This window comes from Corythoichthys intestinalis, chromosome 13 (genome assembly GCF_030265065.1).
Source record: "Corythoichthys intestinalis isolate RoL2023-P3 chromosome 13, ASM3026506v1, whole genome shotgun sequence".
In the NCBI taxonomy this organism is placed as follows: domain Eukaryota; kingdom Metazoa; phylum Chordata; class Actinopteri; order Syngnathiformes; family Syngnathidae; genus Corythoichthys; species Corythoichthys intestinalis.
The window spans coordinates 36963703-37035791 of NC_080407.1; the positions used below are offsets into that span (position 1 = coordinate 36963703).

Sequence of the window (72089 nt, forward strand, 5' to 3'; positions counted from 1 at the left end):
TATGTTAGCCATTTTCTATCTGTGCCATCTTTGCGTATGAATACTCTTTGTACAGTCAGGTGTTTTTTTTTCTGAGGGTGGTAAGTAAAAAATGTGTCCAGACTGTGACTGTCTGACTTGGGGCGCTCAAAGTACTGCAAGGCTGAACTGGAATTGGATTCATCTTCAGCTATGATCAACCTGAACAAACAAATTAAAGAATTTATTTTTTAAAGCAAGTTTTATGTATCCAATTGATTATAATAGCACCTATCCTCCGTGTCTATAAAATGACTTCATTGTTTATGCCATAAATAATCTTACCACACTAATCATAAATTTCAATGAAAATACAATAAACATTTCAAGACAAATCCTTTTTACATAACCTTCATTGGAAAGTATTAACCAGAAAACAAGACGTTATATAAATGATTAAAAATATATATCAATTTAGCTACCTAAACTTTAAAGTAAAACCGTTCATTTCATTAATATTTTATATTTCTTCTGAATTAATATTGCTACTGCGTGTGCATACGTTGTTTTACTGCTAAAATATTTTTTCTGTAGGACTAGCATACTGTAACTTGACACGATTTCAAACGGGTATATGGACTAGCTGGCACTGAGCCTTTAATTGTTATTTATTTCATTTAAAATGTAGCTACCTGGTGGATAACAATTGCCAGTATACCGAGCACGTAAACCTCTTCATCCCTACTTACTTGCTCTGCGCTTGTCTGGGGGAACTCCCACCAGCCTATCATTAACCCTCCCTCTTCTTTTCTCTCTCCCTGCACCGGCTGCACGTCAGAGCGGCTGACGCTCCCACTCTAACCATTGCGGGGGCTGGCAGTGGGCAGTTGTTACCCGACGTGGCCGTTGCAGCCAGACTGCTGCTTGCGAAAATATTTGTCAACTAATGACATTTTAATTCTTCGCTCTCCAGTTTCTTTAATTTTTTCTCCCTAACCTCCGCGCCACCCTTCTCTTTTCTTTTTTTGCCACCACCATCCATAACGCTCGTCGCTATTTTGCTTCCACTAGGAACCAATGAACTCTGTGCTTTCTTCGTTCTTCTATCAGATTGGCAGTGCACAGCCAGGCGCATTGCTGCCACCTGTCGGATTGGATGTGAACCGTAGATAATCAGAGGATAGGGGGGATAAAAACAGTGATGTATATAATGAATGGCGGCCGCCGGCCGTCCAGGGCACCGGCCGTTCTGTGATCCTCCAGAACCCACAGATTACCAGTCCGCCCCTGGCTGCACTACTGGAAGCTGGCCTTGTCAGCCATGGGGAATTGGCGGCGGTGATGTTCGACGACCTGAAAGATGGGCTGCCGCTCGTCTTCGTCCTTCGTCAGGCACTGGTCGGTCATCAGCTTCACCGCTCGCCCGGCAACATCATTTACAGACTTCAGCTCGGACACGACAACTGGAACTTCCCGCAGATCCGCGACTGTAGCTGGGAGAGGCAGCTTCAGGCAGTGGAACAGGTTCTGCGACCTCCGGGTGATGAAGTCGCCCAGGTCAGCCCTCTTGAGTGTAAGGGTCCTCCTTCCTTCCAGCCGCCGCAGTTCCTTCCCTTTCTCCTGAGCCTCGTAGAGGTTGCGCAGCATCTTGGCCTCTCCTCTTCCTTGGTCTTCGTTGAAAACATCGCCAGGGGGGCCAAGTTCTCGCTCAAGTACCAGAGATGCCTGCGGAACTTCTTGAGAGCACCTCAAGAAGCTCAAGAAAGCATAAATTGCTACAAACCGGCAGTGCAGATGATCCTCCTACTATGTTGCACAATGGTAAGCAGCTTCAACACCCACTGGTGGATCCAGGGGGGGCCAAAGGGGGCATGCCCCCCTTTAGTGCCAGTTAAAAAAAAATCGCTTGAAAGTGCTATTTTCTCGAAGTACTCACATTCTATCAGAAAAAGATTTGCTTAAACCACCCCCCATGAGATAAGCTTCCCAAATCCGATGAGTTTTTCAAAATCGGTGATATTTTGGGGGGAAATCGCCCCCTTCGAGTTACAGATAGCTTTTCTGGATCGGCCACTGTCAACACCAGGTCAAGGCAACACCGCATACGTTCTATGCATGTGAGTGCAAATGGACAGTTGAAAACAGATCAGGATGACGCCCCTACCCGGCTGACCCCTGTATAAGGCATAGCAGACATTACACGTGCTCTGAGGGAACCCTAAATATTAAGCGATCATTGTGAATTTTTTCTCACAGTACTTTGGCAAGAAGTGGAATGCATTGAGAGGGTGTGCAAGATTAGTTTCTTGGATTTATTTTTTTGGGACACCCTAATATATATATATATGTATATAGATGTATGTATAGATATTAAAGATGCACCGATACCGATACTAGTATCGGCAGGGGGCGCCGATCCGGCCCAAAATGGTGGTATCGGTATCGGCGAGTACCAACAAAGACGGCGCCGATACCTTTTACCGGTCCATTATTATAACATTTGACCGCAGCCTTTTTTTTTCTCCTGGCGCTCACTACACTTTGTCTCTGTGTTGTGTGATGACACGTGAACACCAAACAGCTATCGCTATTGGCCTGCTCCAGACCAATGAGAACGGGCCAATAGCCACTTCTGACCAATGACATGGCCAACATGGCCGACATGGCGGCGGTCGGGAAATATTTCAAAATAGAAATCCCGTCAATTAAAATCAATGGCTGCATGCAAGATTTGCGGCCTGAAAGTTTCGAGATGTGGAGTTAAATCGGCCAGTTTCAATACCTCGAACCTGATAAAACATGTGAAGACGAAACGTGAACGAACACAACGAGTTTGATCCTGCAAGACCAGGACTGCTATCCAGAGGAAGGGCGCTGGACATGTGCAACAATCTCTGGTCAGTTCACTACGTCTACTTTACTTTTATTGTCTTTTACTGAAAAAATGCTGCAGTAATTTGGGAACAGTTTCCAAAGTAGGGTTGCCACCTTTCAGAAATGGAAATAAGGGACCCACCCCCTCCCGAAAAAACGAGGCTAATAGAGAGACGGGATGCTGTGGTCAATTATTATTACTGATAATTGTGAGCGTCCGCAAATGCGGAAACAAGGTTCGATCTCGAAGCGGACAACAAGCGGGGGATAAGTACAAGGGTTTAATGATTGCAAACAAAAAATAACACGCGATCGCGGGATAGTAGAAATAACAAAAGGAGTCCGTGACAGCAGGTCGACGGAGCTCAATACTACAAACTCGGAGATTAAATAAGACTATAGGCAGCAAGCCAAAAAGCCCAAATAAAAACACTCAAATACCTGCACAGGGTAGAGGTTACAAACAGAGTGCAGCACACTAACAGAAAAAAACCAATGCAGTGGCGTAACAAGCAAATGTAGCGAGACTATAGTGCGAGATGAGAAATGGCGATCAGCAAAGCAAATATCTCGGCAGCCTTCTCTGAGCACACCCGTGCTTAAATGCTGCGTTGATGAGCCCCGCATTGGATTCAGGTGCGACGTCAGGAACGCCCCCACTAACAGCCCAGCAACAAAACACAATCTAACCAGCAGCAGAATGTGACAATAATTTCATGAAAGTTGCACTGTTTGGCCTTTGAGAGGTTTAAAAAAAAGTTTACTCAGTTCATTCAGAGTTTATTATTATGAACTTATTTTTACTTTCTTACTGTTGGGCTAGTATTATACTTTGTACTAGTCTTTTTCCTATTTTGCAAAGGTAAGCAACAGCCTGACAAAGCCTTGATAGCAATGATTTCACATCCAATTATGTAGCTCTTTTGGAAAAAAAAAAAAAATATATATATATATATATATATATATGTATTATATATACATTTATATATAATCGGGGTGGTATCGGTATGGTATCGGTATTGGCCGATGCTGCACAGCCAGGTATCGGTATCGGGGCCAAAAAATGGTATTGGTGCGACACTAATAGATATACTTTCTTTCTGTGTCTTAGCCTCTTGCTTGAGGGTGTCAATGATGGCCTTTTGGACAGCAGTCAGGTCGCCAGTCTTGCCCATGATTGCGGTTTTGAGTAATGAACCTGGCTGGGAGTTTATAAAAGCCTCAGGAATCTTTCGCAGAGGTTTTGAGTTAATTCGTTGATTCAGATGATTAGGTGAGTAGCTTCTTTAGAGTACCTTTTCATGATATGCTATTTTTTTGATACAATGATTTTTGTTTTTTTTAGAATTTTTGCCAAAATCATCCATATTAAAACAATAATAGGCTTGGACTACTTCAGTTGTGTGTAACGAATCTAAAATATATGAAAGTCTAATGTTTATCAGTACATTACAGAAAATAATGAACTCAAAAAAAAAATAGCATATTGTGATAAAAGACTAGTGTATATAAATGGCCACATATATATGGCCATATATAAGGGGTGTAACGGTACACAAAAATCTCGGTTCGGTACGTACCTCAGTTTTGAGGTCACGGTTTGGTTCATTTTCGGTACAGTAAGGAAACAAAATGCAAAATATAAATGTGCTAGTTGTGTATTACACACTTGTGCTTTCAACAATAGGAACATTAAATTTAAAAAATAATCGAAAATACAATATTCTGAAATGTAGATATTTTGAAAAACAAAATGAAAATAAATAACTTTGGTCAAGACTTTTTCTTTAGAAAAATATCTGATGTGCAAAATTGACCAGTTGCAACACTGAACAGTTTCAAGTTTCTCATATTAACTTTATGGCCAGTGCCTCGAAAAGTAAGGGTTATTAGAGCTGTCAAACGATTAAAATTTTTGAGTTAATCACAGCTGAAAAATGTATTAATCAATCGTAATTAATCGCAATTCAAACCATCTCTAAAATATACCATATTTTTCTGTAAGTTATATTTGGAATGGAGAGATAAGAAACAAGAGAGTTAAATACATTCAACATACTGTACATAAGTACTGTATTTGTTGATTATAACAATAAATCCACAAGATGGCATTAACATTTTTTCTGTTGAAGACATTTTCTTTTTCTCCGCAAAAACAAACACTCAACAGAGCCTTAGAACAGTAACAAAAACAGTATTATATATAATGTGTGCAAAGTGTGTGTAGTGTACACATAAATGTTGCCCTCTTCCCTACTCATCCTCCCGCCCAGTGATGTCAAACCGATTCCACAAAGGGCCGCAGTGGGCCCTGGTCTTTGTTCCAACAGATCCAGCACTGACAGTTCAACCAATGAGGTTTCTGCTAAAATAAGCAGCACCTGACTGCAATCAACTGATTATGCGTGTAAAACACCAGATTGGTGAAAAGGTATTCATCTTGTTTGGTTGGAATGAAATCCAGCACCCACTGCGGCCCTTTGAGGACCGATTTGACACCTGTGCTCTTACCAGTCGCTGAGGCAAACCAACTTATTTACATTTTGTGAGCATTGTTCCATTTATTCTTTTTTAATTTCAATTCACCACCCAGAAGGCCAACCTGATTTTCTTCCATGTTTACATTTAACCGTTAGCCACGCTGCTCACTGCACTTCTGAGTGGTGCGATGGCCCTGGCCATTTAATTGTTATGTTTTTGGAGACTGTCAGTCAGCTGATTGTCGCGTCCGCCAGCTGGCTGCCTCCGCTCCCAACGTGACTTACTTTGATTGACGCCGGACGGGCAGAGGATGTCGCCGCCGCTGATGGGCCACCCGAGGAAGGGTGCCAATTTAAAAAACTAGCCGCTGTCTGTCATGTATCCATCGTGCCGCGCTTTGTTTACATTTGCGGCAATAACGACACTTGCTGTACGGCAGCAAAGTCGATACAAGGTAGTTTGAGCTTGCATCCCCGCGTGTGTGTTGTATTATGCCTGAGTCTTGTTAACCAAATAAAGGCAGCGTTAACAAAAGTCATCTGACTGCTCGTCATTTTACAGTCAACACTCTGAGAGTTCGCAACTTCGCATTTGACAGCCTACGTGCCGCGTACCTCCTCGCCAGCTGTTTGCTCGCCATTCACCTGTGCATTTAATCGCTATTTTGTTACACTCCCGCTTTTTCGGTGAGGTATTTTGTGTTCATTCGTTACTGGATCATTTTTGTTCACCTCTGTAAATAAGAGCACCGCAGCAGTAGATGTAGTCTGCCATATTCGTTCAAGCCATTTTGTTTAGTGTAGAAGCCAGGGTAGTGGCTGTCTTGTTATTTCCTTTTTACGATCAGGGTTTGCTTAGCGGGTGGGGTTTAAGTGTAGTTTCATTTTGTTTGTTGTTTTTGCCTGGGCTTACGCTGATGCCAGCTTATTCCACATTTTGTATGTTTTGTTCATCGCATGTTCGACTTGTGTGAATAAATTTGTGTCCATTTGCAGCTTGTGTGCGTGGCTCGTTTTATGTTACGCCCTTAGCGAGCCGTACGTGGGACGTAATAGTGGGATAATGGGATGCATGAGCGGGTATTCCTCGCTTGCGTTAAATGCGTAAAATATTTTAACGTGATTAATTTTCAAAATTAATTACCACCCATTAACGTGCTAAATTTGACAGCACTTTACCTTACATCAGAAACTCGTTCGGTACGCCTCCGTTCCGAACCGAGGACCACGCACCGAAACGGTTCAATACAAATACATGTACCGTTACTCCCTTACCATATATATAAATGGCGGAAAACACAGATAAGACTGAAAAAGCCGTTTCTGCTCTTGCACTCATCTTTAAAAGAAACTGCTGAATTTTAAGCTAAAACAACTGTCGTGTTTGATAGAACAATATGTCTACAGTGGGGCAAATAAGCCCCAAATAATAATAACATGTTGATATTTAAGGTTTATATCTCACATGCATATTAACAATTTTGAAATTTGGCCAAAATGGAACTTGAAGCCACCTGAGTGTTTTCTGCCTTGTGCTCATCTTTCGCACAAGTACGGTGCACATGCTTGTTTTGCAGACAATCATTCTACACACGCTTCCGTTTCATAGGTTTAGAGATACAGTGGGGCAAATAAGTATTTAGTCAACCACTAATTGTGCAGGTTCTCTTACTTAAAAATATTAGAGAAGCCTGTAATTGTCAACATGGGTAAACCTCAGCCATGAGAGACAGAATATGAAACAAAACAAAAAAATCACATTGTTTGATTTTAAAGAATTTATTTGCAAATCATGGTGAAAAATAAGTATTTGGTCAATACCAAAAGTTCATCTCAATACTTTGTTATGTACCCTTTGTTGTCAATAACAGAGGCCAAACGTTTACTGTAACTCATCACAAGCTTTTCACACACTGTTGCTGGTATTTTGGCCCATTCCTCCATGCAGATCTCCTGTAGAGCAGTGATGTTTTGGGGCTGTCGTTGGGCAACATGGACTTTCAACTTCCTCCACAGATTTTCTATGGATTTGAGATCTGGAAACTGGCTAGGCCACTCCAGGACCTTGAAATGCTTCTGACGAAGCGACTCCTTTGTTGCCCTGGCTGTGTGTTTGGGATCATTGTCATGCTGAAAGACCCGGCCACGTCTCTTCAATGCCCTTGCTGATGGAAGGAGATTTTCACTCAAAATCTCTCGATGCGTGGTCCTATTCATTCTTTCCTTTGCACAGATCAGTCGCCCTGGTCCCTTTGCAGAAAAACAGCTCCAAAGCATGATGTTTCCACCACCATGCTTCACAGTGGGTATGGTGCAATTCAGTATTCTTTTTCCTCCAAACACGAGAACCTGTGTTTCTACCAAAAAGTTCTATTTTGGTTTCATCCGACCATAACTCATTCTCCCAGTCCTCTTCCGGATTATCCAAATGCTCTCTACCGAACCACAGACGGGGCTGGACGTGTACTTTCTTCAGCAGGGGGAAAAGTCTGGCAGTGCAGGATTTGAGTCCCTGGTGGCGCATTGTGTTACTGATAGTAGCCTTTGTTAATGTGGTCCCAGCTCTCTGTAGGTCATTCAATATGTCCCCACGTGTGGTTCTGGGATTTTTGCTCACCGTTCTTGTTATCATTTTGACGCCACGGGATGAGGAGGGAGTTGAAAGTCCGTGTTGCCGGATGACAGCCCCAAAACATCAATGCTCTAGAGGAGATCTGCATGCAGGAATGGGCAAAAATAAAAGCAACAGTGTGTGGAAAAGCTTGTGAAGAGTTAAGCCTGAGTTATACTCCCGCGGTGCGGTGACGGCGCATTTGACGTCGACATTTGATAGTTTTGCGGTGAGAGAATGCGTTGCTTTGTAATTCACCGCCCAGCCACTAGAGGGGTGTGGCATTATGTTTGTACGGTTTTGGGGCATGCTGGTTGACTTCCGCTAGTCGGAGAAAAAATAAACAATGCAAGATGGAACTCTTGAAAGTCAATATTCTGCTCATCAACACTGAATAAATATTGAACATACAAATGTTGAGGGGCAGACGACGCAGAAGACGGTTTCGAGGCGGTCTGGCTGACTTTTTTTTTTTTTTTGAGTTTTAGACTCGGGTGGAGAGAGCTAGCTGTGGCGGCTAACTTCAAACTGGCGTCGAGCGCTGCGTTCAAGGTCTGCAAAGCCCTCCAGCCCGATTTGTTTGCCGTGTCCTACAACCAGCCAGTGGGAAGCCATAGCAGATTTCTGGCGTCTATCGAACTTCCCAAACTGTGTTGGGAGCCTTGATTTTAACGTTATCATAAAAAGCACCGAAGCACTCTCAATCAGTGATGATGTATCGTGTGTGAACTGTGTTATTGAAAATTAAAGATCATACCAAATCTGTGCTTTATTCTTCATATACTTGAAGTGTGACACGTAAATAAGTCACAGACTCACAGCAAACATATGTACACAATAAATGATGAAGTGCACCAACCAAAAATCTGTGAAAGTGATAAAAAGTTGGCAGCTTTTGGCCGACTGGGTCACCGCTTCATGTGGCCACTCGATTCCGAACACACAAGTCTCGGTGGTTCTTCATTTTATTTTTTCAATCGCCGACCTTGCCATTTGGCAATCACAATAATGTCTTGACGAGACTTGCTCTTCGATGATACTCCCGTCGGATTGGTCCATTTTTGCGTGTAGAAAATAATGTTAGATTCTATTCTACAATGGCGGTGATTTCGCGCTAAACCGGAAACAACAGTCTGAGCGGACCAATCACAGTCCGTTTCTGCCATGTCATACGAGTCTAAGCGACGCGAAGGTTAGAAAATTCGAGAGGCGCGCGGGTCTTCCTTGACGGCACAGGTCTGATGCGGAAGTATAACTCGGCCTTTACAGAAAACGTTTGGCCTCCGTTATTGCCAACAAAGGGTACATAACAAAGTATTGAGATGAACGTTTACTACTTACTTACTTATTTTCCACCATGATTTGGAAAAGAATTCTTTAAAAATTGTTGAAATTCGCCACCCCCCCCCCCCCCCGGCCCAGACGCACCCGGGAACAGCACCAGCCAAAACAAATGCCGCTTGGCTGACGCTGCACTGCGCGCCCCCGCCGGGAAGGCCGAATCTTGCGCGTCCTCTTATTTTAACCCTTTGTACTGACTCCATGTTTTAAAAGCTTGAAGAACACTCACTGAAAACAGGTTGACAATTTATTCGTCGACAATGGTAAAAACAAGGCAAAAACAGACAACGGGGGGACAATTCCGGATCCAAAACAAGGCTACATGTTTCCGAGCAGAAAAAATCTGTTATCTCAGTGTCCAGTCTTTTTAAAGTCTTTGCTGAGGCGGGCCTTGTCGAAGGCGTTTCTGGGCGTTGCTTTTGGGTCATCCCCTCTGTGGCCGGTTTTGGGCGGCTTAGGTTCGTGCGCAGACTGGGACGCCCGCTATCAACTTTGCTGTCCGGGCTGGTTGTACTTGTTTTAGGACAAAGCGCTTTGTCCTTGGAGTTTGCTGGGAGAGCTGATTGCCAGAGTTGGTGCGTCAATCTTGTGATAAGACGGCATTGTGTATCTCTTCTATTTCTTCTCATTAAACTATGGTGCTCTATTTATTTTATATTAGTAGTGTAGTCCTACCGTAAATATGAAAATTATACTATTTCCTGATTAATTATATTACGTGTGTTAGAGTAATGCAAACAGTTAGACGGTGCCTACGAGAACCTGTATCATATGTATGTGTTAGACTATATATGTTTTAGACTAATGCATACAATTATATGGTGTGTGCGATGATGATATCCTTTCCCCTTCAAAATCAAACATTGTGATTTTGTTTTTTTTTTTCTTCCACATTCTGTCTCTCATGGTTGAGGTTTACCCATGTTGACAATTCTCTCTCCAATATTTTCAAGTGGGAGAACTTGCACAATTAGTTGTTGACTAAATACTTATTTGCCCCACTGTACATGTGTACTAGCTTGAACTCGCACTGATGTCAAAATGAGTCAGTCATACCTGCAAACGACAAGCATTGGACTATCGCATAAAGACTAAATGAATTGGACAAACACCACCAAATAACAGTTCTGACTTCTCGGATGCAGCGTGCCAGACAGAGCCCTGCACTCCCCTCAACTTGAGGGGAGTGCAGGGCAACTCTAGAGCTGAAACGAATACTTGCGCAACTCGAGTTAAAAAACTGATCCGAGTAATGTTATTCACCTCAAGGAATCGTTTCACTTTGCCAGCTCAAAGAATCACATTTTGCCCGGACTACCTTTAATGCAGGACAACACGCTGACATCACATGCGTAGAGGAAGAAGCAATAAAAAAAAAAAACTTACTGCAGCCGACAGCCGCAACAAACTATGCCGACGTTGCTAAAAACTACACCCACATGATTAGGGTTGCCACCTTTCAGAAATAGAAATAAGGGACGCCTCCCTCGCGCCCAAAGCCTTACGGGCGAAAAAAAGGGGCATCCCCAAAACTCCTACAATGCATAGAAATATATCTATTTTTAGATGAGAAAACTGTGCGCTATGTGGGCATGGCAGTTTCCTTGCAGCAGATTGCTTTGTTTTGTTCTGCAGGTTAGTGAAAATGAATTAATTAACATTTGTGTTGTCAGCACTGAATCCAGTCACGTGATCCATTGACAAGCCAAATTTCTTAAGAGAATGTTCTAGGAGAGCTACAATTCCAGCAGCTGACTCGTCTGCATTCTCTACGAAGTCCAGCATTTTGTTGGTGAGCCCAGACTCTGGACTGAAGTACTGGACATCAAGGGGAATCATCTTTCTGCTCAATTTATACGAGGCATCGGTCTGTATGGAGAATGGGATGGGTGACGTTAAGATCTTGAGCACATCACCCACTGCCTTTGGACCCAGGACTTGTTTCAACAGTGCCTCTTGCTTTGTTCTCCCCAAAGTCATTTTCTTCACAATTTTGGAATCATATAAAAATCTTCTGATTGAGCCTGTGTCCACAGTCAGCACTATTGTAGCTCTGGTTGGCTACGTTTTACTGTGTGGTATGCCTGTGTTACCTCAGCTGTAGTAATTTAGAGTGTAGGAGTGGGATGATGACAAATTCACTATCAATCGATCAATAGATAGTATATATCCGCTATAGGACTATTTATTCAGTGTTTATTTGCTGTTAATCTATTAGGAATAATTTCAAAATGAGGGGCATTAGCGTAACAAAATAAGATGTTCTTTATGGGTACGTAAATTCAATCCATATTGATTGATAATAAATGCAAGTTTCAAAAAAAAAAAAAAAATCAACATTCCTGAAAATAATCAACCATAGTAGCAACTGAAGTAGCCTAGCTATGCTCCTATTAATGCAAGATGTATGAAGGTATATATAAATATAGCCTATATGTTATCCATATACAAGAGCATAATAACATACCAAATCAAGCTCAGGGAATGTTTCAGGTACAAAGAATTGTGACGAAGGCTCTTCTGGGATCTTATATTCCGTTTGAGGAGGTCCCCTGCAGCATGCTGTTTTACCAGTTCACTTTATAATCATCATCAGTCACTCTATCGAGCCACGGGTTCCCCTCTTGTACTCCACTCTATTTTTTGGAGACGTTTCTCCTTTTGAGGATGAGGTGGGGTGTCCATACGTCTCTGCTATGCTGCCACGATGAATGCAAGGGTAATTGTCGTCCAACTTCCTTCAACACGTGCCCGCGCATGCGCTGTAATGAGAGGGTACCTCATATTCTGGGCACTCTGATATGTTAGAACACCCTGGCTTATACGGGATTGTCTCCGGCGCGTCGGCAATGGACCGCTTACGCTCGCCCCCAGTTTAAACAGAATGCCATTCACAAGCAGAGCGCCTGTGGAGCAGCTCAATCAATTCATGCGTGGGTTGCAAGATCGCACGACAATAGCGACTATTGAAAGATAACAATACAACAACCATTAGCCTTTCAGACCCAATGTGTTGGCAGGGCTGTACAGTGCGAGTGTTTGCTTGCATTTGCGCCAAATAATAACTTGTTGAAAATAGAGAGAAAAAAAATTATAACGAAAGTCACTGTTAATTTTTAGTATTCATGATGTAGCAGAAAATATCTCTGTTCTTTGATTGCACCAGGTTATATGTAACAATAAGTTACCAATAATAATAATAATAATTACCAATAAATTCATATCATTTTAAAAATGAGAGAATCATTTTAAAAAAAGAGTTTTATTTTTGTTTCATATTGCACGCTATATTAAACGTTGTAAGATTAGTCACCAATTTCTAAGGGCATACGTCACTATTTATAAGATTGCCAAAGGCCTCAGGTTGACCGGGATGTATTTGACGCGAGACGCGACCCTACTGTGACAATACTATAACCCTGGCAACACACCAGAAACGTCAACACTGGGTCAACGATTCCGATGCGATAACGCACCAGTGACGCTCTGGGACAATTTTCATAGGACGCGCTTTATGAGCAGCACATCTGTGGAGCGGCTCGATCGGTTCACGCGAGGAAGATCATGCGAGAGTAGCGGGTATTATCCATCCATCCATTATCTTCCGCTTAGTCCGGGGTCGGATCGTGGGGGTAGCAGCTTTAGCAGGGAAGCCCAGACTTCCCTCTCCCCAGCCACTTCAGCGGGATTCCAAGGCGTTCCCAGGCCAGCCGAGCGACAGTCTCTCCAGCGTGTACTGGGTCGACCCTGGGGCCTCCCGCCGGTGGGACATGCCCTGAACACCTCTCCAGGGAGGCGTCCAGGAGGCATCCGAACCAGATGCCCGAGCCACCTCAACTGGCTCCTCCCAACGCGAAGGAGTAGCGGCTCGACACCAAGCCCCTCCCGGATGACTGAGCTTCTCGCCGCATCTCTAAGGGAGAGCCCGGACACCCTGCGGACGAAACTCATTTCGGCCGCTTGTATCCATGAGCTTGTTCTTTCAGTCACGACCCACAGCTCGTGACCATAGGTGAGGGTAAGAACGTAGATCGACCGGTAAATCGAGAGCTTCGCCTTTTGACTAAGCTCCATCTTCACCACAACGGACCGGAGCAGAGCCCGCATCACTGCAGATGCAGCACCGATCTGCCTGTCAATCTCCCGCTTCGTCCTACCCTCACTCGTGAACAAGACCCCAAGATACTTGAACTCCTCCACTTGGGGCAGGATCTCATCCCCGACCCGGAGAGGGCATGCCACCCTTTTCTGGCTGAGGACCATGGTCTCGGATTTGGAGGTGCTGATCTTCATCCCAACCGCTTTACACCAGAATCGTCAACATTGCGTCAACGATTCCGATGCGATAACGCACCAGTGACGCTCGGTGTCAATTTTCATTGGACGCGTTTTACGAGCAGCACATCTGTGGAGCGGCTCGATCGGTTCACGCGAGGAAGATCATGCGAGAGTAGAGGATATTAAAAGATAATAATACAACAACCATTTGCCTTTCACACCCCATGTATTGGTTAGCTTTCTTTCTGAAAGAAAGATGAAAAAAGACGTCTTGTGCGATAGCGAAATGCAATCCCAATGACAAAGATTTTAACATGTATTTTACAAATTAAATGCCTCAATCATTTTATTTTTCATATGAACATTTTTTTCTAAAGCTTTGGTAATGGTTTTTCTCAAGTTAAAGCACAACGCAGAAATTAATAAATTGTGTAGCAAGATTTGTGTATTATTATTATTTAATTACAGGTGTTTTAGCTCATTTTAATTCATTTTATATAAGGGCTATTATTTATTTTATTTTGCATTTGTTTTACAGATATGATGTAGTATTCATTGATATTCTATATTTTATGTTGTATCATTTTAGTTCATATGTGAATATTAGTTCCTACTTGTTATGTTGTGGTAGGAGGGTTTTGTATTGAACACGAGGGTACTGTTGCACCGAGATTAAAAGCAGAGTTGATACTGTCCTGCCGTGTTGGTTATATTTATAGCAGAGAAGACAGCAGTAAATTAACAACGACAAGTAAATTGTGGTTCGATCTACCCACAGCCTCAACAGATCTAATTGACTTGAAAAGTAAGTTACGATTGCATACTATTTTAAATATCGACCGGCACCACCATATTTTTACACGAGTGACTTCCGGTCTGCCCGATCCTATCTACCGGTAATAGTATTGGCCGCGTCTCGCGTCAAATAGGGGCCCAAACACACCAGATGCATTATCATTCCGGGTTTTTTCCGAAACACGCCGGATGGTTTAGGCCAGGGGTCATGAATTAAAAATCCTCTTGTTCTGAAATTTAAAAATTACAACAATCGCGGGTCCGGAAATATTTTTGGAACCCAGCTACAAATAAAGGGTTAATTCAATTTAGAATAAAACCAAATAAAGGGTTAATTGAATTTAGAAAAAAAAAAAATAGCATTAAAATAAACAATCCTTCTCTTTCAACATCATAAAATAAAACTGCAACTTGAATACAAATTAAATTGAAAATAAAGAAGCACTTAATAAAAGTAAGCCCCTCCCCCAGCTGAGCTTGATGGCTGAGATCGACAGAAGCCTCACAATAGACCCTACCCACGTGACGTCACAACTGCGCCCTCCTGACTGGTGCCGCCCAATTGTCAGTCAACACATCGTGTTTACCTGTTACGGCTACGTACATTCCTCCTATTTACGGCATGTTTTTCTGCTCGTTAACATCTTGATGTGGCTCTAGGGGTGGGCGATATGGCCTTAAAGACGTATCACGATAAATGGAGCAGATTTATGTCGATAACGATAAATGACGATAAAATCGCCCAAGCGGACTGTTATATAATCTGAAAATCTGAATCAATGCATGAAATACAGATTAACAGTTTCTTGTTGATTTAGTTACCAGAATTCAATTTGATATATTTAACAATTGTACATGCAGTCTAGACATTAGGTTTATAAAAATGTATTGTAAACAATAAGAATTCAAGTATGAGCATTTATAACAGCGTGTATGGCTTGAACAATGTACATTGTCAAAATCAATATGCCTGTGCAAACATGTCATTGTAACACAAATGACTTGCAGCTTGAACAGTACACTTCAAAAAGACAATTTATTGTTAATGGCTGCTGTGACATAATTATTCAATACAAGTGTTTACTTTATGGTTTCAGGTTTTTTTTTTTCCCCAACAGTGCATTTTTTAATAAATGCACGCATACACGGACCCCCAAACAGACAGACAGACACACATTAAAGAGCATATGACACCAGAAAAAAAGTCTTAAATGGCATTATTATATGAATTAGAATCATATTTTGAGACGATTCGACTATATACAACAATTTAGCAAAGCGCAGATGACGAGAAATTAGTCTTTTAATCTGCCGGTTAGCCACGCCTACCATTATAGGGCTTTAGCGTCCCCAACAGGTGGATGACGTCAGCGGTAGACTGGGCTCATCGGTTTTACTATTCAGCCCATTGAGGGGGAATTGTTCAGAACGAGGAAAACGCGACGAAGAGAGCCGCAAAATGTCATTGTTTCAGTCTCTCTACTCCCAATATTTTTACAGGATATTCTTTTTATCCAAGTATTTTTCCCCAATAGCTATATAAATGGCTTGAGAAGGACCAGTCAGCCCGTCGAGGGGGAACTATTCACAATGATGAAAACGCGATGAAGAGAGCGGCAAAATGTCATTGTTTCTGTCTCTTTACTTCAATATTTTTACAGGATATTCTTTTTACCCAAGTACTTTCCCCAATTGCTAAATAAATGGCATAGTCATGACAAATAACAATCTTGTGCTAAATGGAATATAAAATAATAAAAATCCATTTATTCAAGACGACATGGCAAAATTACTCCATAATGGTCAAAACAGTCGACTTCACCTTTACTGTCACACCTCCCGAACGATATTTTATGACACCTAAATCGGACATATGTAATTTCCCTTCCCCGGCTTCGGAGAATGTAAACAGACCAGAAGGAGTGACAGCTAGCCGACATGCTAACCCGAACCGAGGGACGTTTCAAAGTCTTCGAAGTGGAAAATCACACATAACTAGCCTGGATTATTTGACATGACGACCCGGTTGTCGAGTTTCTTTGCGGATCGGCAAACCGCCCGGCGGAGAGCAATTTACAATTCGTTCCCTGGAGGAGGGTGGCTAGAGTTGTTGTGGAGCTAACGTGCTAACAGCTAACTGCTAATGAGCATGAGGATAGCTTTTTACATGCCTATCAATGATCAAACGTAAGTAGTCCTTTATTTTAAGGAATTTTATAGTGTTTACTTTGTAATCACTGTATTCGTATTTGACATAATACAAAACAAGATGTTTACTCACTTACTTGTAAGTCCAATGGTCCCACAGTAAATATCCACGGTGAATGGGAACCTTTTGAAACTCCAAAAAGGCGCATACGCCTCTCCCGCATACAGAATGATTTTTCTGCAGCCGTTTGGCTGGCGTGATGCAAAAAATAAAAGTATTAATCCGCAAAATCAGCTGAATCCTTCGTCCTCATACACAACAGTACACTGTATAGTGAAGAGAACGTCTTCTACCGTACACATCACAGCGCCCTCCTCCTCAATGAGAGACCGAAGCCGGAAGTCACTCATTTTCATGGCGCGGAATTAAAAAAACTAAATAAATATAGCGATCGCTTCCACACACATCCAAGCGGTCCATATCATTCAGGGGCATAAAATACTGCGTGTATTATGAAATAAACATGCTTTTTCGTGTCACAGGCACTTTAAAGCTATATTGATCTTCTGCAAATGAAACACTTAAGATTTTATGATAGCAATAATGACACAGAATTAAGCACATACAGAAAAATAGCTGGGGCCATTTCTTGGTCATATAATAAGTTTCACCGATGGACTGTGCTTTATGCTGAATGCTTTACCATCACAAAAGCTATCAGAGAAATCACACACAGTCGGATACAAAATAACGCGGCATAGTAATTGCTGGATGCAGTCCGTGCCCAATCCACTCATTAAGTTTAACCGTTTCGACAAGGTTAGAGCCGCTATCCGACTCCATCACGTTCATTTGTAGCGTTAGCCGCTAGCGGCCGCTAGCGTTAGCCGCTAGGGTTAGCCTGTGGCCTGGCTACCAGTAGAAAGCACTGAAAGCACCATCTCCAGAAATCGTGAGAACAAGGGAGGACAGCGGGTGAAAGCCGGTCTGGATGCTACCAAGAGTCTATTAAATGTCGGGTGAAAGTTTGGCGAACCTCCCTTAAGCCACACTCCATCACGTTTTGTTTGTAGCATTAGCTGCTAGCGTTAGCTTACCGGGCTTCTGTTTGATTGGCTTCCTGATGATCACGTGACTCCCTACATTCACTGCTTTCTTAAAGGGGAATGAACATAGACGAACGACACAGAGTCAAAGCGGGATGAAAAGACTATTTTCTTGTTTTATTAATTCACCGAATTTACCGACATGGTCAAAATTACGTCGGTCATTGTGAAGAATTTCAGTGACGGTAAATTTTCGGTTTACCGCCCAGCTCTATGTGGCTCGTTAAAAAATTTTGCCATGTGGCATTTTTTTTGCCATGTGGCATGAGGGTTATATGGCATTTTTTGGGGTATATGACGGTTTTGCAGGCCATAAACACGTATCTAATAATATCTAATTATCTAACTAATGATTTAATAATAACAGCAAATCACAACAGGATATGAGGAAGGTCCACAGAATAGAATCGTCTTGCATGCACAAACTGATGAAGCCAGCATGAATGACAGGCAAAACTGTCCTTGGCCACCGCTTCTCACACCAACATACACGTCTCTTAACCTGATCCTTCTGATTGAATCGTTGACCACAAACTGAGCACAATTAGTTTTTCGCCAGTTCTAATGTGTTGTAATAAGGTTTCCCTTAGAGAGAATCTTTGACCACAAATTTAGCAGGAAAAGGTTCTCCTCCAGTGTGGGTTCCTATGTGTTTTGTTAGATTTCCCTTTGCAGCGAATTTTTGGCCACAAACTGAGCAGGAAAAAGGTTTTTCTCCAGTGTGGGTTCTCATGTGTGGTTTCAAGCGGTTCTTACAACTGAACCTTTTGCCACAAACTGTGCAGCAAAAAGGTTTTTCTCCAGTGTGGCTTCTCATGTGTGTTTTTAAGTGGCTCTTGCAACTGTATTTTTTGCCACAAACTGCGCAAGGAAAAGGTTTTTCTCCAGTGTGGGTTCTCGTGTGTTTTTTTAAGGCGCTCTTGCAACTGAATCCTTGGTTACAAACTGAGCAGGGAAAAGGTATTTCACCAGTGTGAACTGCTGTGTGCTCTATCAGGCCTCCTTTGTAAGAGAATCTTTGGCCACAAACTGAGCAGGCGAAAGGTTTTTCTCCAGTGTGGCTTCTCGTGTGTTGTTTTAGGTTTCCCTTTGAAGAGAATTTTTGGTCACAAACTGAGCAGGAAAAAGGTTTTTCTCCACTGTGGGTTTTTGTGTGTTGTTTTAAGTAACTCTTCTGGGAGAATCTTTGGCCACAAATTGAGCAGGGAAAAGGTTTTTCCCCACTGTGGGTCATTTTGTGTTTTGTTACGTATCTCTCTGAAGAGAAACTTTTGCCACAAATTGAGCAGGAAAAAGCTTTTTCACCAGTATGGGTTCTTACATGTGTTGTTAAGTTGTTCTGAGAACAGTATCTTTTCCCACACACTGAGCAGGAAAAACATTTTTCACCAGTGTGGATTCTTTGATGCGTTGCTAAGTTGCTCTTATAACTGTATCTTTTGCCACAAACTGCGCAAGGAAAAGATTTTTCTCCAGTGTGGGCTCTCGTGTGTGTTTTTAAGGCGCTCTTGCAACTGAATCCTTGGTTACAAACTGAGCAGGGAAAAGGTATTTCACCAGTGTGAACTGCTGTGTGCTCTATCAGGCCTCCTTTGTAAGAGAATCTTTGGCCACAAACTGAGCAGGCGAAAGGTTTTTCTCCAGTGTGGCTTCTCGTGTGTTGTTTTAGGTTTCCCTTTGAAGAGAATTTTTGGTCACAAACTGAGCAGGAAAAGGGTTTTTCTCCAGTGTGGGTTCTCGTGTGTTTTTTTAAGGCGCTCTTGCAACTGAATCCTTGGTTACAAACTGAGCAGGAAAAACATTTTTCACCAGTGTGGATTCTTTGATGCATAGCTAAGTTGTTCTTATAACTGTATCTTTTGCCACAAACTGAGCAGGAAAAAGGTTTTTCTCCAGTGTGGGCTCTTTCGTGTGTTTTTAGGTATTCCTTTAGAACGAATCTTTGACCACAAACTGAGCAGGAAAAAGGTTTTACTCCAGTGTGGCTCCTCATATGCCTACGACAAGTATACTTATTAACAAAAGTTTTCCCACACTGAGAGCATTTGCGTTTGTCGTCACTGTCAGCTTTCTTATGACCTTCATCATCACTGTCAGGCGAGTGTGACATGGCGTCTTCGCTATCTGATAGTGGAGCGGTAAAACTGCCCGCTTGCAATCCTTCTATTGAGCTGCTGCCGCCGTTTGGATGCTCCGCTTCTCTGGTGGTTACACTCTGGCCGTCTTCACTTTTCAAAGGTTCACCAGTCGTCATGGTGATATCGTCCTCCCCTTTAACGTATGGCAGCTCTACCTCCTCTTTTTTTATTGGAAGTTGCTCTCCTCTCTTTTGCTGTTGAGGGTCATCTGGCTCTTCCTTTTTTATTTGCGGGTGCTCAACTTCCTCTTTAACGTCAGGGAAGACGGACTCCTGCCGCTCAGGACCAAGATATTTTTTGATACCTGCAAGACACAAGAAGACAAATTAGAAACTCAAAAATGTTTTGAATGAAAATCTGTTTTTTGTTTGTTTGTTTGTATGTGTTGTAGGAATAACTGCCCAAAGCAGTTTTTTCTGCATTTTAGTGGTTTTAGAAGGTTTGACCTCCTCCCAAAAATACAACAAAAATTCTGTCTCCATGGCGACCTTCATGTCAGGGAGTTCAGGCAAAAAATTCTAGCCACTTTCACCCTTGGAGTGTTCAGAATGGACTCACAAACTCACAAAATTTACATTTTGAACATGACATACTTTTATTTTGAGATGTTCACCGGAAGTACGTTCTCGAAGTGGCTAACCATAAGCTTTACACTAAGTTTTAAGGGAGAAAAAAAAAAACATTTCTCTTTTCGTCATGCATGTGGTGTAGGTAAGATTTTTTTTTCTCTTTTTCACATCGTTTGCAAATACTGAAACCAAATTGTTTTCATGTTTGAAGTGTCCCCTTTTAAACGCAAGTTTGTGTTTTGGAAAAGACTGCCAATGCTTTTGTGTGCAATGACTTTAGGGTCAAACAAATCTTATCTACAATGGTAATAATTAAGGGTGCACGATATCCATTTTTGAAACAGATACTGATATCGATAACTTTCTGCTCCTCAATGCAGATACCGATACGATAACCGATAATATTTATGTAATTTTTCAATGTATATTTGCCTGAGTTTTTGAACACCTGTTGGTCAAAAATACGTGTGTTGGATTCAACAGATTTTCCTTTGATCAAACCAGAATTTTCATGATGATATGAACATTATTATAATGAAAAAACAAAGACAAAAGTTTTGACTTCAAAAATGTCATAACTGCAGCCAATGTAAGTTCAAGACTGTATTTAAGCTAAAGGTGTGATCGGGCCTAAAAAATCCAGCCCGACTCAACCCGGTTCGTGGGTATTAAAGCCCAACCCGGCCCGATGAATTAACTTGATTTGCAGTATACATTACAGTTTTAGTATACATATATATATATATTTAATATTTTAAAAAGTTAGTGGGAAAGAACCCCGCCCACCCTGACCCGAACGTAATAATTGACATTTTAATTTCGTAATGTTTTCAGTTTAATCTAGCTATTTCCAGCTTGCTATGTTCATAATTGCGATGCTTGTCTACCGCTTTTTGTCTTGGAGCGAAGAGGTGACGATCGGCCTGCCATCATATTTAAGTCATCAGCCATCGTGCTGTGACCTGGGAATTTAAAGCCTGCTTTCACTCACACTGCTTCCCAGGAAAGTCCCGAACATGATACTAGGACGCGACATTTCCGTGTCAGTCGACACGGGAAATTGTTTTTGGTGATTCGGAGTATGTGAAAGGGGCTTTTGTCAGCAGTACCCTGGAGTTAGCTACTTAAAGGTAATGATGATTGAGAGGTTTTCTAGCTTTGATCTTGCCATAGAAGCTAGGTAGCTCTACATTAAAGACCAAATGTGTCTACTTTTAGCTTGTTACATACTAGTGATAGCGTGCTGTGGCAACTCATTGCAGAGTTCCCCCTACAGACAAAAGATTGTGGCGCACCGCCACGCCAAAAGAAAAGCTGCCATGCTTTCCAAATGAGATGGTTTTCAAAATTTAAAGATACATTTTAATTTATATTTTGTATAATTGAACACATTTAAAAAAAAAACATTGCTCATTATTTACGTACTAAGTAGAGCTTCAACTAACGATTGTTTTCATAATTGATTAATCGGACGATTAATTAAATGATAAATCAATTAATCGGATAAATGTCACTATTTTCAATTACCTTCACAATTTACCTTGCAGTTGTTTGAGTCATGTTGTAAGTAACATTGAATACAAAGTAGATGTACATTCACCGGCCACTTTATTAGGTACACCTGTACAACAACAACAATTTCTAATCAGCCAATCACATGGCGGCAACTCCGTGCATTTAGGCATTTAGACATGGTTTAATACAGTGCTTTTCAATTATTTTCTGTTACGCCCCCCCAAGGAAGACGTAAATGTTTCGCGCCCCCCTCAAACTCTCTGCCGCCACTGTAAATAGTATTTGTCTATAAAATTACTATTATAAATATACGCATCTGACTAACATTGTGTCCTTTTTTACTAATAAAGAAAAAAAGTAACATAGATCAACTTATGATAAAGTGTAACTTTATTAACATTGTTTTGTTTGTAACAGAGAAGACTTGATGCGCATCAGTTTGCCTGAATTAAAAAAAAAAAAAAAAAGTCACATCCAAACTGTAAAAAATACACTCAAGGTACATTTTTGACCATTTGATACAGAAAAAAATGTAATACAATCAGTAAATAATAACAAATTAAAATTGCTTACTAACATTCACTCATGAGGACAATATGCCAAAAAATTTGACCAAAAAAACCAAAACTGAATAAAAGAAAAAAAGTGTCCTTGGACAGAAGGACAATTTTTATTTTTGTATTACTTCCTTTGCAATGGTGTGGAGTTATTTGCAGTGAGCATGCTAACAATGCTCACTGGTTTACTGATATAACACTGACAAAGCAGGACGACTGTTGGCAATATTCGGCACGTTTTCGCTGAAAAACAATCAAGCGGCTTATCAATGAGATTGGGGTCTAATGTCTTTAAGTGGCGTCTTAATGGATTTGGCTTCTGGCTGTTCGCTATAATTATTTTTAGACACAGTAAACAGTGGTCTTTCCTCATCACCCACTGTATTAAAAGTCAAAGCTAAAAGGCAAACGGCACGAAAAAAGCGCATTCTCGGCGGCCGAGGTAGAACCGTAGGTGAGGGCGGTCGTCGTGACGATCCCAAGCCGAAAATGGCACTTCTCGGGCGGCGACGTGAGAACCGGACAAGACAGTAGGTCGCTGCGTCAGTAAGTCCGGTCGGAAAACAGCTTTCGAAAACGGCGGCGGCACATTGCCCTTCATATCTGTTTTCTGTGTGTGCTCTGTACTGAGTGCTCTTCCTTAGTTCAAAAATACTGCGTGCACTCTGAAAATGAGAACGCCACTGCCACCCACTGTGTGGAAGTGCAAGTACACTTTATTCCAGTACGGCAAAAAATGAATAAATAAATAAAGCATGTTCCATGAGGTCACATGCGCCCCCTCTGGCATCGCTCTGCGCCGCCCCCCTGGCGCGCACCACTATTTGAGAAGTACTGGTTTAATACAATCTCCTGCAGTTCAACCGAGCATCAGTATGGGGAAGAAAGGTGATTTGAGTGACTTTGAACGTGGCATGGTTGTTGGTGCCAGAAGGGCTGGTCTGAGTATTTCAGAGACTGCTGATCTACTGGGATTTTCACACACAACCATCTCTAGGGTTTACAGAGAATGGTCCGAAAAAGAAAAAATATCCAGTGAGCGGCAGTTCTGTGGCCGGAAATGCCTTGTTGTTGCCAGAAGTCAGAGGAGAATGGCCAGACTGGTTCGAGCTGATAGAAAGGCAACAGTGACTCAAATAACCACCCGTTACAACCAAGGTAGGCAGAAGAGCATCTCTGAACGCACAGTACGTCGAACTTTGAGGCAGAGGGGCTACAGCAGCAGAAGACCACGCCGGGTGCCACTCCTTTCAGCTAAGAACAGGAAACTGCGGCTACAATTTGCACAAGCTCATCGAAATTGAACAATACAAGATTGGAAAAACATTGCCTGGTCTGATAAGTCTCGATTTCTGCTGCAACATTCGAATGGTAGGGTCAGAATTTGGCGTCAACAACATGAAAGCATGGGTCCATCCTGGTTCAGGCTGGTGGTGGCGTAATGGTGTGGGAATATTTTCTTGGCACTCTTTGGGCCCCTTGGTACCAATTGAGCATCGTTGGAACGCCACAGCCTACCTGAGTATTGTTGCTGACCATGTCCATCCCTTTATGACCACAATGTACCCAACTTCTGATGGCTACTTTCAGCAGGATAATGCGCCATGTCATAAAGCTGGAATCATCTCAGACTAGTTTCTTACACATGACAATGAGTTCACTGTACTCAAATGGTCTCCACAGTCACCAGATCTCAATCCAATAGAGCATCTTTGGGATGTGGTGGAATGAGAGATTCACATCATGGATGTGCAGCCGACAAATCTGCACCAGCTGTGTGATGCCATCATTTCAATATGGACCAAACTCTCAGAGGAATCTTCCAGCACCTTGTTGAATCTATGCCACAAAGAATTGAGGCAGTTCTGAAGGCAAAAGGGGTTCCAACCAGTTACTAGAATGGTGTACCTAATAAAGTGACCGGTGAGTGTATGTATATACCGTATTGGCCCGAATATAAGACGACCCCGATTATAAGACGACCCCCTCTTTTTCAAGACTCAAGTTTGAAAAAAGACTTTTTGAACACCAAATTAATTTTTATACAGAAACGACCACGGAAAGCTTTTCTCTGACTGTGAGCATTTTTTAGGCGATCTTTTTGAGCTCTACATCTCCGTACATTACACTCTGTGACACCATATTTCACAGCCGCTTTGCAGTTGTTTGAAGACACCGCCTCATTTATCACCATCAACTTGAAGTTTGCGTCATAACTTCTCCTCAGCTGCCGGTGTTCTGCCAAAATGTTCTACATCGGCGAAACGTCCTACATTAGTCGAATTTGACACCTAAATTACTACCGTGTGCTCTAAACTTGTTTTGTTTAGATGCATACAGGAATAACGTACTAAAGAAATGCCTGCAGAAAATACTTAAATGTAGTTATGTCAAATAAGGACGGTTTAAATACGCTACGTGACTAATGTGGTCAACTGCTTCAAAGCTAACACAAAAAAACACAATGGTTAAAAGTATGAGAGGGTAATACATGCAAAAAGTATCTTTGAGGCTGTGAAAAGGTTCTAAATAACTAAATAAAAACAAAAATAGTGAGTACTCGCCGCTTCCAACCGATGTGCGCATGCGTGTGAATGCATATGCAAGCGCCCTGAGCATTGTGTAGGACGTTTCGCCGCGTAGTAAGGAATGGCCAAACACCGGTTAACCTGGCCAATCTTCGACCCACTTTTCTCCAAATTGTCGCGAAGTTTCTCCATTTTCAGTTATCTCTTCTATTACCGGTATTTTCTTCTCTTTTCCTTCTTACCACTTTCTTCTTCGTATCAGGGGTTCGCTTTGGCCGCCCGAGTCGCGTTCAGCATTCGATTCATTGATGACTGGCGCCATCAAGCGTCGTGAATGGGTATATGTCTAGGCCGCAGTTTTTTTTTTTTTTTTTTTTTTTTTTTTTTTTTTTAGGCCGCAGTTATAAGACGACCTCCTCTTTTTCAATCTTATTTCAGTGCAAAAAACATCGTCTTATATTCGGGCCAATACGGTATATATATAAAGACCAATTTTTAAATTTTTTTTTTGACACTGCCATGTTGTGTTGAAGAAACGTATGCGCTGATCCGTTGCCGACCATTACGGTACGTGACGTCACCATTTTGTTTCGGTCGTGGCGAGCTAGGGACGGAGGCGGAGTATCAAACAACAGAGCTAATCCGCGTTGCTTTATTGAGATTTAGGCTGCAACAAAATACGGTACCAATGTCCGTCTCACATGCAACCAGCGGAATATAACTATCTTTGCGGCTGTTCCCTCGACAAAATACCTCTCCCCGGGAACTATACAACGTAGGGTTGTTCCGATCATGTTTTTTTGCTCCCGATCCGATCCTGATCGTTTTGGTTTGAGTATCTGCCGATCCTGATATTTCCCGATCCGATTGCTTTTTTTGGCTCCCGATTCAATTCCAATCATTCCCGATAATTTTTCCCAATCATATACATTTTGGCAATGCATTAAGAAAAAAAAATGAATAAAACTCGGACGAATATATACATTCAACATACAGTACATAACTACTGTATTTGTTTATTATGACAATAAATCCTCAAGATGGCATTTACATTATTAACATTCTTTCTGTGAGAAGGATCCACGAATGTAAAGACTTGGGACTTTGTGTATTGTGACTAAATACTGCCATCTAGTGTATTTGTTGAGCTTTCAGTAAATTATACTGTAGCATGCCCCAAGGCAGGATGGGAAAGTGGAACCATGATGGGAAGTAAAACCATTACTGTGAGTCGTGCTAACATTGGATATACCATCTCTGCTTTGTAAAGTAAGTTATGGTGTAAAGACAAAGATTTATTGCCACCTTGCCTACCCACATTTTATCCCATGACAATTCTAGTCGTAGAGAGAGAGTTTGCAAGGCATTAGTCGACTAAGAGACGGATTCAAAGGCTGCCAAAATTCACCCTTTTCATATAATGCTACCTTTTTTCTCTCTATGTAAGTTAAACAGCATCACAACAGATTGAGCTTGGTAGCGAGTGTGACACATTTATCACTCATTTATTGCCGCCGTCATCGAGATGTTTTAGATAATTCTACGTTAAGCCAAAACTAAAGACTCTGGGTGAGTGTAACATATTATGTCTGTAACGTTAACTACGAACAGAAACCGAAAAAAAGCATGGCCGATACTTTGAAAATGACGTGATCGGACCCGCCAACATAAGTTCTGCCGGTGAATTCTGTTATAACTCGTTACATGGAAATACTTCACTCTATGATTGATCGAATGATTTTGTCTGTGTTAAATTATGCTTTTTCTCTTCATAAAGCACAGAATTTAGTTTCTTGGACTCATTTGAGTCAACGTTTATTGCAGCTCCGAAACTCGGACCGTAACAAATGTAACACAACACAGACTTTCTGTGTCCGTCAACTATATCTGTCCCTCGGGAAACTCAAACCCAAATAACAGCGATGCGCGCTTTCGGTTTTCCGACTTCTAGCCTCACTTTTATTTTACCGTATCTATCAATGGAAAAAACATGTATTCATCATGATGAAACGAGCAAGTTATACAGCAGCCTTTAAAAGAAAACCCACATCTGTTTTGTTTTCTCCTGGATTCTGGTAAGTTGGCAAAGTTGTCAAATCATATTATTATCTTGCATATTGTCAGTTTACAGTAATGTTTTGAACTCCCAATGTGCAATGCTTGTGCTGTGTTTCACCAGTCAGTAAAATTACATTTCTGTATCTGTACACGAGCTCTGTTGTCTTGTATTCTTCTATTTATTGGTGCTAAAATTAGGGTGTGCGTTATACACGGGTACAATAATTTCCCCTAGATTTTACAAGTAACTTTAGGGTGCGCATTATATTCGGGAAATTACGGTAACTGAAATAGGCAGTTCATCATCTGATCAAAAGTTGTGGTATTAATAGTGTTGTCTTTTACTTGAGAGGCATGGTCTATTGTTTCTAGTTGTGATTTCTTAAAAAAGTATTTTTAAATTTAAGCGTAATATTAACGCTTTTCAATGGGTGTACTTGATCTATTAATATATAGTGTTTTCTCAGTGTTATTGTAAATTTGTTTTAATATAAAAATTGGGGGGCGCAATAATATCGCATATCCATGGCAACAATTTATGAGATAAATTATCGCACGCTAAAATTTGTTATCGCGACAGGCCTACCTGCAATACGAAGCGATTGTCAGAGAATCACAAAATTTTAAAAAATTAGGTCTTAATGAAAACTTTTTTTCGAATTTGTAAAAAAGAAAATAAATTAATATGTGTAATAAGCTCTCTTATATCTATAACTCTTGCTAAATCCGTTTTTATTTGTCATGGAACCTGCAGATGCAGGAGTTGACTTGTATCCATTTTTTTTAGGAAATATATTTCAAAATTCTGAATTAGTCTCAAAATCATGAAATTCTAAGTGTATCAAATGTGATACATTTGGCAAGAAAGGGTAGATCCGGAGGTTCATGGAACAAAAACATCAAGGGGTAGACCCCAAAAAAATCTCACCGGCACTGAGCCGGAGGATCCGAAGAGCTGTTCGTCAAGACACAGGACGATCCTTATCCCAAATTAAGGCCATGACTGGTAGGCCTGAACGATATTGGAAAAAGCTATTGCTGCAATTTTTTAGGGGTTTGCTACATATTGCGATATTATATTACGATACGATATATTTTTTCTTTTTTAAAGAAATTTTTACTTGATGACTTCAATAACTGTTTAGAAAGACTTTGGATGACTAACCATGACAACAGTGTACAGTATTCCATCGTTTTTCGTGGTTAATAGGGACCAGAACCCGCCGCAGTAAGTGAAAAACCGCAAAGTTGCGCATACCCCCTTCAAGCCCCCGTTTTTTGTGTGTGTGCTCAATGTTTTTATTCAGATTTAGCATTGGAAATATACATTATAAGACATGTTTTCTCATTTTGTATATGGCGAAAAACACAGAGAAGACTGAAAAAGCAGTTTCTGCTCTTGCACTCCTCTTTAAAAGAAACTGCAGTATTTTAAGCCAAAACAACTGTTGTGTTTGATAGAATATGTCTATATGCTGCCATAGCACATTCATGGCGCATTAAGCAACCGCTTTTGTTTTAACCTAGCCATAAAAAGAAGGTAAGTAATTTATTTTTCAAAATGTCTGTCATTTTTAGTTTAGAATCATTAATTGATGTCTAATATTTGGTTTAAAAAAAGAAAACTACTTTAAAAAATTATTCACTCGCATATTTTAAACTTTTAAACAAATTACGTCACAATGAAAAATTTGGCGTCCGTAAAGTCACGGATATCTACCTCATAAATATCGCTTAATTGCATTTTTTTTGTTACTGTCACATTTTCACCGATATCTTAGATGATAAATAATCGATCCAAACAAAGAAAAATTGAAAAATAACGTAAAAGGGTAACTATATGAAAAAGAAAATCTCAACCACTCCTTGTTGTCTGCCACTTTTGCATTGCAACCCTTGTTATATCACCATGGTTCACCCATAAAGCCCCCCAAAAATCCGGCTGTGGCCATTCACAGCTGTGTCTTGACACTCGGTGATACATGCTACATGGAGTTTTTGGATCGAAACAAGCAAAGTACGCGATAATATCTCGTTAAAATTGTGGCATCTTTCCTTCTGCTCTCGCCTTCATTTAGGGTTTTGCTGTTTTTAATTTTTTAAAATGCCCTCCTGTTCTAAAATTTTTTTCCCCCAGAAAATTGAGATTTTAAGCTTTCCAATGATGTCCACACATGCATATCGGACAATTTTGAAATTTCGCCAAGTTGGGGGTCTCAGAGCAGAACATCAAGTCACCTGAGTGTTTTATGCCACACACGTTTTTAAGCACTTCAAATGTAATAATTATGATGAGTTTTAAACATAACTGTCCCACCGAATAATTTTTAAACAAGAATAAAGCACTGTCGTAGAAGACTGCTTGGCTTTATTAAATGCTTCCGTTTACCTAACTTGGCTGTGACTCTGTGACATGTAGAAACTCCTCATGATCACTTCTGCCGTTTATTTCATGTCTAGAACGTCTCCAACCCCCCCCCCCCCCACACACACACACACATTCATTCCAGCCCGCGCTTCCTTGCTTCCTGTTTAACAAGTTAAACGATGATTGACACATTGCTGCCCATGTGAAGTCAGCTTCTTTGGCAAAATCAAACACATCGTTAACTTTAATAAGGAAGAGCCGCAGTGACTGAGAGCTGGGAGAGTGGGTGAGGAAGGCTGTGCAAGTGAATGAAGCAGAACAAAGGTTTGTGGATTGAATGTAGGCCTGAATTATATTGGAAAAAACTATTGCTGCGATTTTTTTAGGGGTTGCAATTAGACATGTGCCGGTTACCGGTTTCACGGTTTACCGTGGTGTGAAAACGTTGCGGTTTCAAAACCACTAAAATTTTCCGTCAGACCGTAGTACGGTATTCGCCATTTTTCATGTGTCAAAAATGCAGCCAGAAGTGGCGTGGCGCGGCAGCGCTCACACTCTCCCGTTCGTTGCTGTGTGTGAAAGTGACTATCGGCTAAACAGCCAACGAACCCTAAACACATACTCCAAACATAAGGCGTTCTTTTCTTCAATTTATTGAGCTCTCAAATCGTGGTAAGTGGAATATACAAAATGAATACATTTAAAACGTTGTACAATTGTATTTTTCCATGTGTGAGTAGCTAAATAGATTAGCACAATGAAAAAGTTCACCAAAAACAAAACACATATTTTCCTTTGAAATTCGATATACAAACTTACTAAAAGCTTATAATAGACTAATGTTAGCCTAGGCTTAGCTGAGAGAGCAACTTCGTCGAGTGTTACAGCCGCAGAGTGAGAGAACAAGCTTGATTCGCTTGAATGAAGGGGAAAATAAGGCATAGCATCAAAGATCGTTAATTGAGGAAAGATGATCTTGCCCTAAGCACAAATCCACGTTCGCTGGATCAAGGAGAGGTCTCACTACCAATGACTTTTTTTTTTTTTTTTAATTTTTATTATTATTTTTTTTTAGATGAAACATTCCCACAACAATATTTACATTTTAACTAACTTATACATTTTTAACTAATTTATTAACTTTTGAATTCTTTGTTCTTTCAAACACAAAGGCATGACATCATGTAGACTACAGTTAACACAGTGGCTGAAAATGGCGAAACTTCAGCTTTTCAATCCTCAAAAAAAATTATGCAGTATAAATTTTTAAAATTTTTATTCAGAAGAGTTTTTACTTTTTTATAGAAATTATTTTGTTCTTGCTCTAAACTTGGGCAACTTGAGCTGTGGCTGTGGGTACAGTCTACGTTATATTTTAATTTTATTTAAAATATTTGTTGTTCCTTTTTATTGATAATTTATTTATTTTAACAATACATTCATATTCCAATTTGCAACTATGTTCTGAAAAAAAAAAAAAATCCTGTTCAATGGAAAAAAACTTCTTTTTTTTTTTAATACATACCATACATCTCAAAATAACACATTTTGGAGCTATAATTGCAATACCGTGATACCGTGAAACCGCGGTATTTTTGCTCACGGTTATCGTACCGTCAAAATCTCATACCGGCACATGCCTAGTTGCAATATATTGCGATATTAAAAAAAAAAAATATATATATATATATATATATATTTTTTTTTTTTGCATTGGAAAAAGATGCATATTATACATATGTTAGACATGTTTTTTTCAAAATTTCCCCCCTAAAATATGCTTTAAAAAATGTATATGGCTAACTTAAAAAAATGATTCACTCGCATATTTTAAATTTTTAAACAAATTACGTCACAATGAAAAATATGGCATCTGTAAAAAAGTCACGGATATCTACCTCATAACTTTCGCTAAATTGTATTTTTTTGTTACTGTCGCATTTTCCCTGCTATGTTAGATGATAACTCATCCGAAAAAGGAAAATTGGGGGGAAAAAACGTTTAAAAGGGTAAATATATGAAAAAGAAAATCTCGACCACTCCTTGATGTCTGCGATTTCTGCATTGCGACCCCTGTTATAGTACCATGTTTCACCCATAAAATAAAATGAAATAATCCAGCTGCGGCCAGTCACAGCTGGATTATTTCATTTTATTTCACTCAGTGATACATGCGACATGGAGTTTTTGGATCGAAACAAGTACGCGATAATATCTCGTTAAAGTCATGGTGTCTGTAATTCTGCTCTCGCATGCTCTCACCTCCAGCTAGGGTTTTGCTGTTTAAAAAACATCTTTTTTTTTAAAAAATGCCCTCCTGTTAAAAATTTTTCTTCCCCCAGAAAGTTGAGATTTTAAGCTTTCCAATCATGTACCACACGTGCAGATCACCTAATCATTTTTAAACAAGAATAATGTACTGTAGTAGAAAAATGCTTTGCTTTATTTAATGCTTCTGTTTATCTACCTTGGCTGCAGAATCACTTCTAGTGTTTATTTCCAGGACACAACACAACAGGTGTACAAAGCATACCCATTCGTCAGAACACCGGCTGTCCCCAACGTTTCCACGCACACACATTCATTCCAGTGCACACTTCCTTCATGCAACACGTGCTTAACAAGTTAAACGACGACTGAAAGATGCGGTGTCTTTGAAGTCCGCCTCTGTGGCAAGATCAAACACAACCATGTTAACTATAATAAGCAAGTGCGCAGAGGAACAAAGACCTAGAAGAGGGAGGGAGGGGAAGGGGGGAAGAGGGGAAGAGGGAGGGAGGGAGTGTGAGTGTCACTAAAGCGATCAGCTCGAGAGAAAGCATGGAGCAACATACATTTGTGGATTAAAAAAAATAAAACTATCGCACGTCCTTGCGATGGGACTATTGCACATGCACACATCGCGATGACGATGTTTAAAGGATATATCGTTCAAGCCTAATTGAATGTTTTTTTTTTTTAAAAACTATCGCACGTCTTTGCGATGGGACTATCGAGCATGCGTACATCGCAATGACGATGTTTAAACAATCTATCGTTCAGGCTTAATTACTGGTGCTCACTGCAGCCCAATAACCATCAGAAGGCATCTGCAAAGGAACGGCTTCAAAAACAAAACTTCTTCAAAGGCCACGTCTCCTTCAACGCCACAAAATTGCACATTTGGCCTTTGCAAAGGAGCACCAAACATGGGACGTTCAAAGGAGAAAGTTTTATTCTCTGATGAGAAAAAAATTAACCTTGATGGTCCTGATGGCTTCCAACGGTACTGGCATGACAGGGGGCCACCTGAGATTTTCTCAACATTTCTCAACAAAGAAGGGGGGGGGGCATCATGATCTGGGGTGCTTTTCCCTTCAATGGAAAAATGGAGCTCCAGGTTGTGCAGGGGCGTCAAGCAGCAGCTGGCTTCGTGGAGATGTTGCAGCGGGAATCCCTCATGACTGATGGCTCTCATCTGTGTGGTGATGACTGGGTTTTTCAGCATGACAATGCTGCAATTGACAATGCCTGTCTTACGAAGGATTTTTTTCTGGAGAATAACATCACTCTTTTGGATCATTGTGCATGTTCTTTCTTTATCTTCCTTTCAGGCATGACAAATCCAAACAAATACACAGCATTTATATGTGTTTACAATTAATTCAACCAGAAAAGAAAAGGGCAGACGTGAGAAGCCGAACCTTATTGATTCCGCCCCAGTATACCATAGGACGCAGAAAATATCAAATTACAATTTTTGACATTCAGATATGTAATTCAGATGTGTAATGATTACAAGGTTTTGTTTTTGTTGTTTTTACCATCTCCCTTGATTGTTCATTTTCCCAATAGTCTGTTGTCGATCGTGGAGATGCGCTCGTTTTGTTAACTCCAGTAGATTACTTCATAATTCAGTGGTTAGTTTATTTAGTTGATTCGATCCAGAAGATAGGGAACAGCTGAGGACCGATGGCAGGCCGTGTCCGCCACCACCCTTTCATCGACCTAAACCTCGTCGCTCTTTTCATTCCTTGCTGCCGTCCGACGAACATTCATCTCAAGGTTGCGCAGCTTCGTAGTAAGTTGCATTGCCATTCTGGTTGTGGCAGGTTTGTATGCCGTCAGGTCATTCTTCACCTGTAATATATCATCACAGGCCTTGTTGAGGCTGACATTCACTCCAGCGGTAGCATTGACCGCAGTAATTGCCAATTCCACCAATCGCTTTTGGCTATCCAACACTTTGATGATGTTCCGACGAATCAAGTGTGCTCCAAGCCTCTGCAGAAGAATCGCAGCCAGCAGCGCAACAAAAAGAAAAGCATCTTCGATGTCTTCCACTTCGAGTGTGGTCAGACACAGCGGCCGCCATCCACCCCAGCTATCCTCCACATATCCAGACTTGAAAGTGTTTCCCGGGCAGGCATGTTGTCCAGGTTCTGATCACATTGTAGAAAAGATCTTGTCCAGGGCACTCAGTGACCAATTGACCAGTTCCAAGTTGTTACAGAATGTCACAATGCTACTATTAGAAGTCAACTGTCTGTGCATTTACAGCCAGAAGATTATCTGTCCTTGTGATGCCTGGACTAATTCTGTTTGCATTGGCTTTGAGTCCCCACTTTTTTTTTTTTTATCCTCCTTTGTTTTGGGTACACTCGGTTTTGTTTACAAGTTTGAGTTGTCACCCAGGCCTTTTGTACAGTTCTTATCATGACTAGGCCTGTCGCGATAACAAATTTTAGTGTGCGATAATTATTCTCATAAATTATTGCGATATGCGATATTATTGCGCCCCCCCCCAATTTTTTAAACCAATTTACAATAACACAGTGCGAATACAGTATATATTAATAGATGAAGTACACCCATTTAAACGCGATATTTACTCTTAAATTCAAATCTACTTTTTAAGAAATCACAACTAAAAACAATAGACCATACCTCTTAAGTAAAAAACAACAATATTTATACCGCACAGAAACACAGAATAAATAAAATGTGTTTAAAAAAAAAAAAAATGCACTTAACAACTTCAGCATTTAGAAAAATTTTTCCCGTCATAGCTTCTGCAATGGTGTTCCATAGGGATGCAATGATACAGTTAAGTCATGGTTCGGTACGAATTTTGATACGAGGGACATGATTTTCGATCCGATTCAATAGGTACATTTAATGCTCTGTAAAAAAACAAAAAACAATTGTATTTTTTTTTTTTTTTTTTTTTTTTTGCTAACGAGCAAAAATTAAATTGCCATCATATAAACATGCATTTTAGTGCATAATATTTATGTGCTTACTTCTTACTGATATGAAAAAAAATTGCATAAAAGTGCTGAGAACAATCTTTACTGTTTGTAAAGTGAGGCAGGGCACACCGTTGATTGCTACAGCTCTCTTAGTAGCTAGGTTTACTACATGAGCAATTCAATTCAATTCAATTTTATTTGTATAGCCCACAATCACAACAGAGGTCTCAAAGGGCTTTACAGAGGCAATATGATACACAATTAGAAATGAAGCAACAAAGATGAATAGATACAGTAAGCAAGACATCCTATTTATGGTCCGAATCCATTTGTGTCACGTACTGAATTAACAATACTTGCAACATTATCTATAGGCACTGGTATGGATTGATTTGGCCTTCTTAATCTCATGTGACAAATGACAGTTTAGAATTCATCGATGTAGTATATGGACTACATGTCCCATAATCACTCTGGGCTCACTTAGCCAATGGCATGGGAAGTAGCACATCTAGTTTGCCATTTCATGATATCTAGTGTGTGCGCGCATTAAAAAAGTTAGCAAGCGCCGCTGAAGTCACGTCTGCTCATTACTACACAACACCAGCATATGAGGGCTTTCATATACAGGACGAGTTTGAAGCACAGCGCTCTTACCGGTAATTTCATTCAGCTGTTCTTTGTCAAAGTGAGGTTATTCGTAGCAGCCAAGTCGGTAACAATGTTTTGGCGGACTTAATTGTAAATATCCAGCGTTGTGCCGAAAAATAGCCGCCCCGCGTGAAATGTCACTCCTGACGGGAGCGCCCGCACGTCAACACCGGTGTTCTGCCAAAATATCCTACATCGGCGAAACGTCCTACATTAGTCGAATTTGAGACCTAAAGTACTACCGTGCGCTCTAAACTTGTTTTGTTTAGATGCATACAGGAATAAGGTACTAAAAAAATGCCTGCAGAAAATACTTAAATGTAGTTATATCAAATAAGGACGGTTTAAACACGCTACGTGACTAATGTGGTCAACTGCTTCAAAGCTAACACAAAAAAACACAATGGTTAAAAGTATGAGAGGGTAATACATGCAAAAAGTATCTTTGAGGCTGTGAAAAGGTTCTAAATAACTAAATAAAAACAAAAATAGTGAGTAATCGCCGCCTCTAACAGATGTGTGCATGCGTGTGAATGCATGCGCAAGCGCCCTGAGCATTGTGTAGGACGTTTCGCCGCGTAGTAAGGAATGGCCGAACACCGGCGCGCCATAGATGGTCCACAGTCACTCCGGAGCACTGACGCGGCCGGTATACGTTGAACAATAGGATATAATGGGAACAATTGGCTCTGGCGCTAGTTTTTGGCGGACCTGGAACGAAGATGCATTTTGCGCAGTTGGTAACGAACTTTTAACAGCACGTCTGCCGCACGCGCACACACACGTGCACGCGAGGCGATAAATCGCAGCGGAAAAGTTATCGCCTCCATTTTTATATATCGCGCGATAAATGGAATTATTGCATATTGCGACAGGCTTAATCATGACCAAGAGTTAACTTGAGTCAGCATCATAATTGTTTGATAAAATGTGTTTATACCTCCTCTTAAAAACAGCCAATGACCCTGAGCTGGTCACTGCAGAATCTAATTTGTTCCAAAGCTGTACACCAGAGTAAGGGATGTCCCCCTGATCTAAATCCAATTGTGAACATTTGGGGATGGATGGCAAGGGAAGTGTACAAAAATGGACATCAGTTCCAGACAGTGGATGCCCTTCGTGAAGCCATCTTAACCACTTGGAGCAACATTCCTACAAGCCTTTTGGAAACACTCGCATCAAGGATGCCAACACAAATTTTAAGTGCTCAACAATAATGGTGGAGCTACTCCTTACTGAGTCTGTTTTTGAGACTTGAATTTCTGTTTTAGGGTTGCTGTTTTTTTGAGCTACGGTCTTTAACTTTTGATCAGCTGATGAACAGCCTATTTTAGTTAAATTGTTCTTTTCAATGAATTGCCTGCTCAAAACATTTAGTCTCTTGCTCTCATTTCTTCTTTTTGCATTCCTAAGCTCTACTTAGAACCTTCTTAAGACACAACAGTGCAAAATGCAAATTCTTGCAATATTTTTAACTGGTTTTAAGATTTTGATCAGGAGTATGTATAAATGAGGAAAACCCATTGACAGTGTATCAAATCCTTGTTCTCCCCACTGTACATGTATGTAATAAGTCATTTCGAAAGGTTTGAGCTAAGGTATCACCCTCATGGAAGAGTACCAAGTCAATGCATGACAACCTGTATTCTTTACACCAAAATGTTTGACATTGTTATGTTTTAGAGATCTGTATAAATTGAAAAGTGATGTCAACAAACAATAATAGAAAACTGTGTTAATGTTTTTCTTTTAGGTCACATTTTCAAGATCCGCTTCTGCTGGGGACTGCTGCTGGTGCTTGCTGGCTTTGGGCACGAAGCTCAATTTTCAAATAGCAAAAAAACTTAATGAATAAGCATTTTATTTCATGTTTTGACGGCTGACCATTGCCATGCATTTTTTCTGCTGTTCTTGTTCTTCCCATGCTGCACAACCAACCATCACAGGCCACTGATCTATAAAATGTTAGGTGTAAACAATGAACCATGACACCAATTTCACCAATTGCTCAAACAAAAATGTTTTTCTTTATCAAAGGGTAATAAATTGTTATTGTTATGCATTAAACCATGTTACAGAAAATACAATTTTGTTCCTGTCTTGAAACCATTTTATTTGTGTTGCTTGGGTCCAAACTAAATGAAAAATGCCTCTAAAAGGTACAGGTTTGGTTTTGCTAAAATTAGAGGCTATATTCAAAGTTTGACTTAAGCGGGAAATATTTACTAAAGGTTATTTCTTTGTGTTTCAAGTCAAACAGTCTATAAAATAAAAAGGAAAATATACACACATTGGCAGTGTATCAAATACTTGTTCTCCCCACTGTATAAGCATTAGAAAGTACAACAGCCTTACGCCTCCAAATGCAAAACTAGCATTTAAATATATGTTATAATGCAATGACAAAATCAAACTACTACTTAGATAGGCGATTTTATCCGTTTTCCCGTAAATGTCGCAATTACCACTGTCAGTTCCATTGAAAACCACTACAGCACTGCTTGTGCTTGGAACTACCCACACCCTACAGGAACCACGTGACCAACTGCGGCGACATCAAAGAGTGTCGCGACTCTCTTTATACGGCTCTGCTGGAGTCTAATGCAATAAACACGCACGTAAGCCGAGTGCACACAGCACCGCAAACACACGCATGCACAAATGTATGCACGCGTAAATCGCAGCCGCGAAAGTTATTGTCCTATTTCTATTTACTGTGCGCTAAATTGAGTTATCGTATGCGACAGGCTTAAATGTGTTGCACCTTAAACTACTTGAAGTTAATTATGATTGAAAGGTTTTCTAGCTTTGCTCTTGCCAGAGAAGCTTGGTAGCTCTACGTTCAAAGGCACAATGATTGACATGTTTTGTAGCTTTGATCTTCGCCGAGAAGCTCTTTAGCTCAACATCAAATGCCCATGTCAAAATGGTTCAGTCATATCATCAAACAACAAGGCAAGACTAAACGAATTCAACAAATGCCACCAAATGACAGGTCTGGCTTTTTCTTCAGAAAAAGCCCAGCACTCCCCTCAAGGTTAGTAACTTCATACTCACAAAAAAGCGAGTGTGATGTGGCGTCGTCGCTATCTGATGGTCGACTACTGAGGTTGCCTGCTTGGGATCCTTCTTTTGAACTGCTGTTGCTTCCACTTGGAGGCTCCACCCCTTTGCTGTCAACACTCGGACCTTCATCTTCACCCTTCATGGGCTCATCAGTCCACTTGAGGATGTCCACCACCTCCACTTTAACATATGGCGGGTCCTCTTCCTCCTCATTTTTGAGGGAATGAGGTTGCTGCTGCTCCTCAATGTGGGGGTTCTCCTTCTGCTCCTCTTTAATTTCGACAAATTCTTCCTTCACCTTCTTGACGTATAGCAACGCTTCCTCCCCCTCTTTTTCCATGCGAGCAGACTCCTGGCATTGAGGACGATGTGCTTGACTGATATCTGCAAGACCATAATCACACATGGGCCAAATTTTATTCATTCATTTGCCATATTCTGTCCCCAAAATATTTACCGCTTCAGAAATATTCCACCCTGACGATTTGTATTTATCCATACCTTGTTGTTAGCCAATTAGACAAACTTCATATTAACCCTTTAAGGTCTGGGCCTATTTTGTCTGATTTTGCATGCCTTTGAAGTTGCCTTTATATTTCAAAGAAATAATTGTTTACGATGGCCTGGTTTGGTCCCTTTTTTTGTGACACCTTGAACTTCATGTCCAAACTGTTGTTTCCTTCACTGACCAATTATAAATCATCATTTTGGGCCAAAAAAGACCAAAAATTCCAAAATCGTTTTGTCAAAATTTTTAATATTGATGTCCAATTGACAACCAAACATGCGTAACGAACCGTTTTGAAACTTTGTAATATTTATTCAACATGTTAGGATGAACATTCAACCAAAAAAAATTAGAATAAATAGTCTTATATTTGACAATTCAACATAAACAACAGGTATAGCCATAGGCGTTTTTTGCCTTTATACATGCTCTAGTCAAAACAGGTTATATACAGCAGACCAAACAGTGAAGAACAGTGAAAAAATATATACCATCTAACACAAAAAGGGTTTAGAGGCCATCTCTTTATGAGTTTAGGTATTGCGACCCATCGCCTGATGAAAACTATGTACACACAATCAAGCTTCTTGAACACACATTTATATACACAAATTGAGAAGACTGATTGTGGGAAAAAAAATATATAAATATAACATTGGGGAAAAAAAAGTATTTTCAAAAATATTTACAATAAACAAGTTAATTTTTTTTCAGGCATGCCACTCCGAAAAGCAGTTTCGTCCTGGAATTAGACACAGGGCTACATCACACAGCCCACACTTCCATGGGGTGTCGGTCCTCTTTCCACCCTCCCATTTTCATTTCACTTTACTTTCATTGTCACTATAAATGTACATGAAAAAAAAGTCAGTATTTATGAAAATAATAAAGTATAAAATCAAACTAGAAACTGCAATTTCGGGAGAAATTACACCTTGGTCTTTCCTCTGTGGAGATACAGATCTTAGCCCCACTCAGGTCTATCAACAGAATGGACCATAATGCCAGTCAATGGCACGAAACAAAGTAAAAGCCATTAGAAATGAATGGGAGAATTGGACGTCCATGGACGTCAATGGCGGCACCCTTCATAAGCGTCAATGGAATTGGGGAAGTTTGGGGGACACGTCCTATTGATATCTGGTCATTTTCTGTTGATTTGGGGAAATTTTGTTTTTTCCCCATTGAAAATGAATGGGAAAATTTTTGGACGTCCATGGCCGTCAATGGCATCGACATCCATATAGTCAATTGAATCCAAGTACATTGGCATCAGTAGATTCGACATGCATGGCCGTCAATGGCATCAATGCAATGTAAATTCCATTGGAAATCCAATTGGAAGTGAATGGGAACTTTTCCCATCCGAAATGAATGGGATAGTTTTTGGCAAATTTCCGAGGAAGCGTAATTTTTTTTCCAAATTCTGTATACAACTTTTATGCCCCTCACCGTCCCGGAATTTTTGATGCCAAAATTATGTGATTTGGTCAAAAATTGTAGGACTAGATACATTTTGAAACTTTTTTTTTTTCACGGAAAATTGCCGTTTACGGACGAATGGAAAAATTTTCGGGGCCATTTGTAAAGTTTCCTGTGTCACGCGAAAATTCCGGTCGTGCCGATACTTGAACGGTGCCGATCGGTCTAACGGTTCGGGCTGTGAAGCGCGCGTTTTTTTTCCATTCAAAATGAATAGGAAAGGGGGAACCTAGTGAATGACCTACAGACAGCTGGGACCACAGTAACAAAGGCTACTATCAGTAACACAATGCGCCGCCAGGGACTCAAATTCTGCACTGCCCGACGTGTCCCCCTGCTGAAGCCAGTACACGTCCAGGACCATCTGTGGTTCGCTAGAGAGCATTTGGATGATCCAGAAGAGGACTAGGAGAATGTGGTATGGTCAGATGACCTTTGATGATGAACTTTTTGGTAGAAACACAGGTTCTTGTGTTTGGAGGAGAATACTGAATTGCATCCAAAGAACACCATACCCAATGTGTAGCATGGGGGTGGAAACATCATGCATTGGGGCTTTTTTTTCTGCAAAGGGACCAGGACGACTGATCTGTGTAAAGTAAAGAATGAAGGGGGCCTTGTATCGAGAGATTTTGAGTGAAAATCTCCTTCCATCAGCAAGGGCATTGAAGATGAGACGTGTCTGGGTCTTTCAGCACGATAATGATACCAAACACACAGCCAGGGCAACAAAGGAGTGGCTTCGTAAGAGGCATTTCAAGGTCCTGGAGTGGCCTAGCCAGTCTCCAGATCTCAACTCCATAGAAAATCTGTGGAGGGAGTTCAAAGTCCGTGTTGCCCAACGGCAGCCCCAAAACATCACTGCTCTAGAGGAGATCTGCATGGAGGAATGGGCCAAAATACAATACAAATTACAGAAAACGTTTGGCCTCCGTTATTGCCAACAAACGGTACATAACAAAGTTATGAGATAAACTTTTGGTATTGACCAAATACTTATTTTCCACCATGATTTGCAAACAAATTCTTTAAAAATCAAACAATGTGATTTTCTGTTTTTTTTTTTTCACATTCTGTCTCTCATGGTTGAGGTTTACCCATGTTGACAATTACAGGCCTTTCCAATATTTTTAAGTGGGAGAACTTGCACAATTAGTAGTTGACTAAATACTTATTTACCCCACTGTATATATACATGTGACACGAAAAAGCATGTTTATTTCATAATACATGCAGTATTTTATGCTCCTGAATGATATGGACCGCTTGGATGTGTGTGGAAGCTATCGCCATATTTATTTAGCTTTTTTAATCCCGCGCCATGAAAATGAGTGACTTCCGACTTCGGTCTTGCATTGAGGAGGACGGCGCTGTGACGTGTACGGTTGAAGGCGTCCTCTTCACTTTCTAGCCGTACTGTTGTGTATGAGGACTAAGGATTCAGCTGATTTTGTGGATTAAAAGTTTATTTTTCGCATTAATCTTGCTTTGTGAGGGAGAGGCGTGTGTGCCTTTTTGGAGTTTCAAAAGGTTCCCATTCACCGTGGATATTTACTGTGGGACCATTGGACTTACGACGAAGTGAGTAAACATCTTGTTTTGTATTATGTCAAATACGAATACAGCGACTACAAAGTAAACACTACAAACTTTCTTTAAATATAGGACTACTTACGTTTGATCATTGATAGGCAGGTAAAAAGCTCTCCTCATGCACGTAAACTGCACATTAGCTGCACAACAACTGCTGCAGCCCTCCTCCGGGGAACGAGCTGTAAATTGCTCTCCGCCGGGCGGTTTGCCGGTCCCAGTCGTCATGTCAAATAATCCGGGCTAGTTATGTGTGATTTTCCGCTTCGAAGACTTTGAAACACTCGGTTTGGGTTAGCATGTCGGTTAGCTGTCACGCCTCTTGGTTTCTTTACATTCTCTGAAGCTGAGGAAGGGAAATGACATATGTCCGATTTAGGTGTCATAAAATATCGTTCGGGAGGTGCGACAGTAAAGGTGAAGTCGACAGTTTTGACCATTATGGAGTAATTTTGCCATGTCGTCCTGAAAAAGTGCATTTTTATGATTTCATATTTCATTTAGCACAAGACTTTTATTTGTCAAGACCATGCCATTTATTTAGCAATTGGGGAAAATACTTGGATAAAAAGAATATCCTGTAAAATATTGAAGTAAAGAGACAGAAACAATGAGATTTTGCAGCTCTCTTCGTAGCGTTTTCCTCGTTGTGAATACTTCCCCCTCGATGGGCCGACTGGTCCTTCTCAAGCCATTTATTTAGCTATTGTGGAAAAATACTTGAATAAAAAGAATATCTTGTAAAAATATTGGAGTAGAGAGACTGAAACTGACATATGCGGCTCTTTTTGTTGCATTTTCCTCGTTCTGAATAATTCCCCCTCAAAGGGTTGAATTGTAAATCAGATTAAACCAATGTCCTGCCGACGTCATCCTCCTGTTGGGGACGCTAGATCTCTATGACTGGCAGGGGCTAACCGGCAGATTAAAAGACTAATATCTCGTCATCTGCGCTTTGCTAAATGGTTGTATATAGTTGAATCGTCTCAAAATATGATTCTAATTCACATAACAATGCTATTTAAGACTTTTTCTCCTGTCGTATGCTTTTTAAAAGAAACTGCTGTATTTTAAGCCAAAACAACTGTTGTGTTTGATGGAACAATATATACGTATATATATATATATATATATATATATATATATATATACTGCCAGAGCAGATTCATGACACAATAAACCAATGAACTATTTTTAATTTTTCCGTTTTACCCCGGAAACCCATTTACAGATGTTGCGCAACTGCTTTTGTTTCAACCCAGCCTAAAACGAAGGTAATTATATTATTAAAAATGTCTGTCATTTTTAGCTTAGAATCATTATTTAATGTCTAATATTTAGTTTTTAAAAAAAACGACCTTAAAAAATTATTCACTCGCATATTTTAAACAAATTACGTGACAATAAAAAAACTGGCGTCTGAAAAAAATTCACGGATATCTACCTCATAACTCGCTGAATTGTATTTCTTTTTGTTACCGTCACATTCTCCCCAATATTTTAGATGATAATCAAGCCAAACAAAGAAAACTTGAAAAAAAAATGTTTAAAAGGGTAAAGCGCCTGCGTCCGAGATATAAATACCTGGATGAGCACTAACTATCTTTTACTTAACCCTGAAAAGACAGAAGTCCTTATAATAGGCCCGAAAAGTGCTAGAGACTCTTTATCTGCCCAGATAGTCACTCTGGCCTCCAGCGCCACAGTTAAAAACCTAGGAGTTTTATTTGACCCTGACTTATCGTTTAAAGCACACATTAAACAAACCTGTAGAACGGCTTTCTTTCACCTGCGCAACATTGCCAAAATTAGAAATATTTTATCTAAAAGCGATGCAGAAAAATTAATTCACGCGTTCGTTACATCGAGATTGGATTACTGTAACTCCCTACTTGCAGCTTGTCCTAAAAACTCCCTAAAAGGTCTTCAGCTAGCACTAACGACGAAGAAAAAAATGGCATCATCGCCGTTCCATTCCGCCGCAGATGGGGGGCTGCGCGTGACGTCATCACTAGACATTTTTATGAATATCTTGAAAACCGTAGCAGTTCAAACAAAACTTTTTGCAGCACAATCCAGCACTAACGAGGCAGAATCAAATGAAACCACCGGGGTCCCATTCTGCCACAGATGGGGGGCTGGGTGAACTCTGGATGACCTAAAAACAATGTTTAATAACTGCAAAACGATGATGGCACAAACGAAACTTTTTGCAGCACAAACGAGCACAATCATAGCACAAACGATTGACATAATTTTTATATAAATTTGCGTCTGATGGGGGGCCAACTTCACGGAGGTAGAATAAAGTACTGTAGGAAAAATGCTTGGCTTTATTAAATGCTTCTGTTTACTTACCTTGGCTATGACCCCTGGGGTGACATGTAGAAATTACTAACTCCTCAAGATAACTTCTGCCGTTTATTACCACGATACAAAATGTCCAGCTGCCTCCACACGCACCCAACACCCCCCCCACACACACACACATTCATTACAGTGCGCGCTTCCTTGCGCAGCAGCTATTTAACAAGTTAAATGATAACTAATGTGTATTGAAGTCCACTTCTCTGGCAAGATCAAACAACCACCAACATCGTTAAATTCAATAAGCAAGTGCCACAGGGACTGAGAAACAAAGAGCTGGGAGTGGAAGGGAGGGAGGGAGGCTGTGCAGAGCGCATTTGTGGATTTAAAAAAAACCAAAAAACTATTGGAACAAAGAGCAGGGAGAGGAAGGGAGGGGGGCTGTGCAGAGCGCATTTGTGGATTTAAAAAATTTATATATACCGCACGTCCTTGCGATGGGACTATTGCTATTGATAGAAAAGGGCTACAGAGATCTAACAAGATGTTTGCTGCATCGAGAACAGTATTTGCCGAGTTCACCGCTTTCCTTCTTTTTGAGGTTGGAGTGCTTGTGAATGGCCGTGGTGTTGGTGCTTTTCTCTTGCGCCTGACAATATGTTCAGTCTGCAACAATAAAACAAAATTCTTTACAAAAACTGTAGAAATTACAAACTCCTCATGATCCCTTCTGGCGTTTATTTTATATGTCTTAACGTCTCCACACACAGACTCACACCTCTTCTAGCGCGGCTTCCTTGCAGAAACTGTTTATTACGTTAAACAATGATTGGGACATTACTGCGTGTGTGAAGTCTGGTTCCTTTGGCAAGATCAAAGACAACCAGCATCATTAACTTTAATAAGCAAGTGCCGAGTGACTGTGAGGATCAAAGAGCTGGGAGAGGAAAGGAGGGAGGGGGGAGGGAGGGAGGCTGTGCAGAGCAGAAAGCAAAGCGTATGTGGATTTAAAAAAAAACAGCTATTTCACGTAGAGGCGTGCGAAATTTCCGATTCTTAGATTATTCCCGATTCGGCAATGGGAGATTTGAGAACGATTCACAAACATCCAAATCCTGATTATTGAATTATACCAGGTAAAGCAGAACTAAAACACAGTCAGCGCGGTCTTCGGGACGCAATGAAGAACGGACCGAGAGCAAATATCATTTTCAACTCATGCCGCGGGATAAAAAAACAAAAATACCTGACTGCGGCCGACAGCCGGTTCAAACAGCCCTGTTGCTAGTTGCTACAAACATACTGCTATAGTAGACGGCAGCGTTAGAACATTTAAAGAGAACTAGACGGGTAATGACAGACTTGCTGTTTAGTAGTTGCTGTGTTGTCAACAGCCGCCATCTTAAAGCAGCAGACTTCTCTAGAAGGCTCTGTTGTAGCGAACCTAAGTAACTTTTTAACTAAAATACTCCTAAATTGGCAAAATCTTGACTTGAATTTATCTTTAAATGATGAAACCGTTTTAAAACAAAGGTAGACAGAAGGGAAATTATGGAATTATAGCAGTTTTAACAACTTTAATGCTTTTAAAGCTGCTGATACAGAATGGGGACTTGAGTATATTATTTAATATTTCTAACTGTTAACTTGATATTAAAGTATTACTTTGGGTTAGCCTAATATAATTTTTTTAAAATTGTGTGTGTGTGGTTGGGGGGTAACATCAATAATCTATTTCTAATCAAATCGGAGCCTCTGAATCGTAATCGCATCGTTAGGTGCCCAAAGATTCCTCCTATAATCGCACGTCCTTGCGATGGGACTATTGCGCACACGCAGATCGCGATGGCGATGTTTAAACGATATATTGTTCAGGCTTGATTCACATGAGAGTGTGTGAAAGGGGCTATAGAGATCTAATAAGATGTTTGCTGCATCGAGAACAGTATTTGCCGAGTCCATCGCGTTCCTTTTTTCTTTTTTTTTTTTGAGGTTGGAGTGCTTGCGAATGAACGTGGTGTTGGTGCTTTTCAATTGCGCCTAACAATATGTTCAGTCTGCAACAATAACCAAAATTCTTTACAAAACTTTCCAAAAACTCTGATAACTCCGACTAGTAATTAGTAGGGTTGTTCCGATCATGTTTTTTGCTCCCGATCCAATCCCGATCGTTTTAGAGTATCTGCCGATAACGATATTTCCTGATCCGATTGCTTTTTTTTTTTTGCTCACGATTCAATTCCAATCATTCCCGATAATTTTTCCCGATCATATACATTTTAGCAATGCATTAAGAAAAAATGAATAAAACTCGGACAAATATATACTTTCAACATACAGTACATAAGTTCTGTATTTGTTTATTATGACAATAAATCCTCAAGATGGCATTTACATTATTAACATTCTTTCTGTGAGAGGGATCCACGGATAGAAAGACTTGTAATTCTTAAAGGATAAATGTGACTTTGTATATTGTGACTAAATACTGCCATCTAGTGGATTTCTATGAGCTTTCAGTAAATGATACTGCAGTCATTTAACTTCTGCATGATGGGAAGTGCAACCATGACTGTGCGTAATGGTACCAATTGATATATCATCTCAGCGTTGGGAAATAAAACAGGGTGTTAAGAAAAAGATCAACTACTACCTTTCTTCCCCACATTGCTTCCCACGATATTTCTAATCGTTGAGAGAGGGATTGTAAGGCTTTAGCCAATTAAAAAAAGGCTTCAAAGGCTGCCAAAATTCTCTCTACTCATTTTCAGTCGCCTTTTAGCTCTATGTATACATAATACGGTCCCATTATAGATTGAACGAGACAATGCGTGAGTGGGTAGTGCAGCGCATTCGTTAACTGCGTTAAATATTTTAATGTTATTACCGCTGTTGACGCGATAAATTTGACAGCCCTACTTTAAGCCAAAACTAAAGACTCTGGATGAGTGTAAGACATTTTGCCTGTAATGTTAAATACAATTAGAAAACGATTTATTAAAAAAAAATGTGTATATATATATATATATATTAAAAAAGGCATATCCAATATTTTTTTGCCGATTCCGATACTTTGAAAATGACGTGATCGGACCCGGAAATATACTGTGTTTTTTGTTTTGTTTTTTAAAGAAATTTTCATTAGATGACTTTAATAGCTGTTTGAAAAGACTTTGGATGTCTCACCATTATCACAGTCTACAGTGATCCCTCGTTTTTCGCGGTTAATGGGGACCAGAACCCGCTGCGATCAGTGAAAAACAGCGAAGTAGCGCTTTTTTGTGAGTGTGTGTGTGCTCAATGTATGATCAAGCCCTGGAAAGAGATACAGATAAGACATGATTTTCTCACTTTTTCCCACCCAAAGTATGATTTAAAAGAATGTATATATACAGTGGGGAGAACAACATCCAACATCCAACCCCAGACATGCTCAATGATGTTCATGTCTGGTGACTAGGCTGGCCAGTCCTGGAGGATGTTGATCTTCTTTGCCTTGGAGAACTTTGAGGTAGAGATAAAAGTATGTGATTTTTGGGGGTTTGCGATATATTGCAATATTATATTGCGATATTAAAAAAAAAATGTATATACATTTTTTTCAAGAAATTTTCACAAGATGACTTAAATAGCTGTTTGGAAAGACTTTAGATGACTCACCATCACCACAGTATACAGTCATCTCTTGTTTTTCGTGGTTAATGGGGACCAGAACCCTGCCGCAATAAGTGACAAACCGTGAAGTAGCGCACCCCCCCATTTTTTAAATTTTTTTTGTTTTTTGTGCCCAATGTATTCATTCAGATTTAGCATTGGAAAGAGATACATATAAGACATGTTTTTTTCTCACTTTTCCCCCTAAAGTGATTTAAAAAAATGTATATAAATAAATGGTTTTTAAGCACTTCAAATGTCATAATTATGATGTTTTAAACATAACTGTCCAACCAAATCATTTTTTAACAAGAATAAAGTACCGTAGCAGATAAATGCTTGGCTTTATTAAATGCTTCTGTTTATATACTTTAGCTGTGACCGTTTGAAGCGACATGTAGAAATTTCAAACTCCTCATGATCACTTCTGGCATTTAAATGTCTCCAACGTCCCCACAGTACACACATTCATTCTAGCGCGGCTTCCTTGCAACTGTTTAACAAGTTAAACGATGATTGACAGATGCCCGTGTGAAGTCTGCTTCTTTGGCCAGATCAAAGCCATTGTTGTGCGCAGTGACTGAGAGGTTCAAAAGGCTGGGAGAGGGAGGGTCTGAGCTGTGCACAGACCAGAAAGCAAGGCGTATGTGGATCACAAAAAACTATCGCACGTGCTTGCGATGGGACTATCGCTCACACGCACATCGCGATGGCGATGTTTAAACGATATATCGTTCAGGCTTAGTTAGGAATGTAGGAGGCAGCTAAGATTTCTTGATATTTCAGACTATTTATTTTGCCCTTTACCCTGCAGATCTCTCACAGACCCACATACTGGATATAACCCCAGACCAATATTTTGCAACCACCAAACTTCACTTTTCTGGTGAATCTCCGATCCATGCGGGCTCCAGTAGGTCTCCTGCAATATTTGCGGTGACTGTGGTGTAATTCAATGGAAGATTCATCTGAAAAATCCACCTTTTGCCACTTTTCCAGCTTGCATCCTTTTGACAGGCTGTGGGCCTTGGCAAATGCCACACGGTTTTTTAATTGTCTTTTGTTTAATGCTGGTTTCTGGGCACTGATTCGACCATGAAGGCCATTTATATACAGAATTCGACAGACTGTTCTGGTTGACACAGGGACTTCAGGTGACCAGGTCTCGTGGAGCTCTGCTGAAGTGGAAAAAGGGCTGGCTTTGGATTTTCCAGCCAACAATCGGTCCTCCCAAGCAGTTGTCTTGCAGGGTCTGCCTGACTCGGGCTTGTCAAAAACGTCTCCAGTCTGTTCATATCTTTTTTTATCTTTTGTACCTGACGTTCGAGACACTTTGAAGGTGTTTGCCACATCTGCAGTTGATCTGGTCGTCAGGCTCTTGATAAGTAACACTTTGGTCTCAGGAGGAATCTTAGGCATCTTGTCAGAGGTCAGGTTGCAGTTGATGTGACAGTCTAGTGCACTGGGGTTCTTTTTATACACCTGAGAGTTAATTGATTCATTATTGGGAACAGGTGAAGCTCTAATCTGAGATTGTGTGCATCATTTAACAAGGCGACAAGATTTATGTCATCGCAAAAAATGACTCAATGGGCTTTACCAAGCTGTAAACATCAGAACATTTTTCAACAGTTTTGCTTGGCACCGAAATGTTATTCCATAACCTGTTGGGATTAAAATTATCAATTTCTTGTCAGAAAATATTGATTACAAATATATTACATGGACACTTCAGGTCCATGTGTATGCAAGCAACAAGACTTTTCTCATTTACTGTAGTATTCATGCGGTACACTATTATTACCGTTATTATTATGTCATTCCTTCACATGCAAGAAAGAGTCATTATTCTAGCTTTAGCAATCTTGGGAATGGTAACCATTGTTTTCGTAGTTGTAAAATTAGTTTGCCTGTCTAGCAGATATTTGTTGTTATATGTTCCATTAATACGTTTACCCATTGCTTCGTGATAGTATTTAGTTTATTTTTCCAATTTTTTTTTTTAGCTATCGTTAAAGTCGCCAGTAGAAGACGGTCAATTACATGAAATATTCACAGCATTAATCGCCAAGCAGATAAGGACTGGGAGACAATGGAATCTTGATGTTCGAGTTTCTTCGTTACCCGCAGCCAGACTTGTTGTACAGGTCCACTCAGCTAAATAGTAAAGATACACAATAATATCGGTTACCGATAATTATCTGCCGATAATGGCAATTATGACGTCAGACAGATAATCCAGATGGGAAAAAAATTCAACCGATAATGCAATCTGCTAATTCTATACTTGATTTAGCCTCCAAATGTCCGCAATCGATGCAGTTTTGTCCAATTCTGCACCGCCACCTCAGCCCCTCCTCCCTCTGAAGCCCCTGTCGTATGTGTGACGTCACATGAAATCCTTGATAACATGGCGGCTCACATCAGTTTCACCACAGATATTTGGACAAGTGATGTTAGTCAAGTAAGCATGCTTACCATTAGGCATGAACAATATTGGAAAAAACTATTGTTGCGATATTTTTATGGTTTGCGATATATTGCGATACTAAAAAAAAATTATATATATTTTTTAAAAGAAATTTTCACTAGATGACTTGAATAGCTGTTTGGAAAGACTGGATGACTCACCATCACCACAGTGTACAGTGATCCCTCGTTTTTCGCGGTTAATGGGGACCAGAACCCGCCGCGATAAGTGAAAAACCGCGAAATAGCGCCCCCCCACCTACCAATTTTGTGTGTGTGTGTTTTTGTGCATGTTTTTTTTCTCACTCCCCCCCCCAAGTGATTTAAAAAATGTATATAAATAATGTTTTTTAAGCACTTCAAATGTCACTATTATGATCAGTTTTAAACATAACTGTCCAACCAAATCAATTTTGAAGAAGAATAAAGTACTGTAGTAGAGAAATGCTTGGCTTTATTAACTGCTTCTGTTTATCTACCTTAGCTGTCCCTGTTAGAGTGACATGTAGAAATTTCTAACTCCTCATGATCACTTCTGGCATTTATATGTCTCTAATGTCTCCACACACACACATTCATTCCAGCGCGTCTTCCTTGCAGAAACTGTTTAACAAGTTAAACAATGATTGACAGATGCCCTTGTGTCTGCTTCTTTGTCAGATCAAAGCCATCGTTAACTTTAATAAGGAAGTGCCGCAGTGACTGAGAGGAACAAAGGCCTGGGAGAGGGAGGGTGTGAGGCTCTGCCAGATCAGGAAGCAAGGTGTATGTGGATTTAAAAAAAAAAAAATACTATCTCACGTGCTTGCGATGGGACTATGGCGTACGAGCACATCGCAATGGCGATGTTTAAACGATATATCGTTCAGGCTTGCTTACCACGAAGGCACTGTGGTTAGATGATCATTTCAACAGCCAAACCACACTCACAAGAAATGCATGGCTCAGTAATGCATTCAATACACTACAATTTTATAATGTCTTAATCAGACTATTTTTCCTAAATTGAGTCAAATAATTTTCTCCATCTGGTTTTGAGTGTTAAAGACTAGTTAACAGATGAATGCGCCAGATTATTCCACTTACTTTAAGTAAATATCACTATTTATTCTTATTAAGTCATACATCTAAAAAAAATGTTCATTATTCACCTAAATCAATAACAATTTGGTTTCAAATAATGATTTGTGTTATATATGTTAGGAATTGCTTACTTTTAAAGGCATTTTTGTGCAACTTAGGTATTTATTCTGCAAGTAATTGCTCACAAAAGTTTACTGCTACACAATGTCAGACAATCTGCCATTTTTTAGATGTTGAAATTTACTACTTGTTCACATTTGATGTAGAAAAAAAGGAGCAATAAATTCCGTTTTTTTTTTTTGTTTTTTTTTTTTGCACAGTAATATTTGCTCTTGTGTATAATTTAAAATTGTATATATATATCTTTTAATAAAATTATAGGCTTCACATTATCGGTTATCGCCTGGAACGAGGAGAAACTTATCGGTATCCGTTAAAAAAATGTATTGTCGTGCATCACCATGCAAATATGTATCTGGACTATTCTCCTGACAGCTTGGATTTATTGGATTGGAGAAAACTCAATTTTGTACATATTAAATTGAGTTGTATGCCATATATGCAGTAGTTTAAACGGGATAAATTGCATATTGCTATTCTTAGTCGTGCTTATTGTAATTTTCCAGATTTGTGTCCAGCAACTATTATCGGACGTTACTGAAAGGTTATTTCTCCATTTTTCACTTGTTCAATATGTAGAACTTTAACATGAGAATAATATAATTTAAGTGCTTTACATCACATTAAAATTGATAAGAGGCGATCAAAAACAAAAACAGTAAAGAAAATAAAAACCACAAATGTGGTACTACGTGACGGCACTCGTCATACATTTTGCGTCTTTAAACATTCGTATTGTAATGTATAGTATTTGCGAGACCATTGAGTCAAAAGTCAACTTACTCACCTGCCATTTTGGGACTTGATGTTTGCTTGCTCCGCGACGTGTAAATCCCAAGGGCTGTCTGTGTTCTCTTTGTTAGCGGCTAGGCTGCTCTGGGCTAACCTAAGCAGGCTTTGAAGTTTCAACGTGCGCCCAAACGACTTGACGCAGAAGCGAGATTGAATGGATTCTTGGCCTGTCCGAAAATTTCTGCCACCTTTAAGTAGATCACATTACGCCACGGGACCAAGGAGAGATGAAAAATTGATTATTTTCCAAGCAGGACCCTTCCAAAGAAATCGGACTGCAACTCCTCTCCGAGCAACTCACATCTTCTACGTCATGACGCATGGCGCGCACGTATACATCACTGCTTGCTTTTTTTTTTTTTTTTTCGTATTTTTTATGGTCCAACGTGAAACAGGAACGCTACTTTTGATGTGCCTCATTTAACAATATTCATTCATGAACAAAATTCAGGCGCAATCATTTCGATGAAGCTAAAGTGAATGTGGGAGTGGTTCATGTGATGAACGCATTCATTTCATCACATCTGAGCAACAAAATATTGCAAAGGAAAATTTGCAGTCATGCGTAATGTGTTGTTTTCGTCAACGATATACTACACAGAAACGTGTGGTAAAATTCAGGCGAAATCATATATGAAGGGAGGAAAAGGCTTTGCAACTGTAGGATTGTTGAGAAGCTTGAAATGGCTGATAGACCCTAACATTCTTATGTTATTATTATTATTATTATTTTGATATTTATTTATTTATCATTATTGGGTTTTTTTGTTTTTCTTTTATTTACTTACTCAGAAAAACAAAGTTGGGAAAAAAAAAAATCAAAAAACAACCCCAAAATAAATTACTCAGAAAAACGGAGTGTTGAAAAAAAAATTAATTCAAAATAAGCTCCACATTTTTTTTCATGTGAATGCAATACGCTTCTGTAGAAACAGGCACCAGCAAGTACAAAAAAACAACAACAACAACAAAAAACATTTTTTTATAGTGGCGGAAATTGGCTTCTTGTTTTGTTGTAAGAAAAATGTTTTCATACTTTTTTTGTGGCGGGAATGGGCTTCTATACTTCCGTAATACGCTTCCGTATGTATGTGTGATTGTTTCAATAGTAAAAAAAAAAAAAAATCCCCAAGGCCAACGGAGCGTACCAACTCTCTCATAATAGAGGGGTGTCCCAACAACTACCGTCTGTTATTAGGCTCGAGCATTTACGTCACAGAATGGGGGATCACATGAGATTTGGCAACAACGCAGCCATATTGGAAGCTGGCTCGCGGGACTTTAAACTTTAACTTGCCAGTTCGATACAGAGACAAACTCGTTTCCAAGGTGAAGGACAGATATGTAATCAAACTCAAGGATGTGAACAATGTTGACCCTTACGAGCAAGCCGAAGACAAATGGAGTAAAAATGTCGACAGGCTTCCACCATTACGCGAAATGGACATTCTGCTGTATTTAGTGTAAGTTACTACACTCATCAGCGATTCTGAGATAACAAATCGCAACAAAGCTACAAACAATTTTGCTGCTGATGGGTGCAGGACCTGCACATTGCCACCGTATCAAACGGCAACTCCATCATTCTTGCAAAGTGTGTTTTGTGAGAAAATGTTATTCATGCTTAAAAAACAACCATTATACATTTCATATTTTCTATGCTTGTAATCTTTTTGAGTGTGCTTTCTTATGGCCTTGACGACTGTAGACAATATTACAATCTGTCCAAATATGATGTGCTATGTTCCTGTTTTTCAATATACCCTGAATGATTCCTTTTCTGGTTTGTTTCCCTCTTGTCTCGGCCAAAGAACAGGCTGTCTCTAGGACAGGCTATGTTTTTCTGTGAAAGACCACCAGAGTTGGACAAAAATAACTTTCAGTTATGTTTCTGTGGAAGGAATCATCACTTCTACCGTAAAAGGTATTCACTTGTGTTTCCGAAAAAGGTGTCATTACACAGTAAGCAACGCCCTTTCAGCGGGCATAAAAACTCTTGACTTGTGAATGCTCATTCGTACTTTCTGGGTGATCTCAGCTGTACCCATGATATATCATGTTGTATAAAAGTCTTCGAAGCAGGCAATCCTGAGCTTGCTGATTCATTGTTCTCATTCTTCATTAGTCCTTCCAGCCGGATGCCAACGCCATTCTCCGGTGGAAGATCGACGACGTCTGACAGGTGCGCACCACCCGGAGCCTTACAGTCTCCGGGAAACAGGACGCCGACATCCTCCATCGGTGAATTGCAAACGGCATTTGAACCTGAGAATGAATCGACCAGCATCCAGGATTAAACAAGGTTAGTGTTAACTGTTGTAATTAACACAGAACACACTGGGAAGGCCCGTGTAATTGGACACGTTTGGGGAAACCTAGGTCCCACGTGAGACAAATTTATTTTGTCAGGTTACTGTGGATCTGTGTTGACAGTTAGTTTGTCATTGAGCTCAAATTTTTTGTATGTTTTTATTTTTGGTCTGGTGTGTATAATGTTTGTCTAATAGGCGTGATTAATATCACGAACCTACTTCATTGTATTGTATTAATCAAATAAAATGAATTAAGTTGATAAATCGGCTGGATTAAATCCAGACGCAACTAACACCAAAGGAGAAAGGGAAGAAACCGTAAAAAGGGCAGAAAGTGAGTATGAGGGTTGTTGTAAATTTGTTCCAAAGTGGGAGAAAATCTATGGGTTTTCGGGAGATGTTGAGAATGAGAAAGATTTGAGCACGTTGTTGAGTAAGTTGGCAATAAAGGATGTGACTAATGGAAAAATTAAAGGTCAGCACTATCACAAATTGACAGCAAAAAAGTCAGATAATGGGCCGTCCGCAGAGGTGGTTCAAAACTTCTGTGCAGGCCACCCAGAAAAAAGACGAGAAGGTAACCAAGGAAGGAAAACGTTTGACTCAGACAAATTGACGCCCGAAAAGAAACAGCTATTTAGGGATGGCAAATGCTTTAAATGTGAAAAAATAGGCCACAAGGCAAGCCAGTGTAGGTCAAAACCAAAATCCCAGAAATATAGGAAAAAGGAGGAGCGTGACCATGATTCTGACTCAAATGGTCACGATGACCCTTCATAACTAGGCCCAGACGGCCCGCTTATAGACATGCCGAGTCTAGACTCTTCAGACGAAATTGATGACAGAGATGACGATGACACCTTTGCTCTTGGAGCATGAGAATTATTTGATGAGACTGCGTTGTCGTGCCTTTCCCTCATGATTTTACATATTGGCAGTGATAATTGGTGAATTTTGCTGTTGAAGGTTTGAGTAAGTTGTATTGAGGAAAAAGGTAACTGTATGCCTAGCTAAAGATGGTTTGCAAATGTGTTTGGTTGTTTGGTGGATGTCTGAAGTGGAAAAAGGAGCCGAGAAAGTAGGCCTGGGAAAGTTATGAGCGTGTGAGAGGAGCGCCGATAAGCGAGGGAATTGTTTGTAAATAGCTGACCGTTTATTGCGCAAAATCGGAAAAAAATGTTTTTCAACATGAGGAGTGCGGCCCTTCGGTGGCCCCTATTTACAACATGGGGTCCTCGATGGCATCTGCTGGGTTTTTGCCCAAATTAATGACAAGGAAAGGTTGCAATTGCAGCTGGGAATATTCCAGCCTTTCCTTTATACTATTTAGGATAAAGTTGAGGATAACATTTCGCCAAGTGCAAATAATTACACTGGGAGGATTGTAATTCTGCAACTTTGGGTTGATTGCGAAACGTATCATTTTTTTCTTGATGCGGTAATAGTAACGGTAACAGTAATAGTATGGGATTCAAAAAATGGGTTGTTCGTTATTCTCGAATTTGCGATATATGATTACAATTCTCCCAAGATAAGCTTAATTTTTGATCTTGGACTTTGAATACATTACTTTTTTGGGGGATATTTTTATTTTTCCACTTTTATTGACCTAACCTTCAACTGTTTAGATCGTGCTGTTAAATATCATTGATCAAATGGGCAGCTGAATTGAGCCACACGATTGTCAAGTGTCTACAGGGGGGAGGACTGAGTTGGTTAATAGACACTTAATTACGTGTGGCTTCAATTCATACTTACACAATTTTTTCACACAGTGTTTACTCTTTATTTGAGACTAAAACGAGGGAGGTTCCCAGAATTTCAATCACTGCACATGGATTATATTGAGTTAAATAGAGTATTGGGGAAAAGATATTGCCTGGTGATAATAGATGCATTTTCCAGATGGGTTAAGATTTTTCCTAGCGCACATCTGAACGCAAAGACAGTGATTAATGCAATGTGTGATAGAATTATTCCAACATTTGGCATACCTGCCATTGTTCGAAGTGACAATGGACCCCACTTCAGAGCTGAGGGTCTAATGAAAGTTGGCAGACTGTTAAACATTCACTTGGAAAAAAAAGAGAAAAAAACATTGTGTGTACAGACCCCAATCTGCCGGACTAATGTAAAGAACAAATGGGACAAATTTAAAACAGACTGATGCAGAAGGAAAGACTTTGCCACCTTTTGAAATTATTCAGATTAACCCCAGGACCTGTTAAAGGTTCTGGCAGCATTCCAGCTCACATAAAGAAACAGTTTGAACCAAGACATGTTCGAGAGAACAATGATCTGCCAGAATGTTCTGATCCACAGACTTTCAAGGTGCAGGTCGGAGACTTGGTGTTCCTGAAAGTGTTGCAGCGTGCCAGGTGGGACAGTGAACGCTGGGATGGTCCTTACGAGATGGTTGGCGTCAGCTCGACTGCAGTGAAAGTCTACGGACGCACTGGGTGAATTCATCAATCCCAGTGCAAGCTCTTCCAGTTGCCAGAAGGACCTAGCGACCCAAGTCCACCAGGCCCTGATTCCTAATACCCCGACCTCACCTTAAGTCATTAAGAGCGGTGGAAAACCTTCCACCGATGGGTTTTCTGTCCTGCTGGCAGCCCGTCTGTGCCTACGAAAGACCACAGCCTGTCGCTCCAGAGGATCCAAGTCTTCATCAAAGTCATCAAAAGAAGGCCCCTGGTCCAGCCCACGTTGGGAAGGCCTCTACAAGGTTCTCATCGCCACACCCACAGCAGACAATGTGTAAGGCAAAATGACTTGGATTCATCTGTCACACTGCAAAAAACGAGGGCTGTTCGAACTGGGAGAACAGCAACAGGCTGTCAACTAGATGCAAGCTGTTTCTGACGTAGGTTGGATGACACCTCACCCAAAGAAAAGAGGGACTTGAGCACCTACACACACCCCAACATACACTGAAGGTTCTGTTAGTAATGATGAAACTACTTTATAACTGTCCTTTGTTACTCTGCTGCTATGTACATACATATACTGTATATGACCAAAATTAGCATATTATGCGAATTTTCTTTTTTTTTCCCCTTCTGCTCCTTACTTGGGAAAGGTTCATGTCATTTACTGTGTTTTTTAATCATGATAAACGGGGGAATTGTGAGAGAATTTTATTCATGCTTAAAAAATCAACCATTATACATTTCATAATTTGTATGATTGCAATCTTTTTGAGTGTGCTTTCTTAGGGCCTTGACGACTGTAGACGATATTACAATATGCCCAAATATGATGTGCTATGTTCCTGTTTTTCAATATGCCCTGAATGATTCCTTTTCTGGTTTGTTTCCCTCTTGTCTCGTCCAAAGAAAAGGCTGTCTCAAGGACAGGCTATGTTTTTCTGTGAAAGACCACCAGAGTTGGACAAAAATAACTTTCACTTATGTTTCTGTGGAAGGAATCATCACTTCTACCGTAAAAGGTATTCACTTGTGTTTCCGAAAAAGGTGTCGTTACACAGTAAGCAACACCCTTTTAACGGGCATAAAAACTCTTGACTTGTGTATGCTCATTCGTACTTTCTGGGTGATATCAGCTGTACCCATGATATATCATGTTATATAAAAGTCTTCGAAGCAGGCAATCCTTGGCTGGCTGATTCATTGTTCTCATTTTGTTATATGTTGATACTTTTCTCGGAGTTACAACATGAGCTTCCCTGACATGTTTACTATGTGTGTTTACTATTTTCATTGCCATGAACATCTAAATTTATGCTGTGCTGAGCTGTGATTGTTAGGTGACAAATCAATGCTGTGTTTTAGAAAACAGATTTACCTTGCTCAATGTTTCTCATTTGGCCTATTGCAAGCAATTTATGTATTTGAAAAGAAAAACGTATCGCAAAACATTAGGTTACTCGATTGTTATCTTGATTTGCATTGTCCGTTGTCTGACCCTTGTTGGCTTTGGCTCTCGACCTCGTACCTTCAACGCCGCGCATTCTTTTTCTTTTCTGGAGGCTTCAATAAAAACGGAATTGACGCAAATATACTGAGTCTCAGGGTGCGGTCAAACAATAAATACATGTTTTAATGAATGAGGCACACACATTACAGCATCTGACAATCTAGTGGGCGTTTACTTTACTCATTCAAACCTGTGATCAACAAGGAACAGTTCTGGGGGTTGTCTTGTGACTTCCCCTGATTGGATGAACAAAGACTTGAGTAGACTGAGGGGGGTTCATGTTACACCTTTGTGGTCTTCAAAGGACTATTATAACTGAGCTTACTCTTATGACACCAAATGGTATATGTTAAAACTAACCAGAATGTGAATGCATGATTGCTTTGACCAAGAATAAAAGACTACATAATTCATACAAGTGAACATATAAATGTACTGTAAGTACATAACAATCCCCCTGATTACACGGTGAAGCTGTGTAACAACAAGATAAATCAGAGAAAAATAACACACAAAAGAAACAACAGAAGATACAACAACATTATAAACACATAAAAACCCATTGGTGAAGCAAAACCTCCCTAAATTTTGCATAGGAAAAAACGACACTACAATGTAAATTAGCATGGTGACAAAAACTAGACAAAAATATATTCAGCAAATCATCTTCAACAAATCTTATGCAACTGAAATCATGTGTTATTGACTTTATTGCTCTCTGCAAAACCCACAAATGTGTACAACCTATCGTCTAAACCTGACTTAAAATATCAAACAATGACTATTTAAATCCAGTCTACATTTTTATTGAAAACCCTTGAAAAAAAAAACTTTGTTTCTATTTTTACAGTAGATGATTTTAGAAAAAAGTAATATAAATCTAATGTCACTGTACTTCATCTTAAAACTATAAAATTCCACAAATATATCCCTCTTTGAACTGGAATAAAACTAAAAACAAGCAAACTCTGAGGCAGCATGAGGTAGGGATGTCACGAGGATGATGACAATGGACCGTCATCGCAAAAGGACCTAGAAACACAACCACTCCTTGCTGTTTGGTTGTTGATTCATGCTGTTCTTGTCCATCCACGTACGACTTGGTCAGTCCATCCGGGCTGCAAAAGATGTTGGCTTCCGGGTTGGTGAGTCAATTGCAGTCCCCCCAGTTCACTGGGGCTTTCCAGAGACTGCTGCTGCGGTCCTACAACGGCCTGGATCTCGACTGAGGAGGACGCCTGTGTCCACCAGCATGTGAACGTCCACATTTATGAAGTTAAGGATGACAGTGTTACCTCCTCACCAAGTCTCTGGACATTTCCACTGGGGTGACTGCCAGCTTTCCATCACAGCAGCACAGGTTGGTTAGCGGCTGCTGATGCGGTCGCCACGTTAGCTGCTGTCCTGGTGCCAGATGGTCAACGTTCTCCTCCAAGGCATGGAAGAGAGCATCTGGGACTGAGCCTTTCAAGTCCCTCTGGTGGCCGTTGCAATGTCTGTGGGGGAAAGGAGCAGCATAGAGACGTCGAGTGTCCATACTGACCAGTCTGAAGCTTGTTTGGTCCTCTGCGGAAGGGCGAATGTCTCTTTTGCATCCAAGAAATGAGAAACTCTCCTCCTACCTCGTGTTATCCTCAGTCACTACACTACACTTCCTAGGCGCAAATATTAAATATTGTAGATCCCATTTGCATGTTTTGCTGAGAACATTTTACTGCTTGAAAAACACAACATTCCTTAATCATGATTGAAGAATTCTTAAAAAAGCCCACTTGCAAAAATCAAAATATTGTCAAATGCTTTCTTGCACGGATTAAAAATAAAACCAAAACAAAAATGTATGAAGTAAAGTTATCATTTACTATACAACTAACTCCCCCTGTTTAGCCATGTGAAATAATAAAACAAAACACAGTGCTAAATTAAATCTACATACGCTAACACCAATTAATGTTTACCTTTGTTATCTTAAATCAACCCACATGTGTCCTTGTGCACGCATATTGATTATAAAATCCACAGTAACTCATCTATTTGTCTCACTTTGCCTATTAAACTAAAACTTTCAATTTATGTCAATGCAGCAGCATGAGCTAAACAATTTAGCTTTACAGTTTTTCTCATCAATAGTGAAAGCAGTTAACTAGATAATTCAATATTCATTAAAAAAAAAAAAAAAAACTATGCCAAAGAGTCAAACCCCTCAAGCTGAGACTTTGTGAGTGTTGGGTCTCTATTCGCCAACGCAGTCGTCTGGAACATAAAATGGATTTGTTAGTCAATATCAGGTACATAAACCAATCAATTTCGTAGCCATTTCAAGAATCTCACAAATAGATAACAATGTAATCTTACATTATATGTTACTATAGACATAAATAAATTGTATAGATCAATCAGTGCCCCAAGTACTGTTTCAGTAGCTTAACCTTAACTTCCAAAATTTACTGCAATATACAAGTGACAGATAAATTCTGCATCTGCAAATCAACATTAACAAAATCGTAAACTAAAACAAAACCACAAATGGACTAAATTCATTTCTGTAAATGAGCAAAAATTATGAAACGGAAGTAGTTTATCTAATCCCCCAAAAATGAATCAAAAAGAGATTAAATAAAAAGTACAAAAGAAAAAAGTAAAAATTCGAATTATACTCAGAAAATTGTAATCGTAAACTAATAATTTGGAAATTGTAAAAGAAAACCAATTTATTTCTCTAAAGTCCATAAAATTAGTCAGACTTTGTGTAAAATTATATAACATTTTATTAAACATTTGCAATACCCGTAGTAACAGCTTTACACAAGAATAATTCAATAAATCTGTACTATCAGGGAGTATTACAAATGAAACTTAATCCCAGACTTGTCACATTACAGTTTTCTAAGTATAATTCTGCTTGGCGCAATGCCAATAATTGCTCATGCTCACAGAAGGCTTTAATTCCTCCTTGTGTACAAAATTTTGTCAGTTCCCATTTTAATCAGGAAATTGAATTTTGCAGTGGCATTAATATATCACGGAATGTTCCACTCAAAATTACAAAATTGGAATTTGTCTTTGTTTTGGGAATTTTTTTAGAGCTGACAAAATGTCTTTTCACCTTTTTTGGGTCACTGTTGAAGATTCATCAAAATGTAATCCAAAAATTACGATTCCACGATGCAGTTATAATCTATTTAATTGATTGTTTTTAGCCAAATACAGTATCTCAATAGGCCTACGGTATCTTTGGGTAAATTTTGTAATCAATTTTAATTTCTATTTCGAATTTTCCAGATCACAGTGTGTAGTGTGTAAGTCAAAATCTGACTTTTTTACCCAGGCAAAGTTTTTCATTTGCATGGGGGAGTATTGTGGGACCACAGTACTCTTTTAAGGAATCATATCTTTTTTTTTTTTTTTAATTAAAACAGATTCAAGTCTAAATTGTTTCATGTTACTCTTACATCTTACAGTTGTCATTAAGTTTTACAATTATTTAGCTTCCTTCCAGATCAACTTTGGTCATAAACTTTTATTGCTGTTTACCTTCCTTTCAACTCAATTTTGCTCCCCCATATTGTTCGTAGATAACACCTTGTTTTCCTTCCACCATTGTAAGGGAAATATCCTGTGATCAAATTAACTGATCAGGTTACATTTGGCACTTCCACTCACTCACAAAGTGTGGATAAAATAAGCATTTAAACATTCGGCGTGCTTGCTACAGTACTTTATTTTAGTAAGAATCAGATTCTTTAGGATCAATTTACTTCACAAAATTTCTTAACTTTCTCTTTTATTCCACGATGGCTTCTCTGCTATTATTTAACACTTAAAACACTACATTTTACCATCAATCAATTCAAATTTTAATTCTAATCATGATTTCATCTAACGCTGTTAATCTAAAAATACTTTTCCAATTGACATCCATATAATTTTATAATGGAGGATAATTCAGCAGTCCAGAGGAGAACAAAGAATGTTTTTTCGTGCACTAGAAAAAAACATCCATTTGTATCTAACCCCAGGTTGGTAGAATTATCTGCTTTACGTGTTAATTTTAGAAAATTTTTTAATCCCAACTTTTGATTTTGTATTATTTTATTTATACACTCCCTGTAACAACTCGTTTCCCTATATTAGACCAACCCCTTGTTAGCAACATAAACACACAACATTCACAATCAAAATGTTATGTTTTAAACTGTGCTTGTACCAAACATACATATGTACTTATTCTTTTTAAGATTTTTAACATTTTGCGATGGCGATGTTTAAATGATATATCGTTTAGGCTTAATTCACACATATTCTATGTGCAATACTTATTTCCGTACTATATTAATGCGCAACATTCAATGTCTTCACTGTCAACTGCTGCTACTCACTTCAATTATTTGCACTGCCTGAACACAGGACTACCTCATACGCATTTTACATTTTGTGGTGTCTTAATAACGAGGCGGGAGCACGCATTTATCAAACTTTATCTCTGGGAGTGAGCAACATAACACGAAGGAAACAATACAGGCAGAGCGCTGTGTGCCAATACGTGCTAACGTCATCTCCTAAAGTATGGCAAGCACTTCAGTTCAAATAATACTGTTGTAAATACACCACATTACCTCCCCCCTTAGCTTAAAGGTAACACTCAGCCTGCATAAACAAGAAATCAACACAAAATTCAACATTCTTTGTTTACAAAAGTGTTTCTTCCAAAATATTTCCCTAAATAAAGCATGTCACGCTTTTCAATGAACTCAGCCTTCATATGGTAACTAAACAAATCACAACCCTAACATTTAGTCACTATAACGTGAAGGTCGCTTAATAGTGCGCTCTGAGCGCCTCAAAGTCACTGTCACTGGCTCAGGTGGTCTGGGCTGGTCCAGCGTAGAAGATAGTGGAACGGACGCTGCAGAGGCTGTCTCTGTAAAGTCATTCTCCTGCTCATCTGACTGAGGTGCAACTTGAGGTTCCATCTCAGATTTGCCCAGAGGGTATCGAGGTCTCAACTGGTCCCCATGATGTCTGTAGACTTGGTCAGTTGATTCTCCCTGCACCCGGTAGGACACTGGACCAGTCTGCTGAGTAACCACTCCTGGAATCCACTTGGGTTTATCCCCTGCTGTATTTCGAAGATTCACAGGATCATCGACACCAAATTGTCTCTCAGCAGCCCGATTGTCATGTTCCTCCTTCTGTAGATACTGCCTTCTCCTTACTCTCATGGCGATGTTTGGTTTAAGGAAGTCCAATCGTGTACGCACATGTCTCTTCAGGTGTAAATCTGCAGGTGACTCTCCAGTCGCACTATTAGGAGTTGTACGATATCGCAGTAGGAAATGTGACACTTTGTCCTCAACACTCAAATTCTCTCCACTCAGCTTCTTCATGCCTGCTTTGAATGTGGCAACATAACGTTCAGCCAAGCCGTTTGTAGATGGATGTCTCGGCGCGCCAGTTGTGTGAAGAATACCGTTGCCTTTAACGAACTGCTGGAACTCGTCTGATGTGAATGTTGTGGCGTTGTCTGTGACGATCTGCTCCGGCAATCCAAATGATGCAAAAAGTCTGCGAAGTCGCATAATGGTTGCGGAGGATGTTATTTGTGCCATCTTAAAAACCTCCAACCATTTTGAGTAGGCATCTACAACAATTATGAACATGTGACCCATGAATGGACCCGCAAAGTCAATGTGAAGCCTCTTCCATGTCTCTCCAGGAAACTCCCAGGGGTGAAGAGGGACAGGGCGTGGCATCCGCTGCTCCATCTGGCATCTGTCACACTGCTTACAGGTCTTTTCAGCTTCCATGTCTATATTTGGCCACCAAACATATTGTCTTGCGATCATCTTCATTTTTACTATACCAGGGTGTCCACTGTGGATTTCGTTAAGCACTGTTCTTCTCAGTTTTGAAGGTACCAGTACTCTCGTCCCCCAGAGAACACAACCCTGCTCAACAGACAGTTCCTCTCTCTTTTTATGGTACACCTTCAGCTCTTCTGATATTTCTTTAGGCCATCCATCCATGATGTAGCTGTGTAGCTTGGATAGTTCTGCATCCTTGCGCGTTGCCCTGGCGATCTGTTTTGCACTCAGTGGCACATCATCCAGGTGTTCACAGATTAGCGCATTGAGATATGCAGTCATTGTCTCTGTTCCCGTGTCCGTAATCTCGGGAAGGGGGACACGAGACAAACCATCTGCATTGCCATGTTTTTCTAACTGGCGGTAGATTATGTGATAATCATAAGCAGATAGCATAATGGCCCATCTCTGTATTCGTGCAGCTGCCATTGTTGGAAGTCTTTTGTTTTCTCCAAACAGCGTGAGGAGCGGTTTATGATCAGTGACCAAGTTAAACTTCCGCCCCCACAGATATTGGTGAAATTTCTTCACTCCATACACTAGGCTGAGGGCCTCCTTCTCTATCTGTGAATAGTTTCTTTCGGCGGGTGAGAGCGTGCGAGAGGCATAAGCCACTGGATGTTCTTGTCCATCAGGTGTTGTGTGTTGGATAACAGTACCTATACCATAGGCTGAAGCATCACACGCCAGCGAAAGTGGCAGGCTCGGATTATAGTGAGCTAGCACTTTGTCACTGGTTAGCATTTCCTTACATTTGTCAAAAGCGCTCCGTTCTGCTTTACTCCACTTCCATTTCACTTGGTCTTTCAGTAGATTGTAGAGTGGGGCCAAAACAGTACTTTGCTGTCGCAAAAAACGTCCATAGTAGTTCACTAATCCCAAGAACGCTCTGAGCTCTTTAATGTTTGTAGGAGTTGGAGCATCATGCACTGCTCTGACCTTGTCTTTTGAAGGATAAACTCCTTTTCCATCCAAAACGTGACCTAGGTACTCGATTTGTGTTTTACCAAAGTCACATTTGGACTTTTTCACTCTCAGGCCATTTTCCTGTAACCTCTGTAGAACTCTGTCCAGGTTCATCAGATGCTCAGCTTCATCTCTACCCATCACAAGTAAGTCATCCAGGTAGACCACTACATTGAGATCTTTCATCACGTTCTCCATTATCCTTTGGAAAATACTGACAGCAGAATTAATGCCAAAGCATAGCCGGCTGTACACAAACAGTCCTTTATGAGTGTTCACAGTTGTATACTTTTTTGACTCCTCATCCAGAAGAACTTGTTGGTAAGCGGCTGCCAGGTCTATTTTAGAGAAGATTTTTCCTCCACATAATGCTGCCAGAACCTCTTCAATGCATGGTAATGGGTATGTTTCAGTGTTTGTAACTGGGTTTACAGTGACTTTGTAATCGCCGCACAAGCGAAGTCCACCATCTCGCTTGGAAACGGGCACCACTGGAGCTGCCCACTCACTGTGCTTCACAGGGTTGATGACACCTTCTTTTTCCAAGCGCTCCAGTTCTTTTTCCACCTTTTCTTTCATTGCAAAAGGCAGGACTCTGGCTTTATGAAACTTTGGGACAGCGTCACGCTTCACTGAAATTGTTGCCTTAATGTCTTTTAATGTGCCCAATTCATTTTTGAAAACATCATCATATTTATCCAACACATCTTGTATTGACTTGGGCTTTGCTGCGCATTGTGTGACTTTTTTAATCATCTTCCAGTTAAGCTTGACTTGATCCAGCCATTCTCGCCCACACAGTGAAGGACCACCTCCAGCCACTACTATCAGTGGTAGATTGAAAGTCTGATTTTCATACGTCACTTTAGCCATAAACTGTCCTTTTACTGGAATTATTTCTCCTGAATAGCCTTTCAGAGTGACGCTGCTGCCCTCTAGAGGCACATGCGAAAATGACTGCTCATACACTTTTTCTGAGATAATGCTTACTCCTGCTCCCGTGTCAATTTCCATCGGCACTTTTTTCCATTTACATCAAAAGTTGCCCTGTATGGCTGCCGACCTGTACCATTTGCACTGAACACAGAATACATCAGAGTTGCATCTTCCACTTCATCCGTTTGTAAGTAGCCAGTCATTCTCCCTTCTCTCTGCTCACTTTTCCTCCTCCCGTTTTGCACTCGCTTCTCACATGTTTGTCCCACAGTTTTGCATGCCTTCTGTATATGTCCAACTTTGCCACATTTATGACACCTAGCATTCTTGTAGTAGCAATCATTAGCGCCATGATTCTTGCCCCTACATCGATAACACCCTTCTTGCATCGAAGTTGAGCGTCGCGTCTCCTTTACCTTGTGAACGGGGGTGACGTCATCACTTTTCTGCAACTGTTGCGCATCTCTGTGGGCTGTCTCCATATTAACAGCGAGCTCCACAGCTCTAGCAAAAGTCAGTCTGTCCTCCGAGAGCAATTTGCGTTGGCAAGCCTCAGAACTGACCCCGCTGACGAAACCATCACGTAGAGCTTCATCCAGCCTGTCTCCGAAATCACATTTAGCAGCTAGTTGGCGGAGCTCAGCAGCATATTCTGTCACCGTCTGGCCGCTTTTCTGAACACACTTGCGGTACCTGAAACCAGGGCCGGAGTGGAACTCATTTTCGGCCCTGGAATTTCATGCCTCAGACCGGCCCACTCATTTAAAATTATGTCATTATGCATAGACGTGTTAAATTCAGTGTTCTCTAAAGCCGTGTACTGTAATTCTGTGTATTCCAATTCAGTGCAGGTAATGGTTGTTTAACAAGGTGGCTTTATTTTAATAAGTGCAACACAACATATTTTGAACAAATTTAAAAATGGATTTAAAAAAAAAACTATATTAAATGATACATTTGGAAAATAAATTAGGCCTGTCAAACGATTAAAATTTTTGATCGAGTTAATTACAGCTTGAAAATTAATCGTAATTAATCGCAATTCAAACCATCTGTTGAGATAATTATCGGGGTTTGATTTATTAAATGTTTGCCTGATTGGTTGATTGAATATTTGCTTATGCTCATATATACCATAAATAATACATACTGCCATATTCTTCTTATTTCTAGATTTGCTTATGCTCATATATATCATAAATAATACATACTGCCATTCTAATTACTTTATCTAATTACTAATTACTTTAAATAATATATTGATTCATATATAACCAGTAAATGATTATTGCTTGCTATATAGATTGTAGTATAATGCTTAAGTGTTACAAAGTGTAGAAAGAGGGTCGGAGTGGCTTCATGGCCACGCCGTTGTATAACTAGACCTTCCAGGCATCCTAGCACCTGGGGTTTTGGACTTTCACCTAGCCCTTCGAGGACGATTCTCCATCCGAGGACATCTTCCAGGGCCACAGCGGTGCACAACTGGAAGTGTTTGGACTATTCTGCTGATTGTTTAACGTTGCATAACTAAAAGTGTCTGCATTATTTTGACTGCTTATATATTATTTTGACTGTTTATATGATTGTTTTGATTGTTTACATAAGCTCTTGCTCCACACACGTGTATCACTTAAATTCCACCTACATGCACACACATAGCCAATAAAAAAACACATGGGTGTCGCTAGCTTGCTCTCCCCTCCTTTAAGGCGGCGCCCCTATTGTTCAGGGAATACCCCTAAATAAAATACCAAGGAGGGTTTTTTTCCTTTAGATCAATCTTGGTGGCTACTAAGTCACATGTTTGACCTCCTTGGCCAAGAAAACTGAGTGTCTTCTCTCCTTATTTTTGGGTAATTTTACAATGTCTACCTAAGGATCTAATTTTGAACTTGACATTTTTTGGTCCTTCGAGCCGGATTGCGACATACCTGACGTTTCCGGAAGCGGAGAGGATATCCATTCAAAGCGTGCACGTACTCGGTTTGCGAGGGGACTGGCCTCTACTCCGCTTCTGGAGGCGAAGGGTTGAAGCAAAACCGAAAGGATTGAAGACATCTCACGGTAGGATCAGCCAAATTGGATGATTGTATGGGTGTAACAATTTTTGCGGCTGGTAAATTTTAAGGGCGACGGTGTCCTGTACGTACTTAAACTCCGTGAAAAGTAGACGCACCTAGAAAGGAGGCGATACAATATTTCGCGTCTTTTCTGGGTGCACGTTCCGTGTCTGCTTTGAGTGGACGCACCCAGAAGGGGTGCGATACGAGATTTCGCATCTTTTCTGGGTGCACGTTCCGTGTCCACATTGATAGACGCACCTAGGAAGGAAGTAATTTTTTTACTTTGCATTGAACTTTGAAGCTAAATCTGGTGCTTGAGGCTTTTCCGTGTGAGGGAAAAACCTCGTATCGCGTAGTCGTGGTATACTGTGTAACGCAGAGTGCTATTGGTTGAAGGGTTAAATGGTTTCATTCGCGTCTTTTTTGAATGCACGTTCCGTGTCTATTGTAGTAAAAGTAGACGCATTCAAAAAGGAGGTGACACGATATCTTACGTCTTTCCTGGGTGCACGTTCCGTGTCTATCTTGGTAAAATCTTGAGAATACTAGTCCCCCTCAAGTCAGGCAGGTGTCTGTAAATCGGTAACAGGACAACGGGTCCTACGCGCGTCTATTAGGGCAACGGGTCCTAATAATAGTAATAATAATAGTAATAATAATAGTAATGATATTAATGATACAGATAATATAGAGGAGTAAATAATATTGCGATCAAACTTGGTTATTTGCTGCAAATAAGACGAGTAATTCAGGAAAACTCTGAAATCTAAATACGTTCGTAATTAGTGTGAAACGCTATTAAAAAGGATTTTTGGAGGTTTAACAACTTCTAGGAGACGAATAGAACACTCTAGCTTGAGAAATAAAAATATCTGAATTTTGAAGTGCATATGACACAAAAAATCGAAACTCGAGAAAACGCGTAAAAACAATCTAAATGTTTACTAGAAACCCGTGCACGGCAAATAAGACTCAATAAAGCACGAAAAAGAGTAAAATTTAGCGGGAAACTCAATTTTTGGGGAGAAAAAAATTAAAATACCATCCAAAAACTGCTGAAAAATAATTTTTTAGCGAAGTTTAGATCGTATTAAGGAGGATCTTGTGTGAATTTAAGGTGAAAAACGACGTTTTGACCCTCGGTCTGAAAAATTTTTATTGTCAGAAAAAAAAACTCAAAAGTGTCTACAAAGCCTGTGCACGGCAGTTAAACGAACGGATAAGAATAACACATAGGATAAAACCAGTACTGGTGTGTGAATGAGATTTGTGTGAGTGTGTGTGTTTTTTACTAACATAATACAAGTGATACTCAGTAAAACTGAGAGGTAGAAGCCTGACCACTACCACTGTGAGAAATTAATGGTCACCCCACTTTCAACTGAAAAATCGGCCCATAGGAACACCAGGTTCAGGGCCTGATCCAAATTTACATCCAAATGGGGAAAACTAACAGCAAACTCGATGGGGGGAAAGATCCTAAATTAGATCTCGCGTGTAAAGACTGGAAATTCATCGGGAGTCGATGTCCAACTAAAATAAGATTTTTGAATCTATGGATCACCAAGTACGGATTTAATGGCCAGCTTAATACCCAAAAAATCGTACCCCTGCAGGACCAAATTAAAGTGAAACGGGAAAAACAATGCGGAAAAAATGGCTAAAGACGGATATGAAGATACCAAATTTTGGATGGAAATGGCTCAATGTCGTCGGAGAGACGCGGGAAAGATTAAACAGAAGATAAAGAGTGGAAAAGAACCAGAAGTCTTATTCCATAGGAAGGAAGACGATGAGACAGGTCCAGTAGGGACAATAAAAGAGATAAAAGAGGAAGTGAAAGAATCATCCAAAGAATTAACTTCTACTATGCCAACCATAGTGATAATTGTTGAATTGTGCTGCTGAAAGTTTGAGTAAGTTGTAATGAGGGCAGAGGTAACCGTAAGCCTTGGTAAATGGGTTGCGAATGTGTTTGGTTGTTTGGTGGACGTCTGAAGTGGAAAAAAGGGGAGCTGAGAAAGTTCTGGGAGTGGGAGAGGAGCGTTGATAAGCGAGGGAATTGTTTGTAAATAGCTGACCGTCTATTGCGTAAATAGCTGAAATAGCTGACCGTTTAATGAGCAAAATCGGGAAAAAGGAGGAGTTCTTCAACATGACGAGTGCGGCCCTTCGGTGGCCCCTATTTGCAACATGGGGTCCTCGACGGCATCCGCTGGGTTTTTGCCCAAATTAATTATAAGGGGAGGTTATGATTCCAGCTGGGAATATTCCAGCCTTTCCCTTGTACTATTTAGGAGATGAATTTTTGAAATGGAATCTCATTAGCGATAAAAATAGACTATTGAGCTCGATTGGAACTTATAGAATGCTCTTAAAAGAAAATAAGAGAATGGCTAAAAGAGAAAGAAAATAGTTAATGTTATGAAAAAGGAAAAGATCAACTGTTGATAAATAGCTATTTGAGACGTAAACTTAACAGATTTATTTTAAGCAATTTTATTTAAGCAAAGAGCTAGTATGTTTGATAAAAGAAAATTAGATTGTTAGAAATGTTCTTTATTCATGAATAGATATTGTTCATAATATTATTTGAAAGTAAATTATTCTGAATTCAGGTGAAAAATGACCAACTTTTAGATGTATCGGGCTAATATGAACAAATAGTATTTACTCCAAGTAAGTAGAGTAATCTGACGTATTAATCGTCATTAATGGCCTTTAATCTTTGAATTAGTCTTTGACATTCAAATTAAGGTTGAGAAAATTATTCGGCTAGATTCCAGAGAAATGATGTTAGTGAGACGTTATAAAATTTACAATGAAGAAGGTGACTTAGAAATAGAAAAACGTACTCATTATTGGCAGATTTAAAGAGAAAATGAATCACACATAATGACATAGTAAATAGATTGACTAAATTAGATTTTGAAGTACATGGCAAAATATTGTAAGAACTGTCAAAAGACTTCCCATTAATTCTTGGGAATGATAATAGATATCAATACAAGTCTTATAGATAAAGAGAGGTCCAAATGCTGATTAGCGAACTCCTGTTGAGGAGCAGTTTGGTATATGTCACAAGATAAATAACTACTAACAGCTGGTGGAAAAACCAGTTTTAGCAGACTTTAGAGCGATTTTAAACTTGCCACTTTCTGTGTGTGAATCTGTTCGTGAATAAATTATCAAATAAATGATTGTGCTGACAAATTATTTTAAAGGGGACAGTGAAAGTGATGATTCATCTTAGATACATTTTTGAGTGTATGGAAGTGGCGAATTAATAATATAGAATCACTGTCATGAGTTACTCTTAACATCATGAAAATTTGATTTAGATTTTTGGGGAATTGATAATGCTAAATATTGCTTAAGATAATTGGCTCACATGCTGATGGAATTTGGCTATCTTTGTTCAGCTGTGACCCAAATGAAAAGGGATGAAAAGACAATTCTGAATTTTGTTGCTACGAATTTATAGTGGGAATAAGTGGCCGATTTTGTAGTGATAGGCCAAGGCAAAATTAATTGATAAATTCCAAAAAACGGAACGGAAGAAGTTGGGGAGCGGAAGTATATATTGACTTTTCACCAAGTGGAGATAATTATGCTGGGAGAATTGTAATTTTAAAACCTTGGGTTAATTGCAAAGCATAACACTGATAATAATATGGGGTTTTGGACATGGGTTATTTACTTTTCATAACGCTCATTGCAATTTTAAT

At 40.0% G+C, this 72089-nt stretch overlaps 2 protein-coding genes across 2 annotated transcripts; both read right to left on the reverse strand.

The window, feature by feature from the left end:
- Positions 1-9455: 9455 nt before the first annotated feature.
- On the reverse strand, positions 9456-52576 carry LOC130929090 (oocyte zinc finger protein XlCOF6-like). Its single transcript, XM_057856022.1, has 3 exons — positions 52274-52576; positions 38265-38657; positions 9456-20034 (listed from the first exon to the last, which is right to left on the reverse strand). The coding sequence occupies exons 1-3, from the start codon at positions 52278-52280 to the stop codon at positions 18179-18181; spliced, it is 2256 nt and encodes a 751-aa protein (XP_057712005.1). The 5' UTR covers positions 52281-52576; the 3' UTR covers positions 9456-18178.
- Positions 52577-63322: 10746 nt separating this feature from the next.
- Positions 63323-66978, reverse strand: clasp1b (cytoplasmic linker associated protein 1b). Its single transcript, XM_057855381.1, has one exon. It carries the CDS (start codon positions 66371-66373, stop codon positions 63323-63325), a length of 3051 nt encoding a protein of 1016 aa, XP_057711364.1. The 5' UTR covers positions 66374-66978.
- Between the last annotated feature and the right edge of the window lie 5111 nt (positions 66979-72089).

Coding starts and splice junctions, on each gene's coding strand:
- LOC130929090 (XM_057856022.1), bottom strand. Junction 20,035..38,264: donor CACATCACACTCGCTTTTTT/GTGAGTATGAAG, acceptor TGTGTCTTGCAG/GTATCAAAAAATATCTTGGT.
- clasp1b (XM_057855381.1), bottom strand. CDS start 66,373: ATGGAAATTGACACGGGAGCAGGAGTAAGCATTATCTCAGAAAAAGTG.